Source organism: Lycium ferocissimum, chromosome 1 (genome assembly GCF_029784015.1).
Source record: "Lycium ferocissimum isolate CSIRO_LF1 chromosome 1, AGI_CSIRO_Lferr_CH_V1, whole genome shotgun sequence".
Classification (NCBI taxonomy): Eukaryota; Viridiplantae; Streptophyta; class Magnoliopsida; order Solanales; family Solanaceae; genus Lycium; species Lycium ferocissimum.
Genome location: NC_081342.1, coordinates 64340110 through 64412198, shown reverse-complemented (window position 1 = coordinate 64412198; position 72089 = coordinate 64340110). Strand labels below are relative to the sequence as shown.

Genomic DNA, 72089 nt, shown 5'->3' with positions numbered 1-72089 from the left:
TGGACCCTCGTTATCAAACTTATGATTGTAAAGAACTCAGAATCATATATAGTCAAACGATCCAAACTAGGTTGAGAGCACCGAAACATCTCCTTTCTTTTTACTACCGGTCGAAGAGGAATGAAAAAATGTCGCAATAATGAGAGTAGATAATGAAAAAGGATACATTACTCCTAAAAAGTGAAAAGGTGGCACTAAAAAAGAGACTACTACCGGGTCTCGTTGTTTTCAAGAGACGAGTCGAAATAGTCATTTTAAGAGGAAAAAGGATACATTGCTACTTCTTTCATAACGTTCGGTATTCGGTTCGGTATTTTTAAAGTCTCGTTGTTTTTGTTTTTTAGGTCGCGCACTTTAATCTTCAAAATAGCAACCGAAATAGTTGTCCCTATTGCATTTTAGATATCTACAGAGCTATAGCTTCAACATTATTAACGCGTTCCATGTAAGATTGGACATTTCATTTCACTTCACTTTCACTTATTGTAGAAGTGAAATGAAATGACAATATATTTGCGATAAAGAATTTTTTTACAATTGCAATGTCGAATTTGACTTTCCGGAATTTTTGCTTCTGTTTTATATTAGACAACCATAAGATTAAGCACTTATGGGGGAAGTCAGAAGTTCTTCCGCTCGAAATTGCATAAGAGAAGAAAGTTCACACTTGGGGTTTTGAATAAAATAATCTTTTCATTTTTTTTTTCATATTGAAACAGTAACGTGAAGGAAAGGTATTAAACCGGGTGTAAATTGTAAAAAATCTGTTATATATAGAGCAAGGTATTTTTCTTACCAAATCTAAAAAGGTATAGCAATTTCATTGTCAAATTGTATTCATTGAATGGATGATCACAATCTTCCGAGTGACCGTCAGGGGACCTCATAAGAATAGGACATGCAAAACTAACAATATATCACTTTTCCATGATTATGAACTAGAAGTAGGAAATTATACTTTTTGATACAGATCGTGATAGATTAAATTGATAACTTCACATAATTAAACGTAAAGCTTCCTTTGTTGGCTGACTAAGTTTCTTGTAGAACTTGTAATACTTGAAAAAATTCCTGATGTTAAGATTGTTGAAAAAGGTGAAAATAACAATGGATGAAATACAGCTTGTGGAATTTTCTGTCATTTTTACCAATTGTAAACCAAAGATGTTTTTTTTAATGGCTCATGCATATCACAGAAGTTTCCTTAAGCACCTCTTAATATTATCATAAGTATAGCGAGTCTTTGTCTACTGTGACATTAGAGGGCCCTTTGTTGTTGATGTACACTTAAAACTGCTTAATTATTGCAGTAGATCTCTACTCATATTAATTACACAACACTATTTAACGGTCTATACTCCTCTGTCATTATTTTTAATTTCAAATTATAGAAAGAAAAAAAGAAAAAAAAGTGGTTTACAAGAAACACTCAAGAATAAATGTCCGGATTTATATTTGATGCCCTAATTAACCCTTTGTACATCTGAGCACTAGTCACTATAATCTTTTAAGAACAACGACACTATGATATGTCAATACATACATTACAATGATGCTAAGTGACCACCAAGGATTGTGGTGGAATGGATAAGATTCCTCTATCTTTAACAAGAGGTCTCGGGTTCGAGCCTCGAGAATGAAAAAAATTCTGGTATGGAGTGTTTTACCCTTTAATGGGTCTTATGCGGCATGAACTCGGAAACCTGAGATTCAGGTTGCGTAAGGCTCATTTAAGGGGAAAATGCTCCTTGTCAGGAATTTCTCTGTTCTCAGGGCTCAAATTCGAGATTTCAGATTAGAGATAAAGGTATCTCATCTATCCCGTCACATCCTTTTGTGATTGAGTTCACCTAGCTATTAAATTCTCTCTTTTTCAAGTCCTTTTGTGATTGAGAAGTGTTCATTCTTTTTCAAGTAGTTGCACTAGCTTGAATAAAATATTTAGTGACGAAGAATACGATCCAAGAGTTCTTAGATGGTTTTTGTTGCTTAATTAATCAAAATAGAGACATCATCTAAACTATTGCAATTTTGTTATATCTGTTACTTTAGGCGTCTACTTTTGACCAATTCAATGTCTCTTGTTTCTAGTTTACGTGCTTAACACTAAGATACTCAACGTGTTTGGAGAAATTCAAACCATTATTGAGTGACTCTTTATCTCAATTTATTAGAAATATTTGTCGATTCAACTCATTTTAAAATTTTGCATGACTAGAGAAAAGAAAATTAGAAGGATTAAAACTTAGAATAATATTACTGATTAATTCAAATGATCCATCTTAAATATGATAAAAAGCAATTTGAACTTACCTATCGATATTTTGTGTTATAATATTTAATGATTTCTGGATACTTCTACATTTCTTTTATAATGTGGAAACCGAGAAAGATTTTATGGAGCTTAAATACCAAAGTGATTTGTTACATGAAACATCTTGTAGTTGTCTGATTTGATTTTAACATCAATATAGTAAGCTGATAGGAAAATCTTTATTTGAAATAATAAATCGAATCATGTTAGTAATATTAACACAAAATATGTACATGAGCCATTTATTCGACGAGAGCGCGATAGCTAGTGGATCGTAGAAATTAGTCTAAGGCTTAGGGTGTGTGTGGTATGGAGGAAAACATTTTTCGGAAAACTTTTTGCAATTTTCTCATGTTTGGTTGGTCAAAATGTTTTAGAAAACATTTTCTCTAAGAAAACAAGTTCCTTAAAAATGAGAAAAATGACTTCCCTAATGAAAGTAGGAAAATCAAGTTCCATAAGTGACATTCCAAGCTTACCGTTTCCTCCCCACCTCATTCCACTCCCATAATATTTTGCTAGATTACATATAAATGCTCTTGAAATAATTTTTTTTTTTTTTACTTACTTACAGAAAATAAGTAAGAAACCCATTTGTTTTTCAAGAAAACATTTTCCATAGAAAATATTTTCCTTCCTACCAAATACAACCTTAATCATCAGTTGTTGTTATTGTATCAATGGAGTTTAATCAGTGACACATCAAGGATTTTCATTTGAGGGGGAGGGGGGCATGGTGTGTGGGGTTTTGGTGGGGGGGGTGCGGAGTTTCAAAATATAAAAATATTAAACACACGAAAAACCCTAGGAGATTCAATTCCTACTATATATGCATAAAAAAATATTTTAACCTTATTTTTGGCTAAATGCGGTTCGAATGAAACCCCTTCCACTTAGCTACTTGGCTCCATCCCCGAGTTTAGCGGTAAGCTTCTCTAATCCTAACTCAAGATTGTGATTTTGTATATGTATAATTAATTGTACTTTAATCTCTGCGATGATAGTACATAAATTTCTTACACTTAAGTCACCATAACCTAGGACCCCTTCTTGTTTCCTCCTCTTTTTTTTTTTCCTTCTAAAGATCCTACCCTTGAATTATTTATTATGATGAAGAGACTTGACTTTGGAATATTTAGAAGTTTGAAATTTCTAATTGAATATTTAGAAGTTTGAAATTTCTAATTGAAAAGGGACATGTTATACTTACTAATATATAATATCTGCTTATTAACCTTCAGTTTATTATTGTGTCACTTGGATTTTCCACATCAAGAATAAGTCAACACTACTTGATTGATGACCTTTTCAGAAATTTAAAATAAACAAATAAAATCTACGGATAGATTGCATTCAACTATCCAAGTCACGGCTCACAAGAGCCAACATATATTTGGCAAGAAGTCATACCAAATACCAGCTTTAAACTGCATAAATTTCACAAGAGCCAATATATATTTTGGGAGATTATAAGTTCATCAAGGCTTATCAACTTACGAAAAAAAAGTTGATTTTCTGGCTCATGGCAGTAGCCCAACAAATAATGCGGGATAAAGGGTGTGTTCGGTATGGAGGAAAATATTTTTCACGAAAAATATTTTTTTGAAAAATGTGCTCTTGAAAAATAAGTGAATTTCTATTTATTTTCCCATGTTCGATTGGGTAGTGGAGAATAAGTGAATTTCGTACTTATTTTCGCATGTTCGGTTGGTTAGTAGAAAATATTTTTCGGAAAATACTCATCTAAACCCCACCAATCCCATCCCAACCCCACCAACCCGCGCCACACCCACCGCTACCCCCACTACCCACCACCCATCCCAACCACCCACCCCCACCCAACCACCATTCTCGAACACACTTAATCTTCACCCACCCACTTAACCCCCGCCCCTACCCCACACCAAATATAACCACGCAAACGTCCCATTTTATACATTTTCTATAATGTAAAACTAAATATATGAAGTAGAAATTCGGAGGGGGTAGAGGGTAGCTAAAATAAAGAAAAGCGACTAATAAATGGCGTCATACATAACAAAGATATAAATAATAATTTAACCATCATTTTTACCATATTGCACATCTTGAAGGTTCAATCAAGGTCTTTAACAGACCAAACAAAGTGAACACAATTCCTCAAATAGGAGAAATCGCAAAGATTAGACTAATATAAGCAATTATCTAGGCATGAACTAGTAGCTCATAACATAAACTTTAAATAGTCATATTCTGAAACAAATTTATCAAGTTGCTAAAGATTAGGGGGTGAACAAATTACTATCTTACTGTGCAACATTCTCAAGTGATTTGACTTCCCAAAGGAAGTGATTTATAATTTTATTTTTTTTTTTTTTTTTTTGAAAAAGTGATTTATAAATATGAAAACTCATTTTGGAATTTGTTGTGGTTGAACTTAGAGCTTAGACAGACTCAAATAATGTCAAATAAAGGAAACAGGTCTATATTGTGGTTGGGCACTATGGAGAACAGGAATTCAAAACTCATATTAATAGGAAAGTAAAACATTCTGGTTTTGAAAAGAAAAAGAAAAAAAGAAACCGGATTATCATATGATCTAACAGCCCAAAAATCTTTGAATAAGTCCGTTCACTTGAACTAAACTCATTTGGAACATATAAAAAAAAGAAAAAAGTTAAACGGATCATCATATGATCTAACAGCCCAAAAATCTTTGAATAAGAGTTCAAAAAGTTGGTAAAAAACACGATTCATGTTACATCAAATACAGAAAAAGGAAATAAACTTAATAAAGGGATACTTTGGAATAAAACTGAAAAATGACTATGAACATATGCACATAAAGCCAAAAAAGGAAAAGCAACGAAAATACATTTAGGCTGAGTGATACTCTCTGTTGCTCGTATTGCAATTATAATCATGACCCCAATATAACAGAGGAGGAAAAATGCCAGTTGAACAAATTAAAAACACAGCACTCATTTGAAGGTTAGTATAATACTAAAAATCACATAGTAATAAAGCATCAAGAATAGCAAGTACTTCCATTTGAACATACCTCATCTTCCATATTTAGCAAGTTGGCCTTGAATATATTGTTTGGCTAGTGACACCAGGGGTTTTATCCTTCAAGAATTGTCTTAACAGCATTAACTGATGTTGCATGAATATTGTCTAAAGCTTGTTCAACCACACTTCCTACTACCATCTTCAAATCACCTTCTATTTCTCTCCTTTCTCACATAAATAAACCTTGGCTGAGCATAAGCTATCATATGCTGCACTTCTCCTCTTGGCAATATACATCTTCTTTATAATTTTTCCCTCAGTTCAGACCCTTTCTAGAAAATCATATGCTTCTTCTTTGAGAGGACAAGCTTAAATTAGAGAATAGTCATCTAGAGCTTTAACATAGCATATGTAAATACTCAAACATGCAGTGAAAATATGGCTGATACCAACTTCCTCGTCAGGAAAAATAAAAACATGTGTTCAGCTATGACTTCTTGTTTCAAATCAATATTGCATAGTCTTTTCAAATAGTTCTTATTATTTTCTCATATGAAAAGGACGGTTCTTGGTGTTAGCAGCGAACAGAGCTATTGAACACATAGTTTCTCTATTGGACCATCCTAAAATAATCTGGTCAATCATGTTGACATATTGACATATGAAATACATCATAAAAAGTTAATAATGTCGGGCAATTGAAGAAGCAAAGAGCATTTTAGCTAGAAAATCTGGCAGCAATGCTGGCTAAAAATTTGAAATGGAACAACTGGATGTTGTAATATAGAATAGCGACAATAGATGGAGCCCTTGTCACATAATAACATTAGTTCATAAAGGGCTGGTGAAACTCGAAAAACAGTGAAGACATACCTTAGGTTTAACTTGCACAATCACCTATCTGCTCTTCAATGCTATAGTTTCACTTGCGAGCAGACCTCCGAGATGGTCCAATATCTCTTTGATCACTTGGGCAGATCCAAAACCAACATGTCCATCCCTATGATGACAAACCAACAACACACCCTTTTGTTTCAATATAAAAACCATCCATACCTTCTTTACATGCATTCCCTGAAAATATTTGCTTTACTCACAGACTTCACATTCTTTATCTAAAAATCAAACCTGAAAAGGAAAAACAATAAGCACGTAGTAACATGTGATTTTTCAATGGGCACGTAGTAACATGTGATTTCTCAATGGCAAGTTAATTATCTTGCATGGAAGAACCAATTATTAAAGAAGCAATATATCAGATACACATCAGATATTTTGGCCTGAAATATTTCGTAGACACTAAAGCACGAACATAAAATTCATCTGAACATAAAGGTGAAAAATTAGGAATTGTTAGATTAATTAAAACTCTTAACAAAAACAATGTAATTCAAATTATACCTTTTCAACGTTTAGGTTTAAAACTCCTGTATAGTAACAAATGACTCAAACTGGTTTGAGAGAGTAATAGCAACAGCTTCAATATTCAAATACAGAATCATCAAGATAAAGAACAAAGAACATGCGGTTGGATCAGTTATATTGATCATGTCATTTTTAATTTAGTAGTATCAGTATCAACACATATCTTTAATATAGAGTGAGAGACTGGAAATTGCAGAAATAAACTTCTATGGCTGTAAGATTGAATTTTTACAACTAATTCAAAAATTTGAAGAGCAACTAACCCAAGAAGGACAAAACAAAATCAGATTAAATAAAAAAGGAATCGATCCAAAATTACTAATCTCAAAGCTAAAAAGGAAAAATTGAAGAGAAAAAAAAATAATTAAATATACCATGAATTGAACTCACTCGGGGGAGATCAGCCTCGAATCAGCAAGAGCAACAAAATTTATTTTGAAAGGCAAAGAAACAGAGACAAATTTGAGGAAACATTTAGTAGAGTCCCTAATGGTATAATATCTAGAGAATTTTAGATAGGTAGATAGAAATAGAGAATAGAGAAATGAGGTGGTCGTCCATTAAAACCATGACAGACACGAAAGTTTTATTTAAGCTGCAATAGGTGGACACGTAAGCTATATCAAAGCATTGCAAAGTCAAAACTGCCATTGAATTTGAATTAAATACCAGGAAGCAGCCATGTCGAGAATGAGCTGGCTGCTAACCGGCTCTTCTATAATAGTAGAAAAGCTCCAGAACTTGTACACTTGACCAGGAGATATTTGCTCTACTAGCCAAAAAGAATTAGAGTCAAACTTCTGGTGTCTCTTCGGCCATTATGGGATAGAAATTACAACAACTAATGTTAAACATTGCTTATTCTTTCTTCTTTTTTTTTGGTTCAGAAGGGGAACTGGAAGGAGATGGACACATACTTCCTCTCCAGGCTTTGAGAATCTTCTGGGTGCTGATAGAGCATTAATAATTTTTTCATTTTCTCCTTTTTCTCACAAAAATCACAGTTACTTCCTTTATATCAACATTCTTGGTACTGACCAGCTGAGAAGCTCAAAGCCTCCAAAAAGCAACCAAACTAAAGGTCAAAACATTACATTTTCCAGATTAACCCTATCAATAACCACAAGTGAGATATATAGAATACTAATATTTCAGAAATGCTATACAAGGATCCATTATCTTGCTAATGTTGAATTTTGGTCAAGTATCATTATGTTTATCCTTTTAGTCTCTCAAATTATATTCTTGAGAAATCTGAAGCATCCTTAATAGCTTAAATTCACCAGTAAGACATACCTCAATTTGTGGATTTTGAAAATCGTGCAATGACTGCAGCTAACACTGACAATGCACCGCACATCCATGGTATTCCTCCTGCAGATCAGGAACAGTTGTGTGGATAAACTATCACATAGTGTGAGCAGACAAGAGTTTGCCAAATGACAATAAGAACCTATTGAATTCTTTTTTTTCTTTTTTGTATAAGATGAGTCTATTAATAGATTAGTACCAAGAAGGTACTTAAAAGATGCAAAGTACAAAAGGATAAGCAGTAATTTCCTGTTACAATTGCAGCCCAGGGAATCCAGAAATTCCAAAAGACTCTCTAACATACTACCGCAACACCAAAAGAGAAAAGTTCTGATTTTTAGCATGAAATGATCTTCCATTTCTTTCTAGCCATATGTTCCACATGATGCATAGGGAATGGACTTCCAAATTTCCTTCATCTCATCTTTGGGTAAGCTTGTAACATTCATAGGCATTACTATACTAAGATTTTAAAATTCATAAACATTACCCACACAATAGCAAAAATGTTAAAAACTATGATGCTGTCAGGCATAGCTGCAGTTCTTGGCAGTGACTGATAGTTTCCTGTGAGTTTTCACAAAGGTAACACCAGTTATCTAGGCCACTTCCAGATTGCAATGAGCTAGTTTGATATTGAAATTTTTTTGTGTACAGTACTACCTCACCATTTAGTTGAACTATTTCTTTCATGTTTTGATCTACTACTCATCCAAACATCCAAATGATATATTTTCAGCACCATTGGAACACACAAAAACATGAAGTTTAAAGAAAACATGTAAATCAGAATCTCAACGTTGGAAAGATCAAGGATGTCAATTTATTAGTTGAAGACCCATGATGCGAAGGCAACATGATATTCACTAGTTGACATTGTCCGTGCCCAGTTTTGTGGTAAAAGAATCTCAGACAAGCAAAAACTCCCGCAGAGCAAATACCGGCATTGTACCATAAGCTGAATCCACATAAATCCCTGAACTCATGATGATTAGTAAATATACCTGTGATGTGGTTTGTTTTGTTAAGTTGTCTCCTTGGCTTTCTGTACAGCAACTCCCTGAGTTTTGTTTGTCAATTTTGCTCTTTTCCTCACAAGAGATTTGAGCCTGTGATAAATTTTCTATGTATTATTCACAAAAAATGCTTGGATAATGAAGTATAGTGAAATAGGGAAAATGTAGCAAAGGTGATGCAAAGAATATTTGGCTACTGATTATAGAAATTAAAACCTGGAAGACTATTGTCTTGGAGCACACCAATCAGAAACCAATCCCCCCTGAATTTTTAACCATAAAAAATAAGGTAATTAGCTTTGTCATTTGGAATACCAAAGCAGCATTTGATTCACACACATAAACTGCATCGCATCAGCTCTTTAAATTGTATTTTGAATCAAGTAGCAATGTATCAAACACATCATTCAGAAAGTTACTGCCCAAGACCAGGAAGATAAACTGCTATGGAAATATTCTTCTTTTTTTTTTTTTTTGGGGGGGGGGGGGGGTGGCGGTGGGTGGGGGGATAGTATGTGATTTAATGGGAAAAGATATGCAACAGATATACAGGACTCATATACAAATACAACTGTTAAACAGTAAGACATCTGCTTTTGCCACAAACAGGGAAGGCCACCTGAGGAATTCTCTGTTAAAAATAAGAGGAGAAAGCCCTTTACCAAAATTAACCAAATCATAGATATAATCTTGCCATACATTGAAAAATACTGTTACATCAGAAAACTGAAAGGGAAAAAAATAAATCATGCCTTTGAACTCATACTACGCTAACAAAAACATTTCTGGCTCATAATGCCAACAGTATCCAAACTAACTATGCATCATGGTAATGATGCAACTTGTACAGTAACACTTTTCCTTCAGCATTTCCCGTAGCCATGAATCCTCCGTGAGGACTAAAATCCAAGCAGCGAGGATAGTGCACAGCCTGATTTACAGGGGGCCAGTTTGAAAAAACTGTAAATGATGGAATGTGAATTAGCTTTGAGCTGTTTTTCGTCATGCTAGAACTGATGGCTAATATTTGAGCATCATGGTTAAATTTCATAAAATCCACTTTCGTGGTCAGATTCTCAATTGCCTTGATTGGTTTTCTCTTTCCCCCTAAAAACTCTTGTCTGTTATAAATATTTACGATTCCACTGTCTGAACCAGAAGCAAACAAACTTCCATTTGGAGAAGCACAAAGAGCTGTACCATTTATGGATCCTTCATCTACACCTTTATGAATGCAAGTCCTTGTTCTCAAATCCCAATGGTAAATCTGTCCATCTCCACCAGAGCTCAGTAATTGTCATCCGTCATCAGTGAATGTCACGGAGCGTACAGTTCCGTTCATTTTTAGTGTCCCAATTAGCTCCTTTGTTTTGGAGGAAACTAGCAAAATATATCCTTCATTACCAAGAAAAGCCATTGTATCTGAATCAGGAGACCTCAAAACTTTCAAGGCTCTTTTCTTCCCTGCCAACTAAAGGACCTACTTTATCTACACTTGCTTTGACCAAGTCTAGTACATGGAAGAACTTTCTTCTTCCCTGCCAACTAGAGGACCTACTTTATCTACACTTGCTTTGACCAAGTCTAGTACATGAAAGAACTTTCTTCTTCCTGATACAATAACTTGAGACCCATTGGGCAAAAAAGACGCCTTTTTAATGGAAAATCCTCAAGAAAGATGCTCCGTATCTTCGTGTTACGTTTCCCATCAATCTGGAAAAATCTGAGTTTTTTATCCAATCCACCAACAAGGAGAAACTGAGAATTCCTGTGGAACTCAACAGAATTTAAGATAATAAACTCGCCATGTCCGAAGAATGCTATCACTGCAAATACAGATAAGACTCAAAATTATTACACTCAAATTGGAAAACATATTGAACCTCAACAAAGGCAATGCAAATACTTCGCAGCAGTTCGTTCAAACCGATTAAAATAAACATTTATATAATAAATTTCCCTCCATCCCAACATTGTAAAAATCAAATTGACATGAGAAAAACTGCAACTTGTAGTATTTTTCATAAAGTTTATTGTAAAATGTTGAGTTGGTCTAATTCAATTTAGCTTCGAAGTTCGAAGATTAGTCAAATAAACTCTCGAGAAGTGAAACATGACAACTAATTTGGAATGGAGGGAGTACCTATTAAAATTTTCACACAGTTAACTCTACTTATTGAAGAAAAAACCACATGGAATAACGAGAAATAGAAGAAAAACAGTAGTATTATTTTTTGCTGCAGATAAAATATAATAATCCAATTTCACTAAAAATTCGTTTATACAATTAAGAATCATACAATTAAAAGTAGTTCGAAGCAGTTCGTTCGAACAGACTAAAATAAACATATACTCCCTCTGTTCCATTTTATGTAACTAATACCCTTCGTTTCTCGAGATTCGAACTGCATGAACTTTGACTAATATTTTAAGATGTAATTTTTGTCACCAAATTGATATGCGAAAAGTTGTAACATATGGTAATACTTTTTTCTAATTAGAGAGAGATAGTAGAAACGTACGTAGTGATTCCGGTGAGGAGTGGCGGCGAGGAGAAAATGTCAGCTCAGAGAAGGGTTTTAGCTGGCTGTAATTAGGGTTTTCTTCTTCTTTAGCAATGCAATAGGAAATTGGGCTCGGGTTCGAGTTTCCATTCAATTGGCCCACTTTATCTCCATCTTGATAAAAAAAAAAAAAATTGGGGTCATTCGCACAAATGTCGTATTTCCGGGGTGGTCTTTAATTTTTGCACCTCAAATTGCTGGTCTTTAAATTTTATCATTCGGCAATTTAAGTGGCCGAAAATAGCTTTGAGATTCGGGTTTGATCTCCAGTAGAGGCACAAATGTCCTATTTTGGAAAAAAGTTATGCCTTGAAGCCTAACTTATGTAGAATCCCAATAGAGTAAAAAAAAAAATGCGTAAGGCAAGGTCTCATAGCAAACTATGTAAAGTTATGCCTGATGGCATAATTCTGTAGAAATTAAGTTATCCTACAAAATTATGTCTTAAGGCATAGTTTCTATATAAAAGTTATGCCTTAGAACTACAGAAGTTATTTCTAATTCTGGCTTATAAGGCGTTAACTTTCTTGAAAACTTTCCTTGAGAAATTATTATTTTTTACTGACCTGGGGCTTAAACCCAGAACCTCGAGGTATTTTTAATCACTTTTTTAGGTGAAGGGCCAAAATTAAAGACCAGCAATTTGAGGGCTAAAAATTAAAGACCAGCACCTTTGAAGGCCAATCCGCACAAAAAAAATGATAAAATTGCATGATTTGTCCTTCAAATGGCCTGGTCTTTAATCTTTAATCTTTGCCCTTTCGCAATCGAAATTCAAACTCCTTTAAAGGCAAAGACATAACTTGTGAATACTATAATGCGAAAGTATCAATTTATGCCCTGCAAAAAAAGTTATGAGGGATGAAAAATAAAGACCAGCACAAAATAGGGCATAAGTGCCAATGACCCTTTCGTCTTACTATCCCAATAAACATGAAAAAATTGGAGGGATTGAAATATAATTGAAAATAATTAATTTTTAATTATAATGACCTTTTGTCCTTATTTTCCGTTTGAAAGCGAATTGCCCTTCTTTTGGGGTGGTCTTTAAATTTTGCCCCTCATATTCAAATCTTTTAAATTTTGTCCTTCTACTAAACTCCATGGTTCCAGTGAGTTCGAACCTCCACACAATCAAAATTTAAAAAAAAAAATCGCAAGGCAGAGTTTAAATTTCGCTATGCCCCCACCGGCATACACTTGTGAAGGAATTACCAAAGTTATGTCGGACCTGGCATACTTATGCCTTATGGGCAGACTTGACATTAATCTCTTTTCACATTTATTAGAGTAAGAATAAAAATGAAAAAATAATTAAATTTTATCTTATTTTAAAATATAAATATTTTATATTTATTTTAGTAAACATAACAAATAAATGACATGGTTGAATAATAGCAAATACAACGCTTAAATATCTAGATTAGATCTCAAGGCTAATATAAAAAAAAAAGGAAATTGTATGGTTTAACTACTTAACTTTTTTAAGAAAAGCAATAATATGGGGTCCAGGTTTTTTGCTGTACAATAATTTCATTTGTTCCCACTAATGGGTTGATATGCACGTGGTAATGAATCCACTATTATTGACTTAATGGGGATACTTTAGGAATTACATGAATATTGTTTGATTTTTTAATATGGGGTGCACATTTTTTTTTTTTTTTAACATGAGTTTGCAGGTGGTGGGCCCACTTTTTTTTTTTTTTTTTAATATTGCTTGATTTTTTTAGTATAGTAAGTCCACTGTTTTTTTTTTTTTTTTTACATGAGTTGGAGGTGGACGACAAAACCACCCCCAACTCATGCTTCTAATATAGTACTAGACGGCGTATGCCCGTGCGCCCAACACTTTGGATTATAGTGTATCTATGTGTATGTAGTTGTGTTTGGGTAGTGATAATATATATATTTTAGATGGCTAATAAACATACATAAGTTGGCACTATTTATATATATATATATATATATATATATATATATATACACACACACACTATGTTCAAAACACTATTAATATAACATTGTAGTTTGTGTTCTGTATCCAAAACTTTATTATATTAGTGTTTGCTACGAATACAAAGTTGGCAAAAATTTATTAATACTTTTTAAAAGAGAAGACTTGTTTAAAAGGAAACTATTTTCCTTTCTTTGAGATAAAACAATAGCAATATTTAAGCATTAATTGATTCTTTGAATTTTAATTCGATTAATTTAAAGGTGTAAAATATTCTATTGTTATGTAGATTGGACCTAAACAATACTTATTATTTTTTATCAAATTTTGATTTGGATAATTCTAATTCTAATTATTAAATTAATCTTACATGTTTAAAACGAAACAAAGTAGAAATTTGATTTTCTATTTAAACGAAGAACTACTATTTTTTAATTTTTGGTAAATATTCTTAGTTTAGCTCATTTTACTTGTCATGTTGTCTTTTGCACGTTTTTTAAGGAAACGTCAATTAGAATTAGAATTTGACTAATTTACCTTATTAATTATTTGATCTCCATTTAATATTATTTTTTCTTTTATGACATTAATCTCTTTTCACATTTATTAGAGTAAGAATAAAAATGAAAAAGTAATTAAATTTTATCTTATTTTAAAATATAAATATTTTAAGTATATTTATTTTAGTAAACATAACAAATAAATGACATGGCGGAATAGCAAATATAACAGTTAAATATCTAGATTAGATCTCAGGCTAATATAAGAAAAAAAAGGAAATTGTATCGTTTGGCTACTTAACCTTTTGAAGAAAAGCAATAATATGGGGTTCACGTTTTTTTTGTCATAATAATTTCATTTGCTCCCACTAATGGGTTGTTACGCATGTGGCAATGAATCCACCATTATTGATTTAATGGGAATACTTTGGAAATTACATGAATATTGTTTGATTTTTAATATGGGGTGCACGTTTTTTTTTTTCATGAGTTTGGAGATGGGTGGGTCCACTTTTTTTCCTTTTTTTTAAAATATTGCTTGGTGTTTTTAGTATGGGGTCCACCTGATTTTATTTTATTTTATTTTTTTGTCCGTGACTGACGACGAAGCATGGGTTTAACCCATGCTTCTATATAGTAGTAATTTTTTTTTGTCCGTGACTGACAACGAAGCATGGGTTTAACCCCTGCTTCTATATAGTAGTAAAGTAATAATATAAGTAAGCATAAATATATATAAATTTGTAGCCTTGGTTGCAGCATTCAAGAATAGAGTGGGGAGTTCTCTAACACGTCAATATTGATGATACGAACCGATGGAAAGAAAGAATTGAAAGATAGGAGATAGATACGAGATTTGATATGGACTAGCACTAGTTAGAGACTAAGATGGATGGGCTTAAAAAAAGCAGCTTATAAGCTAAAAACAGCTTATAAGCTGCTTTAGATAAGTTAAACCAAACAAACCCAATTAATTTTTTGGGCTTATTTTAAGCACAAGATGGCTTTAAGCTGGCCAGCCAAACACTCAAAAAAGCTGAAAACAGCTTATAGGCAACTTATAAGCCAATCCAAACGGGCTCTAAAAATCGGGATCACCTTTAGAACAATAAAATAATGAAGCCCCTATAATATAAGGTTTGATAGAACCAATGAATCCACCAAAACAGTCTAAGGAACCTGGTCCCTGAACTGTTTTTACTGATAAATACATAAAGTAACTAAGGCAAGATATTTACGTGGAAAATTCCTTGCTCAAGCGATTAAAAACCACGATCTACCTCAGTAGGATTTCCAACTTCACTAAACTGAGCAATGTTTCAGATTGCAACCTAGGAATTAGATCACTAATCCCTCCCCTTACAATAACTCTATTGCAAACACCTTTTTGACTAACTCTAGTCAAGCACCAAACTGATTCAACTAACTCTAGCTGAACCTTATCACCACTATGACTAACTCTAGCTAAGTGTTTACAACAAAAGCTTGATAAAAACAAAATACCTACAAAACCCTTCTTGAAGAAATGTAGGTTTACAATGTAGAGATCATAAAGATAAAGACTAGACAACTCTAGGACTCAAAACATTCGTTGTTGAGATCTACTCCTTGAACTTGTCTTAGCTTTTTTCTTGAAAGCACCAAGAGAACTGTGCCGGCTACACTTGTAAAGATCTGGATATTAAGGTTTTTAAGTGATAAGTTAAACAATGCCAATATGTTGTTTAAATAGGAACTCAAATGAGATCATGTGAGGATCATGTGAGATGCATGTGACCTCAATAGAGACGTTACACTGGTCGTTAGCTTTTAGCATGTATACAACTTTGTCTTCTTTGTGGTGTCTTCGACGGAACGATGCACACGGCTTTACACTATTGTCATGTGATATACAGTCTTCAGGGGACCTGATCAAGGACCTGATCCTTGGCATGTTTGTCAAATCATCAAAACTATGAAATGTCATAACTCATCAAGGTTCTTCAAGAGATTGATCCTCATGCAAATCCTAGGGCAAAGTCACAAGCAATCAAGAGATTTACCAATAGAAAAGAACTCACTAACAATAACATTATAGTTGAAACATAATGTTAAAACACAACAAAATGTAATGTGATAACAAAAATGGAATGAAATACTCAAAAAGGAAATACAAAACAAGAAAACATTCAAGTCATTGTTGATCACTAAATAGGAAAAGTGGGACATCTATACTAGCCTATTAGGGCTTAGTATAGCTTAACAAGACTAGAATATCCCTAACTAAGCTTTAAAAATACAATTAAGCTGAACACGATAAAACTATAGCAGTAGCAGACTCCGAACCATCTCCACGTTTGGTAAACGTGGAGCCGTTTGATGCAGCTTCCTCTCCTAATACATGAAGACGTTTACACGTTTATTTGTGATTCTCCAGCTCCCTTTTTTAAATGTGGAACGGTTAATTTGGTAAACGACTCCATGTTTGCATGTGATGTTTAAGCGTCTCTCTTGTTGCATATCTCCACGATTTGAATCGTAGAGACGTTTGAGGTCCACGTTTCTTTTTCAACTTCTGTCTTCTTCTTATTCTTCTTGTTAAACACTTGAAGATTTGTTTTTCACAATCTTTAATTTAAAGCACTCCGATGACTTAACCTTGAGTCTTTATATAAGCAAGTAGATACCAATTTGGTGTGGTGATTTTAACACTCCACTCTTCTCTTGAGACAGGGTAGGTGGACAGCCTGTTGCCAAACCTGAAGTTAAAGAGAGTTTAGACAAAAATGTGATTTACTATGTCTTGCAGATATGAAGTCCATTGGAGATTCTTTACTAACAGACATGTATGGAGTAGAATTGATATAGAGCCCTATGCAATGATCAATGGATGATCCAACATGGAAATTTGACTGCTCATTTCATGGAGAACTACTTATTCTCGGACCAAAAAATCTCTTATCTGTCTGGAATTTGCCAAAAATAATGATCAGAGGAGAAAGCCTTTCAGGCTCCTTAATGTAATAGCTGAGAATGACAAGTTCTTGCATATAGTAGCTATTGTTTCGGAACAGAACATTCAGGGTCAAGAGAACCACACACCAAAAGCTTGAGATGGGAGAGCCCAAGGCTACATAAGTCCCACATCAAGTCCCATTCCTTGCAATAATATCATAACAAACCACCACGCTCCGCATCTGTCGTCCTCGGCGGCTATGCACCAGACCATTTCTAGTCCCCGGCCAACACTACAATACCGACGTCACCATCCAAGACACGACAAGCATGAAGGGCGGTGGGTGGCTCTAACCACAAATACTTCTTCAATTGCATGAAGTCTAGTATCAATCATATATCTGTACTGAATGGGGAAAGTGGAAGTCTATTAGACACAAAACGAGATTGGAGTGGAAATTCAATAGTTCTATTAGGTTTTTATTGAGGTCTTCCTCAGATGAACTGCCTTCAATAGACCTGCATATTATGAGACAAGGTCCTAGTATTACAGTCTCAACAAAGGAACACGTGTGCTGAGATAACTATGGGGGGAATCAAAGCAGCTTTGTTTGATATTAATGACAATAAAGCCTCTGTAATAGATGAGTTTAATGCAACTTTTTTTTTCAAAAAAGCATGAGTTATTGTTCTAAGGGATATGTATCAAGCTGTACAGGAGTTCTTTCAACACAACAAATTGCTTAGGGCAGTCAATAACACTCTGGTAACTGGTAACTTTAATCCCAAAGACTTCTCAGCCAGAAACTATGTGGGCCTTCAGACCTATTCCCTGCTGTACAACTATATACAAGATATGTAATCTCAAAGATCATTTCAAGGAGAATTAAAGGGGTTATATATGGTATTGTGGGGCAAAGCCAGTCAGCATTCATTTAAATATTATTTTCTTTCATAGAGAATGGACCACAAGGTGTACAACACAACAACATACCCAGTGAAATCCCACAAAGTGGGGTTTGGGGAGGGTTGAAGGTAGAATGTACACAGACCTTACTCCCTACCTTGGGAGGTAGAGAGGCTATTTCTAGTAGACCCTCGGCACAAGGACAAGGTGTACGCAGCAGAATTACTTGAGAGATATTATAGAATAGCAAGAGATATGATTTGGATCATCTAATAATCACATCCCAAATTATGAGTGTGGATGCTAGTTTAGCAATTGGAACATGTCATTTTAAAAATTTACCTATATATGTCCTATCATGCATCAAGAACATATCATTAACCAATCCATCTATGTTCCCCACTAGCTTAGAGGGTAGTCTACAAAGAAAAGTTCATTCAACTACTTTTAGAGACAAATTTTAGCACATTGGACAAATGGAGACAACACTTAAAGAATGGCCCCAGAAAAGGCCATATGGTGCAAATGATCCACATAGTTTATACAACCACAACCAAGCCACACTGAGTCATCGGGCTTGGACAAAAGCCGGCTTGTCAGTCATTTCTTCCTAGTCTCAGACATTTACTTACTTTACATGGGGATTTATAGACATATCATGCATAGTTTTTGAGGTTATACACCATACATTGGATCAACCAGTTTTCTTTTTAGTCAACTTGCTTCTACGTTCCTCTCTCTTTGCAAACTTTCCAGAATATTTGCCTGCAAAATCATTATTTCATATGAAAGTAGTTACAAAATCTGCTAAGAAGCTCCATTGTGTAGTGTGTTCAAAATGACATCCTTAGTGATGTTATATAATTTCCAAACTATAGCAAAATATGTAAAGACCATTGAAATGAACTATTTGCAATATAGTTACACGATCGATTATGAGAAATGTTATATAGAAATCATAAAACTATAGAGATCTATTTGCAATTACCTTATAAGTGATCTAATTGTTCAAATATTATATTACGCCATCGGAGCATAGAACTTAAACTCGACAAAAGTACATTAGAACTGAAAGAAAACTTACAATGGAAATGTGCTATAGGTATTTCCCCATTCTTGATGAGTTCAAACTTGTAAGAATCTCCTACTTGGAGTCCATTTGCTTTGCTGAATTTTTTCCATCCACTTATAATTCCAAAATGATGTGAATCAAGTCTCCCAAGCCACACTGACCAACATCTCTGTGCTTCATCTTTCAGAATCATCTCACACTTTCTATTCATCAACCCATTTGACTTTGCAAAATCCAGTGGAAGATACTAAAGATACTAACATAAAAGTCAGAAAAAGACCAAGATGATTGCCACAAAACCAAGAAGTAGCAGCCATGACCGCTTTAGGGATAATTACATTTTTGGACCGCTCAAAAGAATAATAGCCAGCAAATGTATAGGTTTTGTATATTAAGTACAAATATACATATACATATCATATACAAAAAATATACATATAATATATATAATTAGTGTATAGGTTTTTTATATTTTGGCTAGCGCGCAATTAATTTCGGTCAGATGGGCCAAAAATGGGGAAAAAAAAATTATTCCATTGAGTCGATTAAGTTTCAGTTGTCCCAAAAAAAAAAAAAAAAAAAAAAAGAGCAAAGAAAAGGACTAAACAAAAAGAGTTCAACTCCTGTACACTTAATAGTGTACAATTTCTTACACCATCAGATTACAACAACCCAGTGAAATCCCACAACGTGGGGTCTGGGGAGGGTAGAGTGTCTGTGCAGACCTTACTCCTACCAAGGTAGGACGGCTGTTTCCGAAACATCATCAGATTATTGTCTATAATTAATTTAAACCCTAACAAAAATCAGTCAAATAACTTACCAAAATTTTCTTTCTGAAGCAATAAGGTTGAACGGTTGAAATGAAATAAGGATGATCACCATCACCAGTAGTTGAAGTAGCTACTTGTGCATTGAGAAGACTCGTGTTTGAGGGCTTTTTCATAATGTCTGCTTATTCAGAAAAACATATTAAAAGAAAGAGAAAACGTGATAAGTGTAACAATTAGGATAAAAAGGAAGACATAACATATTGAAGTTTCAAAAATTAGCAGGACGCTTTCTAAATATGGATCCTTTCTTGAACTCTTTTCCAAATTCCAGATCATTTTGCAAGGAATTGATCAAGAAAATGAGAATAACAACAACAACAACTACTACTATGCCTTAATCCAAACTCAAATTGTGGTCCGATATATGAATTGTCACTGAGGACGTCGCACCATTTAGGCTATTAAGAAAAAGAGAATATGATATCAAAATGAATTTTAATGATTTGGAATTGAACTTAACTAGATTCTAAAAACACGCAAATTATAAAAATTTAACTAACAGGCCTCCTGAATATTAATTTTCAGTATAACAAAGTCTTCAAGCTGCATTGTTGAGTGAACGCATACAGCAAACTGCACTTTAGTCTGAGATTTAAATCCCATGACTATAAAACACTCTTCTACTAACGAGGAGAAGTAGCTAAAAGGTACCCTATAATATAAAAGAAATAACAATCATATATAACACTTTAATTTAGTTACATGAAAAGCACTTTACAGACAAAACATCTCTAGCGTTGGCTAGGACAAATGGGAAGAAATCACCTAACGTTTTTTGTCTCCGCTGGGATTTGAACCCTAGACCTCATGGTTCACAACCCATTTCATTGACCGCTAGGTCACACCCTTGGGTGCTAAAATACGAACAGAAACAGCTAATATGTTGATCGAAACAAGTGATATGAAATATAATGAAATTACACCCTCTTTTATTTCTATTAGGTGAAAAAGTAAAAGAAAATGTTCTACACACTTCAGAAACCAAACAAAAGAAAAGATGTTCTATCCAAGATGTAATACTTATATACACAAAATAATACACATATATGACAATGAAAAAGATCATCAAAAAAATAAGAGGCTGGTTAGATGAGAAAACTTGCCTTGAAACTTTTGCAATGGAGTTTTTCTATTAGTAACTTGAAATTTCCATATTGGTGTCTCTCCATCAGTAACAACCTCAAACATAATACGATCTCCCTCCTTTAAGCAATTATCAGCAATGAATTTGAGCCATCCACCTCCAATATAGGCTCGAGTTTCCCAACAAATTAGCTTTAAATTCCATGACCTTTGACTTTCATCTCTTATAATCAAACCACACTTCTTATTGGTGAGACCATTTGCATATGTGAATTGTTGAGGAAGGAACTGACACGGTGTACAACCATTTTACGAAGAAAAAAATGACAAAAGGTTTTTATAATACTCCCTCCATCCCATTTTCGTTGTCGCTTTAGCTTAAAAAATCATCCCAAAATAAGTGTCACTTCAGGAATTCAAGATCAAAGTTGGCAGTTGTTTCCAACTATAACCTTAACATTAAAGAAGTAGTCCTTTTTAAGACTGCTCAATCCTTAAAATAAAAAATTTAAAGAGAAAAAAAAAACTAATAAATAGGGGCAACTTAGTAAACTATACCCTGTATATATTATTTTTCTTAATGGCTTGAAAAGAGCAAAAACAGCCGTTAAAATGAGACGGAGTATCAGTCTAGTTTTACATGATAAATAGGGGCAACTTAGTAAACTATACCCTGTATATATTATTTTTCTTAATGGCTTGAAAAGAGCAAAAACAGCCGTTAAAATGAGACGGAGTATCAGTCTAGTTTTACATGTGATAACGAATTAGTTATCATTTTTACCATGTAACTAATTGATGCTTATCATAGATATTTACTTGTAATTATCTAATAAGCGACCTGATTGTGTAACCCATTCATCCTATAAATAGTCTGACGATTCTTGAAGAGTTCACAAGAAACAATGAGTTTGAGACTTACCAAGCGATAACTCGAAAGGCAATATTCTGTAATAGTGTATTCAAACCGAGAATGACCAAAAGACTTGTTATGAGTAGCAGCTTCTACATGGGAAGAAGCCCTTTTTGACAACTTGATGTTGGGGCTTGGTTTTTCTGTTGCATACTCAAGAAATTAAATATGACAAACTGCACTTCTAAAAAATTATCAACATTTAAATTATACTCCCCCGTCCCAGTTTATGTGGCACTTCTCGCTTCCCTAAAGTCAATTTGACTAATCTATTAAGCTAAATTGGATTAGATCAACTTAATATTTTAAAATTTAAATTTAAATAATCAAAAACTATACAAAAAATATTATAAGTTGCAACTCCTCTAATGTCAATATGATGAAAAAATACATTTTAAAATGTTAGGTCAAAATTTATATAATTTGAATCTCGAAAAACAAAAAATGTCACATAAATTGAGACAGAGGGAGTAACCAACACACCTTTTGGCTAATTCAAATTAGTTTTTTTTTTTTTTGGTTACAAATTAAGCATCATTTGATTTATGTAGTTTCTATTGCACGATACTAGAAATAGAGGTATTTCACCACCGACATTCAGTGAAAATTTGTGTTATAAAACATAATTTTCCCACCTCATTCTAATGGAACAAACGCACAGTGAGGACAGGTTTCCATTGGAATGGTGGAAACTTCCTGATTTTTTCAAGTGAAAATACTATTAAGGGTTTTCCCCACTGACATTCAGTGGGAATGCCACTAAACATTTTTCGTTTGGGAAAATAGTAATTTTTTAATAATGACAGCTTGCGTAAAAATAAATTCCATAAATAACAGGAAGAGAAAAATAGAAAACTTGAAGATCATAAATGGGCCCAAAGTAAATTCACCTTTGAATGCAAATTTATGGGAAGTCTCTTGAACATTATTGGTTTCTTCTTCTTCTTCTTGCATATACTCAGCATATTCTCTGTCACAATGACTTGAATCAAAGACAGAAACCTCAAATTCCATGTTTCCTTCATGTCTAAACACCAATATATTTCCCAACTGCAAATCATGTTGTTGTACAAATTCAGCCCAACCCGATTCGAATTTATGGCCATTCACCTTCACAAGCCATTTCTTATCAGCCTTTTTCAGTATTGCATGTTTAAAATGGTCGTGTCCCTTCAGATACTTCAAGAAACCTATAGGAATTTTCTGCAATACAACATAAATTTGCCCCAAATAAGTACTATTACTATTTTTCTTTCTAAGGACCTCAAAGGCTGAAACTATACTATTTTTTTTTTTTATTACCATTCGGCTTTAAAGACACAGGCTTTAAAGATGAGTGTAGTATGAATTGGGAAAGGGTGGAAAAATAAAATGGAGGGAAATGAAATTCAAATAAATTTCATTTTGCAAAGGCACTTTGTGACACTTTGGTTGGAGAAAGCACTTCTTGTGTGCTTATATATAGAATCTAACTCTTCTGGCTCTTAAAGTGTTGAGAAGAGGGACAGCCTCGCGCCGTCATCATCGCTCGGCTTCGATCAAATGATCTGATAACTTGTGAGCTTGGAAATTTTCTATTTCATCTAATTTTTGTCGTTAACATATTTCTGGTTTTACAAAACAGAAACTGGTTTTAAGAAATTACTCGAAAGTTACTGATAGTAATAAATTACCGTTTTTAGTAAAGTTGTGATAAATTACTTAATTTGAACACTTATAGATATAACAATGTCTCGGACAGCTTCATGGACACCTCGACTAATTTCACAGGATACGTGCCACCTCCCACTCCCACCCAGCAACAGGTATGATGTAGCTCTGTTAATCAAGGCTAAAACAGATGGGAAAAAACCATTTGTCTCTAGTAGAAATTGAACCTGAGACCTCATAGCTCAACCCACTTCATTGATCACTAGGCCACACCCTCAGGGTGCAACTATACTATTTTTCTACCCAGTTAAACAATTATAAAAGGTTGGTATAGAAATTTAGTGTTTTATCATACATACAATATACAGTAGACAAAGAAAAATTGAAAAAATAAATGAAAGGATTACTCACAAGACCATTCTTGAAACCTGGCTGAATGGGTTTGAAAAAATGAGGTTTCTTTGGAGGAATTTTCATGGTAGCTAAAAAATTGCAGATGTTGTGGACAAAGTGCTCTTTTTGTTTTGTGATTAATGTAATTGAAAGTTGAAACTGTTAATATTATAAAATTAGTTTCAAAAGATATTTCAAGTGGCTACGTCGGTAAACTTCTAAAGTACAGCAAGTGTTTTAGACACTAACTAGGCGTTTGGCCATACGATTTCATCTCATCATTTTATCTCATGGGATGAAATTAGCATTTAGACATATAATTTCATCTCATGAGACCAAATCATTCAAAAATGCATGATTTGGAATTTCAAATCACGATTTCAAATTTTTTAAATGTAAAAATTGACCCATAAATTTATATTTATAAAAATAATCCATAAATTAGTAGATATATTTACCAATCATTTTTATCAATCATTTTTACCAGCCATTTATATCAAATATTTATAACAAATTCACTCTTACCAACCATGTGGAGGATTATATTAAAGAGTAGTTACGCTGCAACTCATGTTCAGTTTTCCATTTTATTGAAAGTTTGATCAATTGATGTTGTATTCTTTAGAAAGACCTTCTAGTAGCGTCTTAATTTTGTTTGTGAGCTATGACTTGCTCATTTGGTGAGATTGTAAAATTTTGATAGTTTTCACAACTTATGAGATTTTTATGTCTGTAAAAAAAATACAACTTAAGAAATTCAAATTACATATCCAAACATGATTTTATCACATGATTTCAAATCATGTCCAAACGGGCTTAAGTGTCTCTATTGCATGAAGAAGTATTTACAAGTGTTAATCCACTTATCTTGATTTCACGATTTCAACATTACTATAAATAGCCCCAACATTTGCCAATTGAAACCACCAGAAAGAAGCTAATCTATAGCTTTAAGTTGTTACATACTAGTACATCTATCAGCGCTTCGCGCGGTTGTAAAAAATACAGTTAAATATTAATATCATGATTTTAATAAATAAAATTAATAATTACGAATCTACATCGTTTTATAAACTTTTAACATCCTATATAAACTTATTTGAAATAAATGTCAGTGAAAAAAAAGTATTAAATAACTCATTTAAAATTATAGGTGAACTTGAATAAGGAGAACAAAAAATAAAAGATAACGAAAAAAGACATTAATTGTAGTGTAAAAATCCGGAAGATGCACATCTAAAATATTGTTCAATTTTTTCTTCTTCTGATACGGTCTTTCTCTTAGTATGTTGTCTTAGTAAGAATTGTCTTTTGCTAATAATAAAGTAGACTTTGTTTCCAATTTTCTCTACAATAACAGCAAAAGAAATGACTGAGATAAAACGCAAAAAATAGGGGGTCCAGGAAAAAACACAAAAAAAGAAAAATGTGATTCTCGCTTTATTTTTTCGTTTTCTGTTTGTTTCTTTCTTTCTTTCCTCCCATCAATTTCATATAATCGTCCTCTCAATTTTCTGTAAAATTCCTGAAATTATATATCTTCTCTCACTTGTCAATTCTTCTTACCTCTATATAAGTTTAAAAAGGCTTCAACCTTTGCCACTCATGTAACATTAACTGTCGCGAAAGATACGTTATACTATGGAAGCAAGAAAACAGACGTTTAACATTGAAATAAGACAAGAGTAAAAAAGATTAAGAATAACTGTGTAAGATATTTTTTCTTACAAATATAGAAATGTAACTTTACGGTAAAAAATGAATTTTCTTTTTGTTGATAAGAAAAACAACTATAACTTAAATTATTTGTTTCTACCGAAAAAACTAATAAAATCTATCAAGACTAAAAATAATAATATAAGTGTATCAAGATGTTAAACTTTACTAAAAGTTCCATGAATTTAACGAAAAACGGTCTCACTAAATGTGCACAAATACAAACTTTTTGTAAGCACAACTTTGAGAGAGAAAAGCGACAGATTTAATATATAATTACCAGTGAATTTTGGTTCTTTGTAGGTGCCACACCCTCTCCATCCCTTCTCCATAAGCTTAATTTGCTTCAAAACAGTCCCTGCGATATTATCTTTAAATCAGATATACAAATAAGCTTAAACCATTTTTCGCAAAAAATGAAAAAATCAATATCGATTTTGACACAAAATTGTTTAAAGTAAATTTTCTCTCTTTTTATATTTATAAAAAGACAACAACATTTCATGCTATGTTGTATATGCTCTCAAAAACATAATAACAAATCTAAAACACAAAATCTATCAATAATTAAGAAAGTAGAAAAGAAAAGATAAATCGCATATTAAGAATGTTTGAAATGTTTGAAAGAAATTACGAAAGACATAGAAGGAAGAAAGGAGATTATAGGAAAAGAATTACTTGTTGCAAGATGATATATATACTAGACTGCTCATTATCATTTACTACATGTCATTATTACCTTCACTAATTATCCATTTCGTGGGTAACTGTAGCCCATACTATGACTCTTCATTTTTTCCCCATTTATTTACTATAATCCTTTTTTATTTATTGTCTTTACATGGACTTTAAATATAGGCAATGAGGAAAATGATAGAAAAAATGTCAAAAATAGGAGAAAAAGATAAATACTAATGGAGGTCATAGAGAGGTGCCACATCACCTTGTCTATACCTAGCTTTATATTATATATAGATTTTCTCTCGTCATCATATTCGTTTCTTTGGCTGTTACTCTTTTCTTTTAAAGTTTTTTTATTTGTCTTAAAATTTGTTGGTATCATTTAATTTTGTTAATTAAATTCTGTGATCTTTAATTAAAATTTACAGATGGACTTGTTTAATTCTGAAGACATATTTCACATTCTTTGAAATAATTTCTTAGGACAGTGCCCAGCACGACTTAAGTCATTCGTATATTTACTCAAAAATATTATCGTAATAATATTTATATTTTCAAGTGGTGTCATTTTACTTTGCAAATAAATAATATTTATTATTGTGATTTTACCAAGTTTCCAACAGAAACTTCAGTTAAAGCGCAATAATTTGGCATATGAAGCTTGAAGAATGCATGGATTTTTCCCGAAAACGAAATAACAATAGGTGGTTTCTCTTTATTAGAATTAGTACTTATTAGACTCTCATCAAATTGTTTTTTAAGCACTTTTTAGCTTGTTTGGCCAAGCTTAAAAAAAAAAATTAAATAAATAAATAATCAGAAGTGTTTTTTATTTTGGAAAGTAGTCTGTACTTCACAAATCAATTTGAAAATCACCTTTATCATCATTAAGTGTTAGAAATTCATGTTAGAAATTCTCTATTTAGTGGACTCATATATTTAATATATTTATAGAAGATATGCTGCCATTAAAGTAAAGGAGTCCATTTTAAGATCTAATAAAGTATTAAAATATTTGGACTTATATAGTAAATATCAATTAATATGAGGGTTACTTTAAATAAGTAGAAACTCATTAGCCTTTTCTTGGTGTCTGATGGAGACTTGTGAAAAGGCACCGTTTAAACCTGAAAAGGCACTTAAACATACTATATAAAGAGGTGGTCGCTAAGTCAGATACTACCCTAAGTCAGATACTACTTATTTTCTTTTCAACCCCATCTATGAGAAGACACAATAAAGAGCAGTATCCAGACTTAGAAGATTATGTCTCCTTCAATCTATTCTTGCAATAGAACGAGGTTAGTGTCCTTAGTGTTCTTCATCATCGTCTATTGATTTAACATGAATAGTAATGTAACTATTCTTTAATATAATCCTCTCACATGGTAAACATGATTGGTAAATATATTTTACCAACTTGCAGATTAATATTTAATACAAATGATTGGTAAGCATGATTAGTAAATATATCTACCAACTTATGGGTCTTTTTTACAAAATATAAACGTATGGGTCAAATTTTACATTTATATTTTTTGAAATCATGATTTCAAATCTCAAATCATGCCTTTTTGGATGATTTGGGAATTTCATCTCATGAGATGAAATCAGAAATGAAATCGCATGTCCAAACGCTGATTCCATCTCATGATTTCATCTTATGAGATGAAATCGCATGTCCAAACGCCTACTAAATAATAATGTTGTGTTAGGTATCTTGAGATGAGCCCTTTTAGGATATATATGTGTTTGGAATATGTATATCCAAAGTTCGTCAAAACTAAAGCATATACACATTAAATTTCATATTGTGTGAAGGAAAGAGTTCAGAGTCTTCTTGTGTCAGTAGAGCATATTAGTAAAAAGTCCATTATAGCAGATCCGCTCATTAAAGGTTGCAACCAAAAGTTTTTTTTTGTTTTTGTTTTTGTTTTGTGGACTGTAGCTTATATGGATGTCGTTGGACTCTATGATGAGTCACTTCAGTTGGAGTCTGTTGTTTCAGTTATGCTTTTGACATGTTTAAGTATATTTTCTGTACAGATTAAAGTTTTAAGAATTTTATGTTAAAAAATTTATGGTAAACTCTGAATATAAAGATATCAAATTTCTATTGTGGTTTTGCATAAGGTATAAGAAAGTGATTTTGGACTATCCAAGTCATAAGGTAGGACCAGTTGGAAGTAGACATGATTTTGATAGTTTGACATGTAATTTCCGTGTTTGATCTATGTCATTGGTTTGTTAATATATGTGACCATTGATGGGTTTAGTTCTGAATATATGTTTCGAAAACCGCTTTGATCCTATATTGGTATTACCAATGGACCAGATTGTTTGAGATATTTCAATTAAGATAGCAAAAGTTTGCGCTCACTAAAGTTTTTTCTATGTATAATTTTTGAGAAATATATGTGGTCCAAGTGGGAGATTGTTGGAAATTCTCTATTTAGTGGACTCATATATTTAATATATTTATACAAGATACGCTATCATTAAAGGAGTCCATTTTAAGATCTAATAAAGTATTAAAATATTTGGACTTATATAGTAAATATCAATTAATATGGGGTTACTTTAAATAAGTAGAAACCCATTAGCCTTTTCTTGGTGTCTGATGGAGAATTATTAAAAAGATACCGTTTAGACCTGAAAATATACTTAAACATACTATACAGTCAGACCTCTCTATAACGGCACCCGCATGTAATAATACCTCTCTACAATAGTCAACTTTTTTCTGAACCGATTTTTTATGTTATATTTTACTTCTCTATAACAGCATTTCACCTATAACAGCAACAACCAACTTTATAACAGTATGATCTTCATAAAATTACCCCCCATATAACAACTATCTTTTTTTTTGGTAATATAATAATTAACCATCTTTATAAAAATAGAATATCTATGATTACCAATAATAAGTATGATTTTGACCAAATATTTGATTTTTTTAATACACTATTACATCAATAAAATATTATATTAATATATATATTTTCATCATTTTCTTTCATTATACAACGTGTGATTAAGCTTAGAATTTGGCAATTAAAAATGAAAATTAAATTTTATGCATCTTTTTTGCCTATAACAGTGAAATATTATTTAAATGTCAATGTTGTTATATTTAAATATCAATGTTGTTATAGGTGTATAACAGTCATTCTGTATAACAGTTGAAAATTTTCGAATCCAACGATGTTGTTATAGTGAGGTTTGACTATATAAGGAGATGGTCCCTAAGTCATACACTACATTCTTTTCTTTTCAACCCCATCTATGAGAAGACAAAATAAAGAGCAGTATCTAGACTTAGAAGATTATGTCTCCTTCAATCTATTCTTGCAATAGAACGAGGTTAGTGCCTTTAGTGTTCTTTATCATCGTCTATTGATTTACTGGCGATCCTTGTGTTGTTAATTAAGTTTTCCAACAATACAAACGTATGCAAGACCTCTTTTATACATAAGAGGTGTTTATACACACTTCTACTTTATATAAATTGTATAGTAATGAAGATCTGGGTACAGTGGACAGGATGAAGGAGATGACCTCTCTGGTGGAGATATGGTGGTACAAGGGAGAGGATGAAAGAGGCGACCTCACCGATGGACATTCGATGGAGATCTGCTGGTACAACGGAAAGGATGAAGGAGACGACCTCTCCGCCGGCTACAACGAGCAAAAGAAAGTAGTGGCAAAATCGGGTAATTATTTTACCCTAATTGATATAGAGTGTAAAAACTTCTTTTTTATTTGTTGATTCTGCCACATCACAGGCATGTGTAGTTCACGTTCTGTATCTGTTTCAGTGGTTAATTATGAGTGGTTTAACAGGTACATTTTCAATAAAGTTGGAGTGTCAAAAAGGAACAAACTTTTAATTGAGGTGCCAAACTAAAAAATACACCCAGGTTTAAGGGGCTGCTATGTATTTTGGCCAACTCCATAATTTTTCATGAAACTCCATCACCATGTTTGACGAGAAAAGCTCAAACTCTGACATACACTAGTTCACACGCAGAGAGTTTCTAACTCCGGGATATTGCGTAAAATTTCACTTGTAAAAGTTTGTAATTCTAGCACAGTATAATGTAATTTTCCGTATTTTATCTTACAAATTTTTGCGTTAAAAAGTGGCTATTTTTTATACTTTGAAAACACTAGCTCCATTTCAATTACAGGTCTAGAAAATCGTCAATCCGAATTACAACAACAACATATCTAGTGTAATCCCATAAGTGGAGTTTGAAAATAATAGAGTCTATGCAGACATTACCCCTACGCAATCTGCATTATTTTACATATTTGCCTTGGAATGAAATGAGTCCAAGCTTTTCTTTTTCCAAACATTAAAGAAGATCATATTTGTTCTTTAATTTGGGAACAGTTCCAATTTGTCACTCATAGTATACTTCATCCGTTCACTTTTACTTGTTCATTTTTGACTATGCACACCCCTTAAGAAATAATAAATGAAGTGCGTAATTTACCAATGTACCCATATTAATTGGTGCATATTTTTATTGGATTTGAAAAATGAATTAAAGTGAGTATTTAATATTGTGGGTAAAATAGGAAAAAATAAATTGTCTTATCTTGATATGCTAAAAGTGATAAGTAAAAGTGAAAATTTATTTTTGAAATACTGGACAAGTAAAAGTAAAAATTTATTTTTAAAATACTGGACAAGTAAAAGTGAACGGAGGGAGTAGTTGCTAAGTGTAAAGGAACTAAGTCCATTTTAGTCGTTTGTCGAGCAATGGCAAGGAACACGGCATTTGACCTGTTTATCAACAACAAACTAATTAAATTAGTCAAGATCTTTAGAAACCATTGAGTCGAGTATGTTTAGAAGCCATTAAATTTACTATTTTTCATTTATTAATGGCCAAATTCATCGATATACACTAGTGGTCGTTCGGTTATTTCACTTGAACACTTTAACTAAACTTTGTTTCATTTAAACACCTGAGGTAAGGTCCGACTGTGACATTTAAACACTTTTTGCTGACTTGACAATTTGCGTGATTTGCACACCAAACTGGCGCATGAAGAGCCCAAAAAACAGTTTTTTTTTTTAATTCTTTTTATTTCCTTCTTCTTCTTCTTCTTCTTCTTCTTCTTCTTCTTCTTCTTCTTCTTCTGTTTTTCTCTCTTTCTTCTCTATTTAACAAACCTTCCACCATTGCTATCTTATTCATCGAAAAAAATCCAGTCCGCCACCACCCCCTGGCTCTCTAAGCGTTTACAGGATAAGAAAGATGATTTTTCTTTGGATAAATCTATTTAATAAACAAAAGAAAAATAAAATTCCAAAAAAGATTTTTTTTTTTTTTAAAAACTTGCCATTAATGGAGTCTTTAGAAAGCTTGAAGGTTTAAAATGGGTTAATTGATTTGATGAAAATTTTGAGAAATTAATCTTGGATTATTGTTGGGTCTTCGTGGAGAATCTTTAGCTGAAGTTATAACAAATTTAGAGGAGTTTCTCTTGAAAATTTGGACTAAAAATCGTGGTTGTAACAAGAATAACATAAAGATGGTGAAGAATACCAAGAGCAACTATTCATTTCAAAATTTTCAATTTGTCATTTTTTTATTTGTTAATAATGTATCTTTTTTTGATTGAGTGTAAATCAAATTTTTCTTTTTCTTTTTTTAAAGTGTTATTTTGAACTTGTTATTAAATATTCTAAAGTAGTTTTTTAAGTTAAAAAAGACACATGTCCTCATTTTATTCGTCATTTGTCACGTCGACGCAAAGTGTCTTGCTTACACTTTGTAAATTTAAGCTAATTCAAATGAAAAATGGTGAGAACAATGCACAATCGAATTCTACCTGTGAGTCTAAATGAAACAAAGTTTAATCGAGATGTTCAAGTGAAAGAACCGAACGATCACAGATGTCTATTAATGGATTTGGCCTTTATTAATTAAGGCAACTGAAGAGTGGATGTAGATGCAGATATCTCCAAAATGGTAAGGTGAGATAACATATTTGTCTTATGAGAAAATAACAAAAATAGACCCCTATATTTGAGTTTATATTTAAAATAATCCCTTAAATATATTATTGTACAATTTTAATCCTTCAATTTTATCTAATGTAAAACACTTTTGGTCCCCCTAAATTTTCAGATCAAAAGGTGGATAAAATATATTTGTGAGCTATTTTTCATATATTGAGAATATTTTTGACCTGATAAAAAAATAGTGTCACCTAAATTGGAACATGCAATTTCAAAATCTAACGTTCCCCTATTTTCTAAGCTTTTGTTAAATTGTTGCAGGAATTAAAATAAAAGCTTTTGTTTAACTGTCTATTGTTTCTAACTAATAATCCAACTTCCGAAAAGATAAACAAAAGAATAAAGAATCATTATAGAAACCAGAAAAACAACAAAAAGAAAACAAGAAAAAAAAAAAAAAAACAGCAACAGATAACCTTAAAATGCAACTCCTTTTTGAATAATCCCCTTAACTTCTCTTTCTCTCTCTTTTCTCAGACAAAATAAAAACTCATCAGAAAACCAACAAAGACCCCTTTGTTCTTCAAAATACCGCTATGGATTTACGTTCTGGTGGAAAAATTGTGACAAATAAACGAAAGAGATACGCCGTTGGTCCTTACGACCGTCCACAACAACAACCACAGGTCGAAGAAGAACCGGTTCTTAAAAGCCCTAATTGGCTAACCGGACATGTATTTCCTGCCACACGTACGATTCTCTCCGGTGCCTCTAAGATTCTGACATCTGTCTTTAACTCCGACCACTCTTTGTCTGACAGCGATTCCATGTTCGGTACTTTTTTTCAAATCTCTTTTAACTCTTTTTTTTTTTTTTAATCTAGAAAGTGATAAATTACGAAAATGCCACTCATTTTAAAGTAGTGGATAGTTTTGGCGTTTATGTGTTTTAAATAATTGATGTATGCTTGAGTATTAAGTAAAAAAGTAATTAGTCGAACAAACTGAGCTATTAACATTTCGTGTTGCTTTCTCTATTTATGTGACATAGAGTCCGTTTGGCTAAGCTGATTTAAAGTAGCTGATAAGCATTAAGTGTTGATAAGTATTTTTAAGTGCTTAAGCTGATTTGAAAATAAACATTTGCGCGTTTGGATAAAAGTGTTAAAATTTATAATAAGCTGCTGCAGTGTTTGGCAAAAAATGCTTACATACTAAGAACGCTATTAAATGTTAAAATGACCTAAATACCCTTAAAGTTGTTTACACTACTAAGAACGTTATTCTTATAAGTTTTTAAATGTCAAATTAATTCAATACGCAATAATTTATGCCTCATTTTATTTTTGAAACAAAATTGATTAGATAAAATTATTTCTTATGAATATAAACTATTTTATGATAAGCTAAATTACAATCATAAGCTATAATAAAATAGTTAATAATCATACTAAAGTTCGTTAGTATAACATACTCAAATAGTACACAAGATATTTGAATAAAAAAATAAATACATCACAAGTACATAGATATTGGTGTCTGATTACTCACAAGACAGAACTAATACTACCTATATGTATAAACACAAAGTTAAACACAACACTGCACACATACTCGACATTAAGGCAGAAAAAAAAAAGACATGAAAAAGAATTAGAACAAAAGCATCAAAACTTTTAAGCAAAGCAATTACGCTCTTCCTTAATAAAAGAATGTAAACAAACTTTGTGAACTAAAGGAGATGAAGAAGGATGATCAATGAAATAGAAGAGCTTCAGATTCTCGTATGTTTTTAACTCTGGTAGAGGAGCTGCTGAGTTTTAAAGACGTAGGGTGAGGAAGTGACGTGATGAAAATAATTTAGGGTTTTATTAGAGTAAAGGTATTTCAGGTATTACCGAATAATATTAGGGATATAATAATAAAAATCTTGGTCAAACTAATAGCCTGTTTGGCTAAGTTTATTTTTCCCCCAAAAGTACTTATTTTTTCAATAAGTGCTTATTTTAAAAAAAGTGAGGTGTTTGGCCAAGCTTTTGAGGGAAAATAAGTGCTTTTGGGAAGTAGCAGAAACAGTTTTTCAGAAGCTAAAAAAATAGCTTTTGCTTAAAAACACTTTTTTGAAAAGTACTTTTGAGAAAAATACACATAGAAACACTTTTTAAAAGCTTGGTCAAACACTAATTACTGCTCAAAAATACTTTTTAAATTAATTGGCCAAATACAAATTGCTTTTAGCCAAAAGTATTTTTTTGAAAAGTATTTTAAAAAAATTACTTTTTAAAATAAGCTGTTTTTAGAAGTTTGGCCAAACAGGCTATAAAAGTGCTTATAAGTTTAAAAATAATAAGTTGGGGAAGACTAACTTATTGCTTATGGCTTATTTTTGGCTTATAAGCACGTGACTTATAAGCTCTTTTATGTTTGCCAAACGTGGAGATAAGCCGAAAAGTGCTTATAAGCTGGTCAAGCCAAACGCTCTCATATTTTTCTTTTCAGTCAGTCCAACAAAAATATCACTTTTATATTTAGAAGTTATACTCCCTCTGTTTCAATTTATGTGAACCTATTTGACTAGGCACGAAGTTTAAGAAAGAAGAGCAGACTTTTAAACTTATGGTGTTAAATGAGTCACATAAATTTTTTATGGCTATAAATTATTGCATAATTGTTTCTAAATATAGAAAGAGATAATTTTTTTTGATACGGACTAATAAAAAATAGAGGGAGTATAATTTTATTAATTAATTTACCGGTACACAGTATATAAAGCCTGTCTTGGACCATAAATTTTACAAATCACCAATTTTTTTCGTGTCTAATCAAGTGGTGCTATGTGACCGAGTAGGGACCCAAGTAGTATTTGTTTCTTCTTTTAAAATAAGAAAAACAAAACAAAGAACCAGAAGAAACCAAAAAAAAAAAAAAAAAGAAAAGAAAAAAAAAAAAAGAAACTGGAAAACAGATAACATGAAAGAAAGAAAGGAACCTGAAAATGCAACTTATTTTTGAAAAATCCCCCTAACCTCTCTCTTTTCTCAAACAAAAAACCGACAAACAAAAAAACACCCCTTTCTTTTTTCATAGTATTAGAGCGACACTTTAATACGGCCATGGATTCTCGTATTGGAGGAAAAATTGTAACAAATAAACGAAAGAGATACGCTGTTGGTCCTTACGACCGTCCACAACAACAACCACAGGTCGAAGAAGAACCGGTTCTTAAAAGCCCTAATTGGCTGACAGGACATGTATTTCCTGCGACACGTACGATTATCTCTGGTGCTGCTAAGATTTTGACATCTGTCTTCAATTCTGATGACTCTTCCCAATCTTCGTCTGAGTCTGATACCGATTCCATGTTTGGTATGGTACTCTTTTTTCCTTTTTTGTGATCTAGAAAGTGGTAAATTACGAAAATGCCACTTAATTTTCATTTTTTTAAAATTGTGTGTATTTTTTCCCGCAATTTTGGTTCCTTTGATTGATTTAAGTTTCTTTTTTTTTTTTCATGGGTGTTTTTTTTTTTTTTTTTTACTGTAAATTATGTTTGTGTATAGGGTTGGCTTTCATTTTTTTTGATGCTTTTGACTGATGTTTGTTTGAGTATTAAGCAGTGGCGGGAATGGGTGATTTAAGGGCCGTGGGTGCTTTCGGCCTGGAAACTAAAGCACCCAACTATGTTATTAATTTCCAGGGTGCTTTTTTAATATTTATAACCAAATTTCATATATTTCTTATATAACTATACCTAATCTACGTCGGGTTTAATGGGTGCTGGAGCACCTCCAAAATACACATAGGTCCGCCCCTGGTATTAAGTAATACAGTTTCTCTTTTCCTGTTTTTTTTTTTTTTTTTTTTTTAACTGCAAATTGTTGTTTCTCTCTCTCTTTTTTTTTTTTTTTTGGGATCTAGAAAGTGATAAATTACGAAATGCCACTTAATTTTCATTTTTTAAAGTAGTGTGTTTTTTTACCTGCAATTTTGGTGCCTTTGATTGATTTAAGTTTCTCTTTTCATAGTTTTATTGCTGTAAATTATAGTTTTTGTGTGTGTATAGGGTTGGCTTTCATTTTAAAGTGTTTTTCTTTTGGGGCATTTTGGTTCTTTTGGTTGATGTTTGTTTGAGTATTAAAAAAAAAAAAAAAAAAAAAAGAAGAAAAAAAAAACTCGTTTTTTCTTACTGTGATCTAGAAAGTGATAAATTACGAAAATGCCAATCAATTTTTATTTTAAAATAGTGTTTTTTTTCCGCAATTTTGTTCCATGGTTTTTTTTTTAGTGTCAATTATAGTTTGTGTGTTAGGTTGGCTTTAATTTCTGTGATTTTTGTTCAGAATACTAACTTTTCTGGAAATGTTATATATTATGCACCAGATGTTTTTTTTTTTTTGATTGAGAAAGTGATAAATTATGATAATGGCACTTATTGTTCATCTTAAAGTAGTGTTTTTTTTTTCTTTTATTATTTTTTTTATTGTTATTTTGGTGCCTTCGTTGATGTTTGTTTGAGTATTAAGTAAAATGTTTCTGTTTCCATGGGTTTTTTTCTGTAAATTGTAGTTTGTGTATAGTGTTGGCTTTAATTTTTCTGATTTTTGTTCAAAATACTAAACTTATTACTTATTCATTATAAAATAGTGGATTTTTTTTTTTGTTAAAATTTTTTTGGCATGTTGCAGTTTGGTGACTTTGATTGATGTTTGTTTGAGTATTAAGTAAAATGTTTCTCTTTCCATAGGATTTTGTAGTGTAAATTATAGTTTGCGCGTCAGGTTGTCTTTAATTTTTGTGTTTTTTTGTTCAAAAAACTAATTTTCTGGAAATGTTATAGTATGAACTAGATGATTTCAGTTTGGCACGCTTCTCCAAATATCTCTCTCTCTCTCTCTCTCTCTCTCTTTTTTGTGATCTAGAAAGTGATAAGTTATGAAAATGCCACTTGTTCGTCATCTTAAAATAGTGGAATTTTATTTATTTTTTGCATTTTGGTGCTTTTGATTGATGTTTGCTTGAGTATTAAGTTAAAAGTTTCTCTTTTCATGATTTTTGTACTGTAAATTATAGTTTGTATGTCAGGTTGGCTTTAATTATAGTAAAATGCCACTTATTGTTCATCTCAAAGTTGTGAATTTTTATTTTATTTTCTGCATTTTGGTGCCTTTGATTGATGTTTTTGTTTGAGTATTAAGTAAATTGTTTCTCTTTTCATGGTTTTTTTTACTGTAAATTATAGTTTGTATGTAGGGCTGGCTTTAATTTTGTGACATTTGTTCAAAATACTAACTTTTCTGGAAATGCCACTTATTGTTCTTCTTAAAGTAGTGGATTTTTTTTTGGGCGTTTTGGTGCTTTTGATTGATACTTGTTTGAATATTAAGTAAAAGATTTGTCTTTTCGCGGTTTTTGTAGTGTAAATTGTAGTTTGTATGTTGGGTTGGCTTTAACTTTTGTTGAAAATACTAACTTTTCTGGAAATATTATAGTATGCGCTAGACGATTTCTTTTTTTTTTTTTTTTTGGTGTGTGTGTGCGCACGTGGCGCTGGAGTGTAGGAGATTTTAGTTCAGTAAGACATCTTTTTGAAATTCCGGAGGCAGAGAGAGACAGAGAGAGAGAGAGAGCTTGAGAATATTAAAGTTGGTTTCGTGGATGTAGTCTCTGGGAGATTCTATTTAATTTATAATTATTTTTGGTAAGTACTACTCCATCCGTTTCAATTTGTTTGTCTTACTTTCCTTTTTCTGTTTAAAAAAGAATGTCACTTTCTACATTTAGTAACTCTTTACCCCTTACATCCTACATGGCATATTTACATTTGAAGGGCATTTTGAGACATTACACGCATCTTTAGTTTAAAACCACAAGATTCAAAAGTCTTCTTTATTTTCTTAAACTCCATGCCCGGTCAAACTAAGAAAATCAAATTGAAATGGAGGGCATATGGAATTGATAATTACCGTTTTGAACTATAAAGGTTCCCTAACATAATTCTAAATGGAGGCTGAGCGGTGAGCCCACTCTGGCCTCGTGGGGCGGGCCCTTGTGGTTGCGAGCTGGAGCTGCCATAGCTTATGGCTATAGAAATGGGAGGGCCCCAGTTATTTCTAGTTCTCCACGTCAAGTTGAAGAAGACTCGCCCCTTCGGGTTTCATGGAAATGATGGAATAAGCTTTTCTTCCTCTTAGCGACTATGAGCTCCCTTTTTTGGGCTGCTTCGAGTGCCGATCTTCGCTTGGGTCGGCTCCGAGGCTCTACCCTGGCTTTTCATTGCTTTCTACATTATTGAAGTATAAGTACCTCACGTACAATTAGGAGTCAGACTAGTTATGGTGAAGATTTGTTGAGCCTGTTATTGTGTATTTAGTTCTGATATAAATTTTGAAAGACCTGAACCTGACATAACGTCTTGAGCATTGTTTATCAGAGATCCTGTAACCTAGAGGAAGATGCATGTTTATTGAAGTGGGGAAGCCAACTGAACCCTCTTTTTGGGGGGGAAAATAGTATTTACGTATGTAATTTGTTTTTGAAAAATATAAATATAGTATATGTAGTAAAGGTTATGCCCACTTGATAGTTGATGTCACTTGGTGTAGTGCTTTAGTGGTATTACATGAATGAGGCTGCTTGTTTAAAAAATTCTGCCTTTTCCTTCTAGCATTTGATTTTAGTTTATTTTATGTTTCAGAAGGAAACCCATTGCTAATTGTAAAAGGGAAAGATGAGTTCAAACATATTGCAATTCAGGGGGGTGGTTTGGTAATGTGATTTCTAAATACCACTTCAGTGGTACAAACATATTGCAATTCATTTGAGTTTGGCAGATGCACATTCACTGAAGCTGGTTCAACTGAATTGGCTTTGCTCGGAACAAATTACTAGTTGCATACGTGGATTGTATTAAAAAATAAAGTTGCATTATGTTTTAAAACAAATAAAAAATGAAACTAAGAAAAAATTGCATTATATGTAGTAAAGGTTGTAATCTTGAAATTGATGTCTGTCTAAATTTTTGCATAAAATATTAAAATTGTGTTGTGTTCTCAGAAAAAGCATGCAGTCTTAAAAAAATGTGTTATGCCCCCCTCTCCACACACATAAAGAAAAAAGTAGTAGGCAAATCTCGCCTATCATATTTGGTGCAGCCCTTAATGTTAGTGGTGATTAATTTAAAGTCACTAGTCAGTCCAACGGCACGAGTGCAAGTTATCACTAGTCAGTCCAACTGCACGAGTGCAGGTGATCACTAGTCAGTCCAACTGCATGAGTGCAAGTGAAAGTAAGGCGTAGTGTTGGAATTGCTATGTCGACATGTAGCTTATAAAATATCCGGTGCATGTCTAGTTGCATTGCTCTTCTTTGTAGGCTTCGACACTTGGAATTTGGAAACTCCCTTGGATTCATTATGTAGTCTTGACACGTGTAGCAAGAATACCTCATTCAAGCTTTAAATAAATAAAGCTCTCTTGTACCGATGCTATTAGCTATCTCTTTGACATTTTAATATTAATTTCATCTCGGTATGAACTCAAATACCATGGTGGCTAATGAAACTATCTTGTCATGGCATGCTCTCATTTGCTCTTTGTTTTTCAACTAGCTTACATCTGGGTTTTATTGTAGAGGATGATGCTAGAGAGGAGAACGATATTTGCTCAGAAGTGGATGAGTTAAACAAGGTAATATACCTCATCTGATTATGTTATTAATTTTCAATTATTAAAAATCAAGTGATTGCCTCTCTACCTCCACGAGGTAGGGGCAAGGTCTGCGTACACTCTACCCTCCCCAAAACCCCGCTTTTTGGTATTACACTGGGGTGGTTGTTGTTGTTAAAAATCAAGTAATTTTTGGGAATACCATGATTCTCCCAGTGATACCAGTTTGTTCATCTGAATATGAAAGTTATCAGTAGCATATCAGATAGGGCTTCCCTTCTTTTGGATATAATTGGTCTGTGTTAAAGGAATAAAAGTGTGGTATCTCTAGAAAATTAAGCTTTTAGATGAGATGGTCACACGCTTTAACATGTTATCAGAGTAGACAAGACAGAAGTCCTGAGTTCAAGTCTCATAGCCACCCATTATCAAAAAAGTTCACTTGTTATAAAAAAATTCAAGCCTGCATGTAAGGGTGAGTGTTGAAGATATAATTAAGTAAATAAAAGTGTGTTATGTCTTAAAGCTTAAGTTTGTGAGATGGTCACACAATTCAACAATTTGGATGTGTTAATGGTTGAACCTGTCATCTGCCCGATCTCCAAATGAAAAGGAGAAAGGAGCACTTTTCCACTTTTTCAATTTTGAACTGTGTTTATAAGGAGATTATTATGTCTCTTTTGGAAGACGGAAAGATCATAGTCATAATCCAATATTCCGACATACAACCTTTAATTATTTTGTATTCCATCATTAGTGGCAAAGATCTGAAAAACTAGTCATATATTTGCTATATGTAAGGTCTAGATGGAGACAAGGCAAGGAAGTGTGGGATCTAGTTGCAACATGTCCTTTTTGGTGAATTGGAAAGAGAGAAATAGATGGGCTTATGAAGGAGTCCAGAGCACATCATGGACACCTGAAAAGGTCCCTTTGTCATCAGTGTATTGTTGTTCAAAAGGAATAAACCACTTCGTAAAGTTGGAATAGATACTTTGGAGCTCAAAATGAAAAGATTTATAGTTTTGCAGCTCCAACTTGGTGTAATATGAATAAATTACTCTTGAAGTATCAAAAAAGAAAATTCTATAATCTATTGAACTTCCTTTTTGTGTAGCATCCTCAATTAAGTGGAGAGAGAAGTCAAATCAAGCACCTAATTGAGCAGCTACTTATGCAGGAGACATTTTCAAGGTTAGTTGCAAAAGTTTCATCTATTTAATATGCTGAAATTTCTGTTTTCGTAGTGTTAAGGTGATATCTCTTGTATGTGAGGAGACTTGTGTCTTATCTATGCTGTGATTTTTCTCTCTTTCCCAGATCTCCTTTCTTTGTGGAAATTTAACTAGATTATTCTCAAGTCTTAACTTTATATTTTAGCATTTGTATGCTAGTGTGATATCTGCCTTGATTTGTTTGCATTTTATCAATTCATTGCTCTTGTCTGCTCCCTTTTGCGTCCTTGGTCCTTTCTAAGTTTTGCTAACATTTGACACTCTTCATGCTGATGTACTTTGTATCATTCTCCAGGAAAAGGACAATATGAAGTTCAGATTTGGACTGTTTCGGTGATTTACACTCATCACTAAAATTTTCTAGTTAATAATATCTTTGAGAGTCTTCTTTAGTGTTTTTAGCTCTTCAATACTTTTTAAAAGATAGAGAGAGGGAGACCATCTGTAACTTTTTCGAGTTTTTTGCCAAGGCTTTTTTAAAAAAAAATTCATGCAATTTGATGAAAATGCGAGGCGTCGTTTGTCTGTTTTTGGGGTTGAGTTCATTGAGGAACAACATAATTTGTTTATTGATTAGCTATTTTAAATGTTCTTTTTGTAGTTGGTATATGTTTTTTAATATATAAATGGCTTGCAATGCCTCAAATTCATAGGAATCTGTCAATGCAGAATGTTTAAAGCTGAGTATATGTTGTTTAAATTGTCTATGCATAACTCTTTCACTTGACACTGAAGGGATCCTGCAGTGATTGAAAAATACACACACACGCACACGCTCGCACTCAGGCAGTTACAACCTACCATCTATTGGATGTTTTTTTTTTTTTTTTTTTTTTTCCTTATTCTTCTTCTTCTACACGCTCGAACTCAGTCAGTTACAACCTACCATCTATTGGATGTTTTTTGTTTTGTTTTGTTTTTTTCTTATTCTTCTTCTTCTTTTTTTTTTTTTCCCCGTTTTAATTCAAGCGTAGGGATCAGATTGGTATAGGTGAGAGCTCCCAGATTGCCGTAAGGCTTTGGGCTGGAACGCCCTTCTCGCATATTTTTAAATGCGAGCAATGACCGCTCATCGCATCCCCTATTGGATGTTGAATGTTGACATTATCATGTACTGCTAATCCCGAAAGAATGAAGAAATATTTATGATCACTTAATGAAGTCTCAAGAAAAGACTGATTTATGATCACAGAATGAAGAAGTTTCGAGTCTTACTGTCACCTATTATCAAAAAGAATATTCCCGTGCTTGCTCCATGTAAAAGAATCAGCCCGCACGTGAGGAGCCGTGTTGAAGGGATAATTAAGTAAAAAATGCTCTCTCTCTAACAATATAAGCTTCTAAATAAGATAGTCACACATTTCAATATGAGAAGAAACTAACATTGGGCCTAACGCAACCCCAAAGCTAGCTCATGAGACGAAGATCTCCCAAGACCATATGAAGAGACCGATTTTCCTTCCCATTCCCGGTGTGGGACTTCAATACCCCTCGCACGCCCAGGATTGAACATCTGGGAGCGTGGATAATAATACCCATCATTGGGTAAACCAAGAATTGAGAGGGTTCTGGCTCTGATACCATGGGAAGAAATGGAGATTGGGGCTAACTCAACCCGCTCATGAGGTGAGGATTGCCAGACCATATAAAGAGACCAATTTTTCCCTCCCACAACTGAGTGGGACTTCAACAAAGACTTTAAAGTCGTCTAGGATATTACTATTTGGGTGTCAAGCATTTAGGAGAAGTTCCACATAAATTGAAGGGAGTAAGTATTGACCAGAAGAAAAAAATTGCCTAGCACATTTGGGAACTATTACCAAATGATATCTTAAGTAGTAATAAAGGTACAGATGTACTTGAGGTCGAGTGAACAGTGAATCTTTTTTTGGTCAAGAACAGTAAGCTACTACCTCAGAAAATTAATTCTGCCTTCTTTTATATTTGTGCAAATTCTAAGGTTATCTTCACACATGCACAGAGAGAGAGAGAGAGAGAGAGAGAGAGAGCAGAAGAGAGACCATGAGTTAGAAGCAGGTTTTTGCTGCTAGCAATTTGGAAGAAAAGGTCTACACTTAATACTAGTAGGTGAGAGGAAAATGGAATTCATATTCAGTCCGACTAGATAAAGTGGGTAATACTCAATAGCCAACTGTTGTCCGTCATATCAGATACAGAAACTGTGTTCATGTAATACTGGTGATTCGCATCCTTACTTTGGATGTTATTTCGTTGTACTTTCCCTGGAATCCTGGACGTCACAGTGTATTTCTAGCTGAGGAACATTTCTACTGGAAAATTCTGTCATCGCTTTGCATTAACAATTGTAAAGTGGTGCAGTTAACTTATTTTTTGTCCTTGAATACTGATGTGAATTGATGAATCTTGAATAAAAATTGAGTACGGCGTCGACTCGTTGACAGCCAGATGACATGCATGTGTTTCGTAAGAGCAAAATATGATGGGTGTCTGCAAGCGCGCGCACACATACACACCAAAAAAAAAAAAAAGTGGGGTCAAAAGATTTTTTTTTTTTTTTTTTTTTTGGTTCTAGCTTTCTCTCAACCAAGTTATACTATTAATTTCGCAGGGAGGAGCGTGATCGGTTAGTAACGATCATCAACTCAAGGGTTGTGGATTCTTCTTCATTACCAGAAGGGGAAGGCAGTTTGGGTTTGCACTCCAAGGATGGTAATAATTTAAAGAACCTATCATATGGTTATTGCTAGTGTTCTTCCTGCGAAGTGTTTGCTTAAAGCTGAATTGTATTCTGTGTCTCATTCAGATACATTGGACCACAGCAGTCAAGCAATTATAGAAGCGAGGAAATGGTTAGAGGAAAAGAGAGACGGATTGCGTTCAGATGTTACTCTCGGAGGTTTAAGCTCTGTGCTTAAAGATGTAAGTAGCTCCTTTTATCTGTCTGTGGAATTCTCTAATTTTTTCACATGGTTTATGTTAATTTACAACATTATAATCTTCCCAGCTTTATCATTTGAAGTTTTGTGCATGGTATTTTTTATTGTTTTTCCCTTCCTTGGCATGAATGCCTTCTTTTAATATCTTGACCAGGTATTTCTCCTCTCTTTCACATACCTAAGTTTTTCTTTTCCTCGAGTCTCCACTTGCTTTAAAGATAGGATCTCATTGTTAATTGACCACTCATCAGAGACGTGCCGCCATTAGAAACCAGGCTGTCTATGTGATTATGTTCTCGATGCGCTTTCTCCGTTTTCTGGAGAAACTTTGCATTGTTGTCACCCTGCTTAGGCCAATTGCTTCTTGATTTTTGCCTCCAAAATATTTCGTTGAGTTTAGAAGATCCTCCTTTGTATCAATTATATCTAATTTATGGGCCAAATTTGGGCCTGCTATTATACTGGATGAACTCTTTTGAGTTCTTTGGCTGAATACATAAATGTCCTTGTTAGTTTCTTCATTTATGATGTGCTGCTTCTTTTAAAAAGTCATTTTAATGTTGAGTCTAATTTGATTTTGGAAACTTGAACAATGAGAGAGTGTTTTTCCCACTTAATATGAATTAGTTGCCTCATTTATATGGTGTTTTTCCCACTTAATCTGAATTAGTTGCCTCATTTATATGTATTTTATCTATAATACTAATTCTACCTCGAACTTCCAATCTTTCTTTTTCTATAACGAGAGCTTAGTGGTGGTACTAGTGTTTCTCATGTAATATTTTGCCTGCACACACACATACATTTTACTGCTTTCAGCTATGTGATACTAAAGTGCAGCTATATAAGAATGTTTGTTGATGCTGCTTTTGATATCTTTCTTGTGAAAATATAGGTGGATGATACTTTTGGCTCACCTGTAGAAATGGCCAAGTCATATATGAAGGTTCGTCCACCATGGGCGTCTCCTGCTGTTGATCGTAGTGGACTTAGAACCCCCTCAAAAATGAAGGCAAAGCTCTTTGACGAAGAAACACCATATACTGTCAGTGGTGATTCTCTGTCTTCCTTGAAGGTATTTGAAGATTTCAACTTTGCTTTTATTACTGCCTTTTCACCTTCAATTCGAGCCTTGGAGGATTTACAGTCCTATTTATGGACCGGTGGTTGAACCTAGTTTTCTAACATTAGGCAACACTGTCCTACTATTAACATTAGAAGCTTTGATGAGTCAAGAGGCTCAGAGCACCAAAATAGCTTTCAGACAGAAAGAACTTATTTGTAAAGCAATAAATTGGAGATCAGGCTACTTTCTTGTCAAAAAAATAAAAAGGTCGAAAGGGGAATACAAAGAAGAAATGATGCCTAGATGCATATCAGCTGTTTTACTTGCTATTCTCAAACTTTATCTTTATTGTGCCCTTGCTGTGTTTCAGTCACACAAATGTGCTTCTTGACTCCACTTAACAGTGGTGCTTAAACTGCAAAATTTCTTACACTGAACCCTATTTATATCTTTACTTTACACAGTATGTCATAAACGTTTTCCAATGTGGGACAGTAAGTGTAATACTATATGTATGAACTATAGTGTAATACTATATGTATGAACTATCTAACCCCCCATTCAAGCCGGTACATTTAAGTCACATGTACCGAGCTTGTTGCAGATTTAACAAATACCGTGACCAGTGAGGGACTTGGTGAAAATATCTACAAGTTTTTCATTTGACTTCACAAATTTTGTAACAATATCTCCTGAGCGTATCTTTTCTATGATGAAGTAATACTGTGACAATCAATCTCAATGTGTTTATTCTTCTTATGGAACACCGGGTTTTATGCAATATGAAGGGCTGTTTGATTATCACACACAAGTTTCATTTGACTGATTTCTCCAATTTCAATTCTCTGAGCAACTATTTAATCCAAACTAGCTCGTTGCTCGATGTTCTGCTTATGTACTAGATTGAGCAACCACCTTCAGGTTCTTGCGCTTTCAAGACACCAAATCATCTCCTACTAAAACACAATATCCAAACGTACGATCTTGTGCAATCAACATCTGTGTATCCAATGATTTGCTTATGGTCCCCTATCCTCGAAGAGTAGTCCTTTGGCTTTTTTTATATATCGAAGTTTGCGGATAAGTTGATATGTTTGATGAAGTAAGATGTTTCATTACTAGTATCAAGATGACGCAAAGATACATAAGTAGCCAATGTTAGCTTCATTACAATGTGTTCAATCTACCAGTTATGGAGGATGACCCTCGATTTGTTTGAGATGCAATGGGTGATGCCGGGCACAGTGAGGGAGGTTTTGAAAGTTGGATGCATAAGAGGGGGAAGAAAAGCCCAAGGGCATGGAGTGTTGCCCCTTTAGCAATCATGAGGGTAAATTGGAAAGAGAGAAATAGGAGGGCTTTTGAAGGGGTGGAGCAAGATTTTGTAAAAATACAAAAAAGTCTTTTGTCTCTAGTTTCTTTTTGGTGTACTTTCGAGGTCCCTATTTGTATAGAGAATTGGATCTCTTCTGTTGAGAACCATATTTTGACGTAGGTTCTCTACTTTTGGTATACGGCTTGTATACGGAGACTCCCCAATTGTTAATAAAATTATTTACCTTATCCAAAAAAAAAAAAAAAAAAAAAAACCACAACAATGTGTTCCAATCAAAGCAGGGAGCTAACCAAAAATAAAACAACAAAAAGATATGGCTTAAGTCAAAGTAAGTGAACTGATCTTTGGAATTTGATATGTACAATTGGGTTGGCGGATAGTTAAAGAAGGGATCTCATTGCCTTGCAATGGGTTGATAAATTTAGAACTTCTGAAAAAATTAAGCTCTTGGACTTAGGATCTACTTATAAGAAGTCGTTTTACATTAGATCGAATTGTTGTCAATCAAGTGTTAAACAGCATTGCCAAAAGTGTGAACCAAAGGTTGTAAGCTAAAGAAATAAAAAACATTCTTAAAGCAGCCATGCACGAGTTCATCCATGTAGTCCGATATGTGCACGTGGTTTAGAGGACATTGTTATAGGATCTATCGACTTGTATCCGGTTATAAACTTAGAACTATACAAGAATCAAGCTGGTTGATGCTTTGACTTAAGATCTAACCTTATAGCAACTTATTAACTTGAAATGCTATCATTCTGATAATAAAAATGGTTAGTGTTTGTGAAATTTTAGTAGTCTCAACTTGATTAATACAACTTCATAAAGAGACTAGATATATCACAGAGTTTCCTTAGTGACTAGTCCTTATCTTTGCATGTTTAGTTGCATCAACAAATTTATTTTTGGTGCGTATAAAAAACTTTTGTTTACTCCTTACTCTCTCGGCAATTCCTCAGAATACTGAATTAAGTATTATGTCATAGCTGTACCTTTGATCACACTTCATCATGTTAGTGATTTGAAGGAGCTCCATATTTTTGAACTTATAAGTTAGGCATGTCATGTGGTCAAGGATGATGAAACAGCTATTAAGTAGTACTAAATCCATTTACTTTATCAACATTATTTGCTGTCTTCTGATACGTGCTTTGCAACTGGATCACAGAAAAATTCTTATGCATCTGGCTCATGGAATATTCATGAGGAAATACGAAAAGTCCGGTCAAAAGCAACTGAAGATCTTTTACGTGCCCACCCTTCCAAGGAAACTCACTACCAATTACGTTCCGTAGAACGCAAACTGGAACCAAAATCTGCAGTTGGTGATTTGACGGGAACCAGTACGGCAGAGAAGAGAAATGACTCAAGTTCTTTGAGACTTGCTAAACTGTCAGATGTACCCATTAAGTGGTCAGGTGTGTTGTGCTCTAATCATGGCCTTTTAGACTGGTCTTATGGTCTTGTCTTGGTTTTAGTTATGTCTTCTGCTTCAAATTACTAGCCTTTTTTAGAACCTCATTTCTTCCCTTTCAGATGTGGAAATAACACAAGATGGTGGAGAAAGTGAGAGTGGGCCTTTAAATCCTGCCTCTTCTATTCAACTGCAAGATCAGGTAACCGTTTGTTTTTGGGATTTAAGTACCTTATTCAGCATTTGGATATAAAAAGATAGTATCTCATATGGACAACAAGATATTCTGTTTACTTATGTACTTTTGTCCTTGTACTGTTCAAACTTACAGGCTATCGAGGCAATTCGGGTTGGTGAGCATGCTGCTTCTGAATCTTACAGGCCTAATGGTCCAGTTGTTTCCTCAGAGCACAATGATGGTAATTGAGGCCATTCTTTATGATTTTTCTGTTGGTTTTATGTTGTGAAGCTAATTGTCAGTAATGGGTTCAAAAGTCAACTTATTCCTACTTACCAATGCAATATATGAAGTTGCCTGAGTGGCATCTAATTCGTATTAGATCATCTGTACAAGTCGAAATTGTTGCCTGCTCTTACCTGGTCAGATAGGAGTTCAAAATTAGCTTACTAGGCATGTGGGTTTAGTTTTGTGAATGGTCTGATGGAGATGTAAACGAAGATGGAGGCATCTAATACTTCCCTAGCGCTTAACCTACCTTTATAAAAAAATAAAAAAAAAGATACTTCCCTATCATCTCCCCTGATGGAAGTTGGTTTCTTGGTTAGTTATCTTGTAATTAGTTTTCAGGTCAGGTCAATGGTGGATTTTATCAGGGACGTCAAAAACCATGGTAGTGACAGTAGTCTGTTGACCCGGGCGGGTGGGGGCGGGAGTAAATGAGGACATGTGAGACAGAACCACGGCGACTGCAATAGTGCAACCAATGGTAAGGCCCAGGATGGCTGTGGAGGAGTACAAATTTGAATTTCAACTTGTATCTTAAAGGAGCTACATGCAAAGCAAGAAAACTTGGGCTTGTGACCAATGTGGTGAAATGGATTTTGATATCTGGTTTAGTTTAGAGCAAGTTTTGAACTTTAAGGCCGACAAGTAATAACAAGAGAGGATGGAACCTGCGAAGACTTTAACTTGGTAATTTTCCGATGCTTGTACCAGGGTGAAGGCTGCCAGAAAATTACCTTAAAGAAAATGCTCAGCTCTTAATTGCTCACTTCCAAATATCTAAACTAAATGGAATTTACTTCAACATATTGCATCCCAACATCACATACGATGTGAGTGAAACCAGCTTGTCCTGCACTGGTCGTCAAGTTTACAAGCTGTTTGATTGGCAGGCTCCACTAGCATTTGGCTACCACGGCTGGTCTAGGCTAAGACTACAAAACTTTAGCACTGTTCACGTAGTGGGAAGTATAGTTCCAGATTTAGTAAATAAATCCTCTTGCAAAACATGTGCATTCAATACTAAAGTAGCTTGTGTATCGTGTCCAAGAGTAGTAATTAGTCTTATTCTCATTTGTTCCTCTACTGTTCTTGTGATTATGGAAGCGTTTGTAATTGGTTAATTATATGTCCTGAAATTTGCAATTCAGTGGCTTTTGGTATATGCATTTTTCTGTCTTTCTTTTTTCCTTATGTTCTGCAGGGTGAGGTAACTGCTGATCTGTTTTTCTCCAATATGGTCAATTTAATTTCACTTATATTTTACCCAATTTTACAAGTTCAGGTCTTCATATCACTGGCTCTGACGCACAGGAAGAGGCTCAACCAAATTTAGCGCAAAGTTCTAATGGCTATACATCATTAGAAGCTAGGTAAAAGAATGAATGATGTATCTCTTTAATTTTTCTGGAGCTCGAATCCCAATAATGCTAGTTCTCTTGTCGATAGTTTGTCCGCAGGTCAAACTAGGGGACAAAATGACGTGCATGTTGGTGGTGAGAAGCCGAAACCAGGAACATCAAGTCAGGACAAGTCGCCTAAATCTAACCAAGTGGAAGAGAAGTGTGAGCTTCTTAGCGAATCTGCTGTGGATGTTCCTGACATGAATGAAACAACCGAGAGTCCCGCTGTTTCCATCCCTAGTGAGGATTTATCGCAGGAGGAACCGGGTTTGGTACGTGACTTGGCAAAGAATGGGAAAGTTGTGAAAAAGAGACCGGTGAGAAATGCTCGAAAGACCAGAGCAAAGAGGTAAATGATGAGATAAGTAGACCAGGCAGTCTGTAGACCTGAAGCTGTTGTATATTAGCTTAAAGGAGAAATTTAAGCTATTGTAGGAGGATCCTTGATTCATCTTTCCTTTTTTTTCTTTTTTAAGACCACGTGTGTAGTATTAATCGTAAGTTCATGTAGGACTCACCATTCTCTCTCATCTTGAATACCCATTTCTAAATAGTAGAAATTGAGGTTTTTCTTAACTCGCCTATCGCTTTCTTGAGTTGATATTTAACTTGCACCCGAGGGATTCAATCTTCCGTGAGGTTTTAGCGGGAGTTCCTTTTTGATGACCATTTGCGAGTGGCTCAAGGGATAAACAAGTCCCCTATCCGATTCTCTTCGTTGACAATTTGAGAGAGATCTGAACCAGGAGGCAAGTCTACTAATCAAATAGCGATTTTCGTTGTCTTTTTCCCCCCTTAAGAGTGTATTTGTTACTTCGTGCTTATTCAGATGTTTTAGATTTTGATTTTACGTCCCAACACAATCAAGATTTGATCATTTAATGTATCTCTAGTACCTTCAAGCAGGCGTACCAAGAAACTTTCTGGAAGTTCCCTTTTTGATCTTTGGCTATCCCTGATTTAAAAATAGAAATTTTTAATTTTACATGTAAGCTTTTTAAGTCATATTGTTGCAGGAAGTGATGCAAGCGCCCGAAAAGCTACAACCTTTGTTCCATTGTATGTGACGATATTTAGTTTCACACGGTGCTTGAGTAATTTAAAAGAACTTCTAACATCAAAGTCAATTATATACTAATATCAAAACTGTTCCATAAATAAATTGGGGTGGAAGTGAACCCAACAAGTTATGTCATTAAGAATAAAACAACGGCTAAAATTTAACTGTTTCGAGTTAGAGAACGATGTTCTTTTTTCAGGGGAATGATATAAAGTTCATGAATTATAAAACTTTTACAAATAAGCACGGGTTACAAAATAAACCACTAACATAAAAAGATGGAAAGAAGACAAGAAGGCGTGATGCTGAAACTTCGAGAAAATTGCCCCTCTCCCACACTAAACAAAATTTTCACAATCACCATACAAAATAGCAAGATGAATAACTCTCGATTACTTCCACTTTTGTTCTCTTTTCTCCAGCAAGGTGATAATTTGACGACCTCTGGTGCTAATTCAATCAATTCACTCACCCATTTCCACTCCTAGAAATATTGCAAGATAATGCAACATTATATGGAAGAGACTAATATGGTACATTTTTAGGGAGGTTACAAATGACATTGCTTTTCATGCCAATCTTAGACCGCATCGCGTCCACGCCACATCTATTCATGGCCTTCGACACCTTCATCTTAACCATTTGCTCCCTCGACTGTACAGTTGCTAGACCCATGCTTCGATACCTGAGACGAGAAAACAAATGTTCACTCAAACGACCAAATATTCATTGGCATCGCGTGTCATGTAACAAGTCAAATACGTACCTCGAGGCTAACAAAACGCTTATTGCTCCATCATTAGTGCGCATAGGCCTTGGTTTCTGGCGGTAATATCTCAAGAATTCTCTTGATCCGAGTGCTTTAACAGACACTCCATCATCGGTTGTTGTGGTTATTACGAGTTCAGATCCACCACTTCCAAGTCCCGCAATGTTGTCAAAATCTTCAGATGAAACAAGATGCTTTCCAGCTGCATCCACATAGCTAGAACACGGGAAATAGAAGTCTTAGTAAAGAGACAAACACAAGAATGAAAATTACAAGCATGGTACTCTAATGCAGAGACGAATTCGGGAGTCAAATCTGATCCGTCCAATTCAACCTTCAAGACACTGAACGCGTTTTATTTTTGAACTTCTACATTCATAATTTAATATTTGTTGAAATTTTAGTAGATATACACACAAAAACACAATATATATTTACACATTGAAGATGTTGGCTTAAGTTGAATCCATTAAATCTAATGTTCGATCTAGTGTATTAGAAACTATGTTATCACCAAAGCATACCTGCTGCTATAGTCATAGAACTCTTCTAACTCCGCTTCTTCATTATCACCACCGTCACCATAATGCACTTTGCAATGATTTTTTGCTTCCATATGCATTCGAACTGCTTCTAGACTACCAAAAGGAAGACATCTATCGTCGCAATACAGACACATATAGTCCCTTTTAACCTGAGAACACAAAAGATAAAAAGGTTAGGTAAATAAAACACACATAAGTATCTGAATAAACCTGAAGAATAAACAAGAAAAAGAAACCTATAGTATTACCTTAAGAGCAAGATAAGCGAGGAAGCCTTTAGGATCCTTTAAATACTCGACATCCCGAATGAAGAACCCATGCTTCTTGTGCATGTGGACCATGTAGCTTTCTATCGTATCGTGTTTTAAATCACACATGAAAGTTGAAACAACAACACGGATCCAACTCCTCAATATATTCAACAACGTCACTATCTTCATTCAATGAGTCGATGGTTTCATCAACCGTGTCTTCATCTGGATCGACCTCCTTACACTCGCTCTCATCACTTCCACTAATATATTCATCTGCCTTGTTGGAAGATTCATTTTGAGGTCGATTTTGAAGTGGCTTGATGATAACACTATTCTCATTGTGATGACCTGGCGCTTGGGATGCTGAGCATGAGCCTTAGAACTTGTGTATTCTTTGGCACAATGACCACAGCTATATAGCAAGGGAGTTTTGCTTAATCTTCTCTTTTCTTCTGCCAGTGTAGATTGTCTGGCTACAAAGAGTGCCTCTGTCAATCCAGGAACTCCAGCTACCTGAAATAAATACAAAGAAACAGAACAATGAGTTCTCGTCTATTCCGTAATCAACACGGACAACACAGAGCAGTCCTAAATTCTAGCTGTTAATGAATGATATAAATTATAGCTCATTGAACTTGGACACTATTCCATATCTCTTTTTAGAGAAGCATGTGGAGCACTTCACATATAACAACTGTTTAACAGTACTTAGGTTTAGTCTTTGCAATTCTCTTTCTCGTCCGTTAGTCCTTGCTTTCTGCAAATTTCCATTTACTTCTCTGTATGGTGAGTTGAAAAGCTTTCTATTTTGAGTCTCTCTTCTTTCTTCAATCTCACCGTGCGGATCTATATGGTCTGCTGAGTTACTTCTCTCTATTCATTTTTTCAAAGTGTGGATTTTTTGTTTTTATGGTCTTTGATGGCCTGAAAAAGGTAGGTTATGAGGCTCTCGAAATTATGCATGTGTTCATTTAGACTTTTGTTAATAGTTTTTTTGCGGCTTATTTTACACATTTCTTTCTTAATCAAACTTTATTGTAATCACTGCTTGCTGGTTATTGTTAACTTCCTCTTCGTTTGACGAAATCTGTTAGTTTCCCTGTATTTTAGTAGTTTCTTATCACAACCGTTTTTGCTGAATTTTTCCCGTTCAATTGTAATTTTCTGGTGGGTTTTCTTTTTCCAACATTGTGTTTCCATGTATGCGTATATATATATATATAATCTCATCTTTTTCCTACTTGATGGCATGCTGGGTATTTGTATTTTTCATTGAATATGTCTAAGCGTTTTTACTCTATAAGTGTTTGAGAAAATTCTTCAAGGAACCAGACTTTTGGTTTTTCAATTGCATGTACTAATTTCTCTGTTGCTGTAATTTTCTCTGTCCAGCTTTAGGTGCACTCTTCTATTACTGATACTTTTGTTCCTCTGTTTTGTTACATCTTTTTTATTTCAGTTTTTTTGGTGTGTTATGGTAGTCCATTTATGTGCCTGTTCTGTTCAACATTTTTGGAGTCTGGTAAGTATTGCTCTTCTATTGGCTTTCAGTTGTCCCCTGAACTTATTCGTATTGAGGAGGGGAATATATCTCAAAGTCGTTCCTTCATCGTTTGGATGGGAAAGGATTAACGTTTCGCTCATTTATTCTGAATAGATGAGCCCTTCTTTTTGTCATACTCATTCTGTTGTTATCTATCCCTGATGAAGGATTTGATTGCTTAATTTATTTCAGGCCTTCTGAATCAAATTTGGGTACACTTTTCAATTAAAAGGTAATATATTCTACCTAATTTTTATAATTTTATTATGTATGTTTATTGAGTTGTTTTGTTTGTGATATATACCAATAATAACGTTTAACATGTTATTTGGTGGAAATTTAAATTTTGCTTTAGAATTTTTTCAATAGTTATTCTTTAGAGAAACATTCATCACCTGGATACTACATTGATGACTATATTCTTGGGCTTATAGAGCTGAAGATTCAATTTCTATTTACACATCGGCGAATTTTACACGAAAAAAATTGGATTTTTGCAAAAACACATTTGGTACTCAAAGGCAAGGAACGACTAAAGTCGTTATTTTGGATAATGGGTGAAGTTCTATTTTGTATATTGAGTTCTTCTGGGATATCTTTCCCGATCCGTTGTGGGATTTGTTTGGTGTACGTTGTTGTTGCAGTTCTTCTGGGATATGTTTTCATGTTTGATACAAAGGTGGGTTAAAGCTACTTTTTGATTAAGATTAACCCATAACTGGTCCTTTATAGTAGGTTTAATGGTATGTTTTTTTCTTGAGTGTGAATGGAATTAAAGGGGTTCTCCGGTAGAGTGAGTTCTGGTATTTTATTTTGCTCATTTGAAGCAAACTAGGCTGTTATAAAAGGTATTCAATATAGGGGGAATCCCAGTATTTGAAGCTTTGCGCAATATTCCTACATGTTTTCATCCAAAACTTGCCCAGTTCTTTTAAATTTCACCTTCCAAGGTTACCAACTATAGAATTCACAATAATTTCTAGGGATACCTTGTGCAGGAACAAAAGATCTACTAAGCCTAAAAGGCCACCAAAGTGCCTTCCTGTTTCTTTTCGCAATAAATTCTATATTGACATAATATAACACTGTGATGTACTGCTGTAAGAAATTCAATGACAAATGTAATACATAAAAATATCTTTTGCACACCGTAATATTCATAATGACTTTCAAATCTTTCAATTTTACACATCGGCAAATTTTACACAAAAAAAATTGGATTTTTACAGCACACGTTTGGTACTCGAAGTCAAGGAACGACTAAAGTCGTTATTTTGGATAATGGGTGAAGTTCTATTTTGTATATTGAGTTCTTTTGGGATATCTTTAGGGCCACATTGTGGGATTTCACAGAGAGAAATTGCAGAAGAAAACTCACCAAAGTTTCCCTGAAAGAATGATAACCAGAGAAAGGAGGAGATCGAAGAAATGTGAGGAAAAATAGAAGTGAGAGAAATAGGGCTTCTACATGGGTGCAGAAGCAGAGAAGGAGAAATGAGAGAAAATAGATAGTATAATTAACATGCACTGGTAGCTCTTAAACCAAGCACCAATATTGTGTAATACATGCCATGTATCTAATTGAGTCAAATGAGTCTCCTCCAGACTCAATTAGAAATAAAAAACTTTTTCACTTTTTTTGAAATTTCGGAGTTGGAGTTGTGTTTGGCCATAGTTTTTGCAAATAGTATTTTTTTTTATTGAAATGTACTTGTTTTGGTTGTGAAAAAATTTAAAAACAAGAAAATTCAAATTCTAAATATTTGGAATTTTCATGGCCAAACACTAATTTTTGAAAAAAGTGAAAAAAAATATCTGGAAAAAAGTGAATAATTCTTATGGCCAAACGGGTCCTAAGTTATGATTTAAGTTATAAATTTGAGCATATGGAAAATCTATATTCTCATGTGTTATTTGAATTATCAATACCATCCTCAATTCAAATCTGAACTTTATTGATCGCTTAATTACAATAAAATGAAAAAGTATCAAACAAAAAGAGGTTAAATTGCATGGAAAACGTCTTCAGTATTTATTGTATTAAACTTGTCTTTATATTTCAGCTCTATACTGTATATAAACTCCATAGCTGAGTAGATAATACCATCTTATGCATTTGATTTGCATCTACAAAAATGCACTTCTAGGATTTAAATTCTAAAAATAAATTAGTGAGGAACACTTATTTTAGTTTAACGACATAAGACCACTATTATTTCGGGAGATTTGCACAAATAGGATACTTTTGCACCTCTATTTAAATTTAGTTATATTTTTTTTCAAAAAAATATTCTTTAAGTCCGTAGAGCATATTATAGCAGAAGTTCAATTAGAAAGTTAATAAATTTGTAGCTAACATAGTAAGTATCTAACTTAGTAACTTAAGAGGTCAATCTATATAGGTTTGTTACTTTTTAATAATTCTTGTACAGACTGGAAAGTGGCGTACATAAATACCTGTTCACCTTAGTTTGCTAATGGAGATGTAAGTGTTTATTTCTACGTTTTTCCTAATGTTCTTTTTTTTTTTTTTTTGGTGCATTACACAATTACCAATGGGATTTTAAAACTCTTCTTCTATTTTTCTTCTTAGATTCCTGCAGCGGAGTCACAGTTCAATCATTCATCATTATATCTAAAACAAATTAGGTTTAACAGAGTTTTTAGGCCTTTCAATCCTCAAAAATAATTGCACCCTATTTTCCCTTGTTAAATGTGTATTTAGGTAAAGTCTAAAATTCTTCAGAGTGCGCGCTGAGGCTGCTAAATAATTTTCTACCTATATTGATTTTTAGAGGTAATATGAACCTCTTCTGTGAGTCCAGAATGTTGTGTACTATCACATTGTCTTACTCCAATGTCTGTTGGCATTAAATTATTAGTCCTGCATAAGCTCATTGGTACTTGAAAGGATATTACCACCGATTATATGTCATAACCATTCACTTTGCTTCATAAACATCATCTGTTTTACCTTCATATGTTCTATTTTACTGTAATATTTGCATCAAAACTTTTAAGTGTAGTCCTCTGCAAGAAAATACATTCCTAATTAGAATTCTGAAAGTAAAACTTTATCTTTATTGAATTTGTGGAAAAATCAACTGATTAGAGTGGCGTTTAGGCTTCTGGCATTACTCCTACTGCTTTCTGATTTATATCTGGGTGAAAGGTTGCAAGTGAGTTAAATACAGGAAGAAGAAAGCACGTAATGACTTCCTCTCTCAGCTATATGATTCAAGTTTTTGAAAGCTCTAGCACACGCAATCAACACTTCAAACAAAGCCATACACAATACGAACCCAACCTTAGTATCTCCAGCTTTAAACACAACTGGATCCCAAGCCAAACTCAAGCGCAATCTGACTTAAATACAAAAGCATAGCCATAGGCTGTCTATGAAACCCACCTTCAGCCCAAACAAGCCAAGCAGACAGGCTCATAAGAAAAGCAGAACCCAAACAAGCTAAGTGTAAAGCCCATAAACGTGGGATCCAAAAAGGCTTATCCATTTTTGCATACTGGTAGCTTGAACCAAAAAAGGAGATGTCTGGGAGAGTTAATAATAGTGGGATGGATAAAGCTATTCCTAATGAATTAAGGCCTCGTTTGACTATCTGTTTTCTTGTTGATGATCTGATGGTTTTGTTCATTTTTGTATCGTCGTTGTCAGTTTTTTTGTATTGTTCTGTTTGTTGTGGTTTGGTACTTCTGTGTTTGAGTTGATCTTGAGAAGCCATGATCCAATAATAACGTTTGCTTTATTACTATTAAGAAAGTGAAAAGAGAGTGCAAGGTATAGAAGGAAGTAGAATCAGGAACAAGAAGGGTCGAGAGAAATTTCAGGTGATGGAATGATTTTGAGAGTGGAAGGATCCACTATTTATATATCCATCGTGTTAGTATTTCCTTTTTGTATTTAATTCTTTTATCTTAACGAATAGTCTAGCATATATAACTGGAGTTCCACTAAATTGGTCCAAATAGTGCAATTATGTTTTAGATAATCTGATTAGAAGATAAATACTACTAATATTATAGCATAATTTATAAATTAATTAATGGAAACTAGTGTCGAAATTAATGATAAACAGTTAAAATATTAATAAAAAGTAGAGAAATTTTCATAACTAGTTATAGTTTAGAGCGTAATTACGGAACGTAGTTTCAGTTTGTGTATAGCTGAAATCGCCACTATTAGCTGTATTAACAAATAATGTAGACTTCGTAGGTATTTATTTGCGCGAACCTGTCTTCTCTCATGGTCAATTGTATGTGGCTTTGTCAAGAGCCAAAAGTTCCAATTGTGTCAAAATATTAATCAGACCACCCACTGCTGGTGATAACGATGATCAATCTACATACAATGTAGTCTATGATGAAATTATTGAAAAGGTTTTTTCATGAACTCACACGATATTTTTTTCCCGGTAAATCATATATGCAAGTTTATTAAATACTATGTATATGTATTTCCATTTCATACCTTTTTCATACTATCTATGATTTTGACATATGTTGTACATCTATATTGCAATTTCAGATAAGCTGGACATGGCTGAAAGACTCAGTATCAATGCAATCACTTCAACAACTGAAGATTGGACTTGCAAGATCCAAGTAGTTGACAAAGGACAGCCACGAGAGAATCAACAAAAGACCAAAAAATTCCAGCTCATGGTATTGCAAGATGAACAAGTATTAGTTGTTGAACTCATAGCTCTATCAAAACTAACTAAACTTTTGCATCCATTTTGAAATAGTGTAGTCGTGCATTTAAGTTTATTCCTATGTGAAGATGTGAATCTATTCCTTTATTTATAGGAAACTCAAGTTGAAGCTCTTATCTTTGGTGCGGATATTGGACATTATAAAGACCTGTTCGAGCCTTTTCACACTTATTTGATGTCTTGGCAAATGTGAAGGAATCAAGCCAAGCATAAGGAACTCCCATTCATGACTTTACTTGGACAATTGACAGTAACACAATTGTTGAGCCAATAGAAAAAATTATTCCTCCTGAAGATCTACTACCATCACCAACGCGGCTAACACTTGCACCGTTTGATGGTCTCGACTATCACCCCATTGGATCTGAATTTGGCATTTCAACATATCCCTGTACATATAGTTCATTGATTACTACAACACAATAATTTCTATCATTGTTTGAGTTATTTTGCATTTTTTGTTCACTACAAGATGTTCTTGCCGTTGTAATTAACGGTCGTACTTGGACATATGCTAATAATGGGAGCAAAATGCAAGAGTTCATCATAATGGATTATCAGTAAGTGCGCCTGTATCCAGCTTTTCATTCTATAGCTCCTCCTTTTCTTCAGCTACACTGACATATTACCTGTTGGTTTTTCTCTTTCTTTTCTGCAATCTAGATTACAAAGAATACATTTGCGTCATATTGTCAATATCTCTACAGATCCAGCAGTTTCTTGAAATAAACTCTCTTTTTGTTGAACTATGATAAAGAAATTCTTTTCAACCAAAAACCAAATTTATCTCTTCTCATTGTAATCTAGACAAAAATGAAAGGAAAAAAAATTCTCATCCGAACCCACGTTAGAATATTGTTTCCCTTTCCTAGATCTCTCTCAGCCATACTGAGCAAATCCTGGTTTTTCTCCCCATATGGCCGCTATTTGTGTAACTTCTTGTTTTTTGACAAATTTAAGAAAGGATAAAACTTATATTCATTTCGCAGCTTGGGTGAGAGGTTTATCTTGAATAGCCATCCTATAGGTTGCCATTTTTCTTACCAAAGCCGTTTTGGAGATCGCGTAGCAAATATGTGTCAAATTTTAGGAGTGTTTAAGATTTAAACTTTGAAGCGTGAAAAAGCAGAACAATTAGTTTGGAGTACACTGCATCAAGCTTGAAACAAATAAAGTGTAAAATTATTGTATAAGTTGTGTGAGTTCCATTTAAGGAGGAGCGTTACGCAAATTAGTTTTAGTTTTAGTCTTAATTTATACCTTTGACAAAAAAGTAAATATACCTCTGTATATTTCCATTTTGCAGGCTCACCAGAAAGTTAACGTTCAAAATGGTGATGAAAAAGCAAAGAGTAGTTGAAGCTGGCAATCAAGGCTATGAACCCAAATAGTGATGTGTGTGTTATATCTAAAATGTCAACACATTTTGTTAAAAGAGAATTTTTAATACACGTGTCTGTCATGGGCCAAGTGTACAGAGCAGAAATTTAATCACCAATGAAATGAGTCCAAATTTATAGTCCCACTGCTGTTATAAAAGGTATTCAATACAGGAGGAAATCCCAGTATTTGAAGCTTTGCACAATATTCCTACATGTTTTCATCCAAAACTTGCCCAGTTCCTTTAAATTTTACCTTCCAAGGTTACCAACTATAGAATTCACAATAATTTCTAGGGATACCTTGTGCAGGAACAAAAGATCTACTAAGCCTAAAAGGCCACCAAAGTGCCTTCCAGTTTCTTTTCGCAATAAATTCTATATTAAGTGACATAAAATAACACTGTGATGTACTGCCGTAAGAAATCCAATGACAAATGTAGTACATAAAAATATCTTTTGCAGGTGTAATATTCATAATGACTTTCAAATCTTTCAATTTTACTTTGCAGAACACAGGTTAATGTGAAATTCCATATGCCGGTGATTTAGCAAAAAATTAAACAGCATATGTGAGCTTCAAGCGACGTTACAATTATGAGAAGACTGCACTCTGCAACAAGGTTAGTGAAGCTTATATATATATGTCAATTGCTCACAAAAGGGTCATTTGTTACCCTCTTCTTAGAATTAAACCAAATTGTAATTTCTTACAACATAGAAATATTAGGAACAAAGATGTCCACAGACGAAAATACTACAGTGCGTATCGTCAAAAAGAAAACAGTCATTTTTGTCGCAACTACAATCTAAAAGAGCTGATACAAGAAAAGCACCGACTTAGTTATCATTTAAGCACTGCACTATCCTCGGCGGAAGTTGCTACTCAATCTCAAAGACAAACTGCTTTTATAGTTGATGATCCTCTGTTAAATTCCGGAGAAGTTTAGAAAAGTTTATTGTTGTTTTACTTCGAAGGGACGTCATATGTATACAAAGCCATCTTTATAGTTCTACAAATAGAACAAAATAAAATGTAGGTCGGAAGGACTACGGATCAAAAAAAAAAATATATATATAGACATTTCTCCCTATCCATTATATGATATGCCAGTAAAACATATCATGACACATTTAACTCTCATGTGTATACCTATAACCTAGGAACATATTTAGCATTAGCCTTCTCCTACCATCAACTGAAAGCGTAATCACAAGTTTGATGCCATAGCATCCCAAGGGGCCCCTGCATAAGATTTATATAGTGGCAACACAAATAGAAGTCTTCTATAAAGTGCAACTTACAGCAATGGCCCCAACAGCCTCTGAGCGGCTTTGTCTCAAGCATTTTAGTATGATTTCAATTTAATGTCACTGATGACAGTTGTAGTTCAACAGCTTGATAGGAACTAGAACAAAAAATTTAATCACTTTAATATTGTCAATGTTTTTTAGCACTTTTGCTGTAATTTTCAACTGAAATCTGAGTAAATTTACTATTTTCCTCCATAGCTCAGTGATTCTTTAATTTGTTCCAATGTAAATGATTGTGGATTAGATTTATGTGTCTTACAAGTAAGCGTGCATCTTTTCTTGAAGCACAAGCACTATAATTTAGTTAAGTTTTGATTGGAGTAAGTTCTGTTCCCTCATTTTTCATAATTTTATATGCTATTGATCTCTTCAATCTGCCCTAAAGGACCCCAGTATCCACGCATTAATGAGGCAAGAATATATACTAATTAATCATCTTTTCATTCCCTTTTATCCGCAGGTACATAAGTGAGCAACATCCCATTCTCTCCCAGATCAGTTTTCTGTATGTTTCTCTAGTAAGCTCACTGGAAAAGTCACTCTTAAGGTTACCATTTTCTATCATTTGAGTGAAGGTATGATTTAATAATTTTTTCATCAGAATTTCCACAGATTTATTTGCTGATATTTCATTGGATAACTGCTGTAGTTTTTGATCACATAGATTTTGTATTTAACATCCAGTGTGTTCCCCACTTTATTTTTCCTCTCAAGTTCTCTGTCACCTAATATTTGATATACCTTTGAATATACAACTTTAATTTATTTTCTCCGGATATACCTTTGCAATGATAAATTATAATTGGCATTGCAGGTGTTGTAACTTTTGGTACTTCCTTTTGTTGAATACACTGTGTTCAACGAGCAGAGGAAAATTGAATCTTGAAGATGTTAAGTTAATGTTTTAATTAATTTTGAAACATTTCATTTGATAAAAGTCTTCCAAACTAAATGAATGTGAATTTGAAGATACATTCTTCATTTAGTATTTTACGTTTTAGGTTCTTGAAAGTTACATGAAAGTTGCATGTATTTTAAGAAAAATTCATGAACCTATTTTAAATCCTATTTAATGAAAACTTTTATGTTATGTAATTTTTATTCTATAAATAGTGTTTCATTCTTTTGGAAAAGGTAAGCACTTGAGGAAAACAATTTCCCCTTAAAACTTTAGAGGGACATTGATCAAAAGGTGAAATCACCAATTCAAGAATAGAAGAGCAACTTTCTTGAATGCTACTTGTTATGGCTTAGTTGAATCCCGAAGATAGAGTTGTTATTTATTCTTCTGTTTGCTCGTGGGAGAGACTCCAACTATCTTCAAGAAACGTCTTAACGTGCCTCTAAGCTAAACAAGTTTATTTTGGATTTCTTTTATTATTATCATTCTTGTTCTAACAATTTGAAGATAGTTGTCTCTATGGCTACTACATCAACATTGAATGGTGTTGCATCTCTACCTAATCCTAATTTTGAAATATTCGATGGCAAAGACTTTCCTAGATGGCGTGGAAAGATGGAATTCTTTTTAAGACGATTGAAGTTGGCATATGTTCTTGAACAACCTTGTCCTAATGCTCCTGGTTTTGAGGTAGCAACTGACGAGGCTACTTTGATTAAAGAATAAATTGCCGAGTGGAAAGATGATGATTATTTATGTAAGAATTATATTCTTGGAGGAATGTCCAACAAATTTTATGATCAATATTATACCAAGTGCAAATTTGCTAAGGATATTTGGGACGCTCTCCAAATATCTATTTGGCGAAGAAGGCGAGTTCAAAGAAATTTCTTATTTCAAACTATATGGAGTTCAAACTGGTTGATGATAAGTCAATCACTGAACAAGTGCAAGAATTCCAACTTATAGCTAATAAAATTTCTATCTCTGGAATTGCTCTTGATGAAAATTTTCATGTTGGTGCTATTGTCTCGAAACTTCCTTCCTCTTGGAAAGAATACAGAAGCAAACTCTTACACAAGAAAGAAGATTTGACTCTTGAGCAATTGTTGCAGCATTTGCAAATTGAACAAGAGACTCGATATCGTGACAATAATATTTTGAAGGAACCCGTCATGAAAGCTCATGTGGTTGAAGAAAAATCAACCAAGAAGGAATCTGTTAATAAGAAAATTCCGAAGGCAAAGAGAAGTATGAATTGTAAGCGTACTAGTACCAATTCTAAGTCGGTTGAATGTTACCACTGTCACAAATTTGGTCACTATGCGCGTGATTGTAAAATTCTTAAAGCTGAAAAGAAGAAAGAAAAGGCAAATAATCATGGAAAAGATGAATTTGTAGTAATGGTTACCGAAGCATTTGTAGCAGGAAATCAAGTGGAATGGTGGATAGACACTGGCGCAACTCGTCATATATCAGGTGATCGAAATGCTTTCAAGACCTATGAATTAGTGGGGGACGATAAAGTTGAATTTGTATATGGGAAACTCGTCCTCTACTAAGGTTGTGGGAAAAGGAACTGTTGAATTGAAGTTTACTTCCGGAAAGATAGTCACGCTGATGGACGTATTGCATGGTCCTGAAATTTGGAAGAACTTGGTGTCAGGTACGCTTCTTTCGAAGCAAGGTTTTAGAATGATTTTTGAGGTGGATAAATTTATACTTTCTAAAAATGGCATATTTGTTGGAAAAGGCTATGCTACAAATGGAATGTTCAAACTCAATATTGATAATGAAAATATTTCTGCTTATATTGTGGAGTCTCTAGATTTATGGCATGAACGTCTTGGTCATGTGAATTTTAGATCCATACAACTTATGGTGAAAAATGGATTCATTAAGGACTGTGGAAAAGATCATACCACTAAGTGTCTTACTTGTAATAAATGCAAGATAACAAAGAAACCTTTTAAGACGGTTGAAAGGACATCCACACTTTTGGAATTAATTCACACCGATATCTGTGAGATGGATTGTTTGTCACGTCATGGTAAGAGATATTTTATCACTTTCATTGACGATTACTCAAGATATACATATGTCTTTCCATTAAGAACAAAATATGAGGCATTTGAGTCTTTCAAAACATATAAAGCAGAAGTTGAAAATAAATTGAGTTTGAAGATTAAATCAATTAGATCTGATAGAGGTGGAGAATATTTAAAATAAGAATTTATTGATTTTTTTGAAAAAGAAGGCATTGAAAAACAATTGACTACATCTTATACACCACAACAAAATGGTGTAGCAGAAAGGAAAAATAGGACTTTCATCCTATGCTTTATGGATCTGGTATGCCTGGAAATTTGTGGACTGAAGCCTTATTTTCAGCCTGTCATATTTTGAATCAAATACCTTCCAAGAAACTTGAGGCATCCCTTTATGAACTTTGGAAGAACCGAAAGCCAAATATAAATTATTTTAAAGTATGGGGTTGTTTGGCTCATGTTAGATTACCGGATCAACATTTGGCTAAGGTTGGCTATAGAGGAGTAGATTGTGTGTTTATTGGTTATTCTCAGACCAGTAAGGCTTATAGATTCTTAAATCTTGAGACTCTAAGTCCTCACACAATTATTGAATCCTTACATGCTAACTTTTTTGAGCATATATTTCCTAAGAAAAAAGAATCTTTAGAACAAGATGCAAGTTCTTTTACATCTCCTCTTAAAAGGAAAACAGTTGAGTCCGTGGAAGAAAGCCATCTGAGGCGCAGTATAAGATCAGCCCAACCAAAGAACTTTGGACCTGATTTTCAAGTTTATTTGGTTGAAAAAGATCCTGAAAGTTACGCTGAAGCAGTATCTTCCCATGATGCTCCTTTTTGGCGTGAAGCTATTGATGATGAAATGCATTCTATCATGTCAAATAATACATGGATTGTTGACACCCAATTTTGTCTTTATTTCAATTTATTTCCTGGAGCTTCTAAATTTATTGACGATCTAAACACTTTATTTTCACTATTATTAATTTTCACTATTTTACTATCAACTTTACTAGCATTACTTTATCACAAAATTTCAAAATGGTTCGTCATCATTTTATTTTCGGGTTTGGACTCGTCAAATCAATTACAAGAAAACACTTTGCTAAATCCTTATTTTTCTACATATTAACTATTAATTATCTTGACATAATATATATTGTACTAGTTATTAAATTAGAAGCCCAAGAATAATTAAATAGAGGAGAAAAGATCAACAATTTTCACCTCATAAACAATTGCTCGGAAGTATATCAATATTGGACTCATTTTGAAGCTCGTATTTTAAAACGACGTGTTATAATTTTTATTTCGTCAAAATATTATTTTACAAGGGACAAATTCTTGATAATTCCATTTACCCTTTTTCCCTATTCCATAAAAAATAAAATAAAAAAAAATCAAAAATCCTTCCATCTGGTTTCTTTCTCCACACGTTCCAACTTTCCATTTAATTTCTTCCTTCTTTTCTTTTTGGGGCTCCACATGTTTCCTCCTTTTTGACTGCATATCAGATTTTCCCTAATTTGCTCCTTCTTTCTTAATTTCAACGACACAATTTTTTTTACCAAATCATTTCTCTTTCTCTTTTCCCTTCTACTCCCCCCTTTCCCCGCTCCTTCGTCCCTCTCTCATACGCTCCTCTCTCTCATATTTTTTCTATAAGAGGTGGATTTTGACTCAACATAAAGGGGGATTTTTTTTGAACATCTTAAAACACTACCATATCAAATATATTCTCTGCACATTTTAAAATTGGAAGAACCCTTAATTTCTAGAGTTGCTCTCTCTGTCTAAGTGGACTTTAGCTGTGATGAGATTTCGGAATTCATTTGGGTCAAGTTTCAAATTTATTCATAATAAAGGAGTAGATCGAAGAGGACCTCAAATCCCTTGTTCACCGCACCCACAAAAGGTAAATCCGACTCTATTTTAGTTCATTTACTCCTCCGTATATAGTGTCTTTGCTTATTTAGGAAAATCCGTGTGGATGATTTTATTTTTGTGTGTTCGGATAATGAATGTTTTAAGCATGACTATGATTCTACTTTAGTTAAGTTAATTTATTGTTCTTCTGCTACCTGCCATGCTTAAATCTTCTTGAAATCCTATTCCTTGTTCTTTTCATTTATCACGTGGATGAGCATAAATGTTATCATGACTTAGAATATTTATTTTGATAGGTTTTTTTTATTTTATTCATCCTTTTAATCACATGTATGAAGGTTTAATGAAAATGTTACTGTCTCGGGTCATATTTCTATGTGTTACCGTCCCAATTTATATATTTTCATAGGGTAGAAGTATTTAGATCTTTGTTTCAAAGCTTTTAAGTCATGATACTTTCCTTATAAATTTGAATGGACAATATTCTACTAGTAGTAATGGTTAATCTTTTAATCGACACCAAAAATGATCCATGACCTCCTTGCTCGTGTAATTCATCTTGTCTTGATGCATTATGGCTCGAGTCCTAGTTGGTGATGTTAATTAGTCTATCTCGCCATGTACGGATATATGGATTGTCTCTGCTTCTTTACATCGGTTGCTATTTCAACTTCATTTTTTTTTTCTCTCTGTTAATTTGAGTCCACATATCGGTAGGAATATTTAGTGTCACTGTTTTCCAGTTAAAATTCCTCATGATTAGGTAGTATTTAATCTCTTTCATTTCGGGTATGCCATCAGAGATATAGCAATCAGTGGGCTTGCTTAATTTCGTGTTAATTGATTCGGACAGTCCTATAAAACATGTACATAATCTACTGATTTATTTTGAACTTATATTTTACATGTTTAATCTTATTCGTCGAGCAGGTACTAATCCTTTTTATTTTTTTATTTTTGCATGACATCTCGCATACGAGTCCAAGCGGCTCGTCGTCTTCTCCCATATTCGGTGTTGGGCCAAGGCCCAATGAAACATCACTCCTCCCTCTGTCCAGATCGTCCGCGATCAGAAAAAATGGCCCGGGCCAAAGCCCAAACAGCCTAGTCACAGCAGTCCTAAAATGGGCTGAGCCCATTTAACTTATTTGCTTTTCCATTTCATCTTGTGCATTTAATTTGTGATGTGTGACTAACATTTTCCTTGTTTGTTAATTTAGATAAACCTTAGTGACATTAAGGGTTTCAGTTTAGTAATGGGTAGTTTATTTCATAAATTACATTCACTTCTATTTTCTAAACTATTTATAGTATCCATAACATTTATTTGGAGTAATTGATTTTTCAAATAGCATGCCTATACATCCTTGGGTTGGAGGAATCATTTTTTTATCTTAGGATTTTCAAAACATCACGATTTATACACTAATGTTAGTTTATTTTGAGAAATAAAAGGCAAACTAGTTTCAATGAGATAACTCTTTCACTTTAGTTCCTTACCAACACTTGAAATACATATTTGTTCAAGACAACCTTCGCATAATATACATTAAACTAATAGTCTTTCTATGAAATCTTTAGAATTTATTTAATGTTAATCTTACATTAACTCCTTTTAAAAATGAATCGGCATGACTCATTTTTTTTCTAAATACATATAAACATTACATGTTCCGCTTCTTTTAGTTTATTTTAACTAAACTCTTTTATGCAATTACTATTTTCTATCAATTTTACTTTAAACAACTTTATCAATACTCACAAAAAATTATTTTTCTTTCTATAATATTACATTTACACTTAGCTTAATTAAATTTTAGTACGGTCGGTTAACCATTGTTAATGGGTCTTAAAGGATGCCTAATACCTTCCCTTTAGACTAATTGAACCCTTACCTAGAATCTTAAGTTTGAGACCTTAAACACAATTAACTTTAAACATGACTTTAATAAACTTTAGGTGTCCTAATTCACCCTAAATAATTAGGTGGCGACTCCTTAACATAAATAAAAAATAGGAATCACCAATATGTCGTACTCTACTTTAACCCGGTTAAAAATGGGGTGTAACATGGATTTTATCAAATCTTCCTCCTGGGTGTAAACCTATTGGTGTAGATGGATTTTTAGGAAGAAATTAAAATCTGATGGTACTATAGATAAGTACAAAGCTCGCTTGGTAGCAAAAGGTTTTACTCAAATGAAAGATATTGATTATTTTGATACCTTTGCACCTGTAGCTCGGATGACATCTATTCGGCTCTTGATTGCTTTAGCAGCAATTCATAATATGATAATTCATCAAATGGATGTGAAGAATGTGTTTTTTTTAATGGAGATCTAGATGAGGAAGTTTACATGAACCAACCAGAGGGGTTTATCATTCCTGGTCAGGAACATAAAGTTTGTAAGCTTCTTAAATCTCTTTATGGATTAAAACAAACTCCAAAGCAATGGCATGAGAAATTTAGAAAGGCCATAATTTCTAACGGCTACTCAATCAATGGTGGCGATATATGCATATTCAGTAAATTTCAAGAAAATTCTGGAGTTATAATCTGTCTCTATGTGGATGACATGTTGATCTTTGGAACTGATATTGAAAGAGTTAAAGAAACAAAATCATTTCTTGTTTCTCAGTTTGAAATAGAGGATCTTGGAGAAGCTGATGTAATTTTGGGCATTAAAATTGTGAGATCAGCTAATGGTTTGACTCTTACTCAAGCAAGTTATATTGAGAAAGTTCTGAAGAGGTTTGGTCATTTTGATGACAAGCCCTACACCATTTGATCCTAGCATCAAACTAGTGCGAAACTCTAGTGACGTTCTTGATCAATTGACGTATTCTCAGATTGTTGGGAGTCTTATGTATGCCATGCATTGTACCAGGCCAGATATTGGTTATGCAGTAGGAACTTTGAGCAAGTTTACTAGTAACCCCGGAGTTGAACATTGGAATGCCTTAATTCGTGTTTTAAGGTATCTAAAGGGCACGATTAATAATGGCCTACATTATTCTACCTTTCCAGCAGTTATTGAAGACTATAGCGATGCTACTTGGAATTCTGATCCAAATGACTCTAAATCAATTTCTTGCTTGGATTTTCACTTTGGTCGGAGAGCAGCAATCTCTTGGAAATCAAAGAAGCGGACATGTATTACTCACTCAACCATGGAGTCGAATTTATAGCTATGTCTTCTGTGGAGAAGAAGGCGGCGGCGAAGTATGCTAATAGATATTCCTATGTGGAGTAAGCCAATGCCACCTTTGACTATCTATTGTGATAATAAAGCTGCTATTTTTCGGGCTTCAAGTGATTGTTACAATGGCAAATCGAGGCAAGTTCGTCTCAAACACAATCATGTGAAAAGACTATTGGAGGATGCCATAATATCGCTTCAATATGTGAAGTCCAGATTTAATCTAGCAGATCCTTTGTCTAAAGGATTAGGCAAAGAGTTAGTAATGGAAACTTGTAAAGGGATGGGAATAAAGCCTGTTGTAATGATGTAATCTTAGGTTCAAAGGGAAAAACAAGTAAAGTTACAGTTGTGGAGCACATCAATAAAATTTCTATTTCTTCAAAGAGTGAGTAAATGTGCATAGATTGAGATTCTATTCTCTTAATAAATCTATAAGACCGATCTCGGTTGGAGTTAGTATGACGACTCTTGATAGATTTGCCAATATTCCTACTGTAGAGGAGCATGAGATTATATTCTCTTAATAAGTCTATAAACCGGTATCGGTTGGAGTGTGTAGGAACCCTCTTGATAGATTTACCGACACTTTCTTTGTAAAGGAGGATGAGATTAAATTCTTTTAATGAATTCATAGACTATTTGGTCGGAGTATGCAAAGTTACTCTTGATGAATTCACCGCGCTAAGTGCGAAGTGAAGGACGCTTCAATAAGATTTTTAACAGGAAAATCTTAAAGCACTTAGTTTAAAGGATTCAGGACACATGGCCGTAAGGTGTCAAAGGATTACGATTTTCACCGGAACATAGTAATGTGCGTGAAAATTTTTCTACTTCATTTAATGATCTACTTAGTTCAAGATTCGTTCACTAAGTAGTCAATGATTTAGAATGTATTCACTAGCTAATGGTTCAAGTCCAAAAGACACCATTATTGATGCATATTACTAGATTAATGTCTCAAACATATTTTCAAAATTTCTTGAAACAAGTGGGGGATTGTTAAGTTAATGTTTTAATTAATTTTGAAACATTTCATCTGGTAAAAGTTTTCCAAACTAAATGAATGTGAATTTGAAGATACATTCTTCATTTAGTATTTTACGTTTTAGGTTCTTGAAAGTTACATGAAAGTTGCATGTATTTTAAGAAAAATTCATGAACCTATTTTAAATCCTATTTAATGAAAACTTTTATGTTATGTAATTTTTATCCTATAAATAGTGTTTCATTCTTTTGGAAAAGGTAAGCACTTGAAGAAAACAATTTCCCCTTAAAACTTTAGAGGGACATTGATCAAAAGGTGAAATCACCAATTCAAGAATAGAAGAGCAACTTTCTTGAATGCTACTTGTTATGGCTTAGTTGAATCGAAGATAGAGTTGTTGTTTATTCTTACGTTTGCTCGTGGGAGAGACTCCAACTATCTTCAAGAAACGTCTTAACGTGCCTCTAAGCCAAGCAAGTTTATTTTGGATTTCTTTTATTATTATCATTCTTGTTCTAACAGAAGATAGAAAAGAAATGCATCTTCAAATGCAAGAAACGTATATGCTAATTTATTGGTCAAAACAACAATGAAATAGTGACGTTCTTTAGGGAAGTGACAGAAAAACTGGAGAAGAATCTCCAAAAGCAATTGTAGTGATCTTATTTTTTCCGTAACTTGGATTCTATACCCCAAATCTGGAACTAATAGAATTAATTATTACTTTTGTTTCCTTTTGCTTCATGTCTACTCCCACTATTATTTCACAGTTATATCTCTCTAAATTGTCATATTTAAACTTGTGTTGTCATCGCGAGCTCAAACCTGTAAGACGTGTTAGGCCCGTGCTCAGCATAGGCATCCCCCTCTAGTACATAAATAAAGGAAAGCGTGCTACAATTGAACCAAAGTTAGTTACTTGAGAGGTAGAGAAGAGATCAAGAGATCACACCGACTGCGCCTGGCTATATTGTTTCAATTGTAGCACACTTTCCTTTATTTATGTATTATAATTTTCGCATTAATATATATTTATGTATTATAATTTTCGCATTAATATATATATATATATATATATATATATAAAAGATGTTATGGTTGGTCAAAAGTCCTAAGAGTTTGTCTCAGACGCGGATTTATGCAGATACTATGAAGCTTCTTCATCTCAAAGTGGGGTAGCATCAAGCATGACCTAGTTTGACTCTTCATAGCATCTTATATTTATATATATACATGCGCTATGAAGAGTCAAACTAGTGACTAGACAAGTTTATACATTAATTTGGTTGGTCAAAAGTCCTAAGAGTTTATCTCAGACGCGGATTTATGCAGATACTATGAAGCTTCTTCATCTCAAAGTGGGGTAGCATCAAGCATGACCTAGTCATAATAATTAAGGGCGGGCTACTAATGATCCATTTTTTTGCATGATGACTTCTCAAAAGTTATACTTATAATCCGGGTTGCGCATTGTAGTGGTCCATTTTTGGACGCGCCGCTCCCAACATAATTTTTTTCAATTCCAGGGGCTCAAACTGAGACCGATGGTTAAGGGTGAAGGGATCCCAACCATCCCACCACACCTCATGGTTGTATAATTCTCTCGTTATTATGTCACTAATATATATATATATATATATATATATATATATATATATATATATATATATATATATATAGTTTCGAAATGTCAAACCTTTAGTGAGGAGGTTCCGGTGACATAAACTTTACTCA

At 33.6% G+C, this 72089-nt stretch overlaps 4 protein-coding genes, 1 long non-coding RNA gene, 1 other non-coding gene and 2 pseudogenes across 8 annotated transcripts in view; 1 reads left to right on the top strand and 7 right to left on the bottom strand.

Annotated features, from left to right (window-relative positions):
• Window positions 1-5169: 5169 nt before the first annotated feature.
• On the bottom strand, window positions 5170-8114 carry LOC132030547 (uncharacterized). The gene is made up of 2 exons (XR_009408063.1): window positions 8027-8114; window positions 5170-6433 (listed from the first exon to the last, which is right to left on the bottom strand). It is a non-coding gene; the product is annotated as an uncharacterized LOC132030547 (long non-coding RNA).
• Window positions 8115-9714: 1600 nt separating this feature from the next.
• Window positions 9715-16011, bottom strand: LOC132066308 (U3 small nucleolar RNA-associated protein 18 homolog). Its single transcript, XM_059459642.1, is given in 5 exon segments — window positions 9715-10493; window positions 10495-10537; window positions 10612-10716; window positions 10719-10883; window positions 15972-16011. Coding segments are annotated over 5 exon segments (972 nt in total). The 3' UTR covers window positions 9715-9874.
• A 348-nt stretch (window positions 16012-16359) lies between these two features.
• On the bottom strand, window positions 16360-23228 carry LOC132066301 (B3 domain-containing protein REM17-like). Its single transcript, XM_059459635.1, has 8 exons — window positions 22711-23228; window positions 21830-21963; window positions 20907-21195; window positions 19815-19948; window positions 18944-19238; window positions 18619-18684; window positions 16745-16816; window positions 16360-16451 (listed from the first exon to the last, which is right to left on the bottom strand). Exons 1-8 carry the CDS (start codon window positions 23123-23125, stop codon window positions 16360-16362), a joined length of 1497 nt encoding a protein of 498 aa, XP_059315618.1. The 5' UTR covers window positions 23126-23228.
• Window positions 23229-32701: 9473 nt separating this feature from the next.
• Window positions 32702-50640, top strand: LOC132057175 (protein KAKU4). Of its 3 annotated transcripts, none has more exons than XM_059449663.1 (11): window positions 32702-33074; window positions 39869-39924; window positions 41021-41097; window positions 43729-43829; window positions 43924-44039; window positions 44952-45131; window positions 47627-47876; window positions 47995-48074; window positions 48189-48291; window positions 49621-49708; window positions 49785-50640. In XM_059449663.1, the coding sequence occupies exons 1-11, from the start codon at window positions 32837-32839 to the stop codon at window positions 50089-50091; spliced, it is 1596 nt and encodes a 531-aa protein (XP_059305646.1). In that variant the 5' UTR covers window positions 32702-32836; the 3' UTR covers window positions 50092-50640. The 3 variants fall into 3 exon arrangements, with proteins under 3 accessions (XP_059305646.1, XP_059305637.1, XP_059305629.1); XM_059449654.1 differs by lacking the exon at window positions 32702-33074 and adding an exon at window positions 35171-35605 and having other exon boundaries at window positions 48204-48291; XM_059449646.1 differs by lacking the exon at window positions 32702-33074 and adding an exon at window positions 35171-35605.
• On the bottom strand, window positions 42112-42219 carry LOC132031755 (small nucleolar RNA Z279/snoR105/snoR108). The gene has a single exon (XR_009408342.1). It is a non-coding gene; the product is annotated as a small nucleolar RNA Z279/snoR105/snoR108 (small nucleolar RNA).
• A 644-nt stretch (window positions 50641-51284) lies between the features above and the next one.
• On the bottom strand, window positions 51285-56807 carry LOC132066290 (cytoplasmic 60S subunit biogenesis factor REI1 homolog 1-like; annotated as a pseudogene).
• Window positions 56808-57093: 286 nt separating this feature from the next.
• Window positions 57094-57749, bottom strand: LOC132066281 (translocator protein homolog; annotated as a pseudogene).
• Window positions 57750-71149: 13400 nt separating this feature from the next.
• The window catches only part of LOC132066257 (uncharacterized protein At1g32220, chloroplastic-like), a 16446-nt gene continuing 15506 nt past the window's right edge, over window positions 71150-72089 (bottom strand). The window contains exon 11 of the mRNA XM_059459605.1: window positions 71150-71249. Coding sequence (XP_059315588.1) covers window positions 71150-71249 — 100 coding nt within the window. The remainder of the gene's footprint in view (window positions 71250-72089) is intronic.

What these genes read in the sequence shown, in the direction of transcription:
- LOC132066301 (XM_059459635.1), bottom strand. Translation starts at nt 23,125, where the DNA reads ATGGTAATAAAAAAAAAAAATAGTATAGTTTCAGCCTTTGAGGTCCTT. An exon ending in GCTTCAGAAAGAAAATTTTG is followed by an intron (nt 19,239 to 19,814) that starts GTAAGTTATTTG and finishes TAGTATCTTTAG; the next exon opens with TATCTTCCACTGGATTTTGC. An exon ending in AAGTTCTATGCTCCGATGGC is followed by an intron (nt 18,685 to 18,943) that starts GTAATATAATAT and finishes ATGATTTTGCAG; the next exon opens with GCAAATATTCTGGAAAGTTT.
- LOC132057175 (XM_059449646.1), top strand. Translation starts at nt 35,353, where the DNA reads ATGGATTCTCGTATTGGAGGAAAAATTGTAACAAATAAACGAAAGAGA. An exon ending in ATGCAGGAGACATTTTCAAG is followed by an intron (nt 41,098 to 43,728) that starts GTTAGTTGCAAA and finishes TTAATTTCGCAG; the next exon opens with GGAGGAGCGTGATCGGTTAG. An exon ending in TGTACCCATTAAGTGGTCAG is followed by an intron (nt 47,877 to 47,994) that starts GTGTGTTGTGCT and finishes CTTCCCTTTCAG; the next exon opens with ATGTGGAAATAACACAAGAT.